Source organism: Giraffa tippelskirchi, chromosome 6 (assembly GCF_054371585.1).
Source record: "Giraffa tippelskirchi isolate mGirTip1 chromosome 6, T2T-mGirTip1v1.2.pri, whole genome shotgun sequence".
Classification (NCBI taxonomy): Eukaryota; Metazoa; Chordata; class Mammalia; order Artiodactyla; family Giraffidae; genus Giraffa; species Giraffa tippelskirchi.
The window spans coordinates 88,090,333-88,157,939 of record NC_137280.1 but is presented as its reverse complement, the minus strand read 5'-3'; the positions used below and the strand labels follow the sequence as shown (position 1 = coordinate 88,157,939).

The 67,607-nt window shown below is 51.6% G+C and overlaps 3 protein-coding genes and 1 long non-coding RNA gene across 32 annotated transcripts; 1 reads left to right on the top strand and 3 right to left on the bottom strand.

Moving 5' to 3' along the window:
- Nucleotides 1-10,430: 10,430 nt before the first annotated feature.
- PKN1 (protein kinase N1) lies at nucleotides 10,431-38,931 on the top strand. 4 transcript variants are annotated; one of them, XM_081501342.1, is made up of 22 exons: nucleotides 10,431-10,849; nucleotides 15,375-15,678; nucleotides 17,881-18,032; nucleotides 20,162-20,297; nucleotides 24,138-24,283; nucleotides 24,472-24,685; nucleotides 25,686-25,880; nucleotides 28,191-28,300; nucleotides 28,389-28,532; nucleotides 32,666-32,741; nucleotides 32,828-32,969; nucleotides 33,063-33,156; nucleotides 34,754-34,833; nucleotides 34,909-34,984; nucleotides 35,086-35,177; nucleotides 36,577-36,753; nucleotides 36,892-36,954; nucleotides 37,098-37,174; nucleotides 37,369-37,511; nucleotides 38,004-38,111; nucleotides 38,202-38,282; nucleotides 38,651-38,931. In XM_081501342.1, the coding sequence occupies exons 3-22, from the start codon at nucleotides 18,000-18,002 to the stop codon at nucleotides 38,852-38,854; spliced, it is 2,391 nt and encodes a 796-aa protein (XP_081357468.1). In that variant the 5' UTR covers nucleotides 10,431-10,849; nucleotides 15,375-15,678; nucleotides 17,881-17,999; the 3' UTR covers nucleotides 38,855-38,931. The 4 variants fall into 4 exon arrangements, with proteins under 4 accessions (XP_081357468.1, XP_081357467.1, XP_081357465.1 ...); XM_081501341.1 differs by having other exon boundaries at nucleotides 10,451-10,668; XM_081501339.1 differs by lacking the exon at nucleotides 10,431-10,849 and adding an exon at nucleotides 11,608-11,753.
- PTGER1 (prostaglandin E receptor 1) lies at nucleotides 36,031-42,964 on the bottom strand. Its single transcript, XM_081501343.1, has 3 exons — nucleotides 42,756-42,964; nucleotides 40,767-41,743; nucleotides 36,031-39,864 (listed from the first exon to the last, which is right to left on the bottom strand). The coding sequence occupies exons 2-3, from the start codon at nucleotides 41,721-41,723 to the stop codon at nucleotides 39,598-39,600; spliced, it is 1,224 nt and encodes a 407-aa protein (XP_081357469.1). The 5' UTR covers nucleotides 41,724-41,743; nucleotides 42,756-42,964; the 3' UTR covers nucleotides 36,031-39,597.
- A 2,622-nt stretch (nucleotides 42,965-45,586) lies between these two features.
- Nucleotides 45,587-57,433, bottom strand: GIPC1 (GIPC PDZ domain containing family member 1). Of its 26 annotated transcripts, none has more exons than XM_081501324.1 (12): nucleotides 57,375-57,433; nucleotides 57,019-57,141; nucleotides 56,734-56,788; nucleotides 56,446-56,597; nucleotides 54,802-54,856; nucleotides 53,163-53,250; nucleotides 49,273-49,593; nucleotides 48,151-48,336; nucleotides 47,867-48,047; nucleotides 47,014-47,126; nucleotides 46,572-46,653; nucleotides 45,587-46,428 (listed from the first exon to the last, which is right to left on the bottom strand). In XM_081501324.1, the coding sequence occupies exons 7-12, from the start codon at nucleotides 49,558-49,560 to the stop codon at nucleotides 46,277-46,279; spliced, it is 1,002 nt and encodes a 333-aa protein (XP_081357450.1). In that variant the 5' UTR covers nucleotides 49,561-49,593; nucleotides 53,163-53,250; nucleotides 54,802-54,856; nucleotides 56,446-56,597; nucleotides 56,734-56,788; nucleotides 57,019-57,141; nucleotides 57,375-57,433; the 3' UTR covers nucleotides 45,587-46,276. The 26 variants fall into 26 exon arrangements, with proteins under 26 accessions (XP_081357450.1, XP_081357445.1, XP_081357447.1 ...); XM_081501319.1 differs by having other exon boundaries at nucleotides 56,450-56,597; XM_081501321.1 differs by having other exon boundaries at nucleotides 55,688-56,597; nucleotides 57,019-57,120.
- Nucleotides 57,434-58,354: 921 nt separating this feature from the next.
- Nucleotides 58,355-61,130, bottom strand: LOC145510362 (uncharacterized). The gene is made up of 2 exons (XR_014056979.1): nucleotides 61,037-61,130; nucleotides 58,355-60,666 (listed from the first exon to the last, which is right to left on the bottom strand). It is a non-coding gene; the product is annotated as an uncharacterized LOC145510362 (long non-coding RNA).
- Nucleotides 61,131-67,607: the final 6,477 nt, after the last annotated feature.

Genomic DNA, 67,607 nt, shown 5'->3' with positions numbered 1-67,607 from the left:
ACCATATTTAGTACGGGCAACCGAAGCCATGATGTGGGCCCAGGGTGAGTGTCTCGCCCTTATGAAGTATGGCCTCTACGCTGAGGGAAGAAGTTTTCGAAGCGGTCTTGTAGCATAGAGGTTCTGAAAGGGTTCTGAGAAGGCTAGGGAGCTTGGAATGACATCAGCGTGGAGAGACATTTTGCACCCTCAGTAGAGAAGGGGCCCCTCAGGGCATGGGAGTGAGAGAAATGGTCCTAAGCCACAATTCCTGTCTGCTGAAAGTCGCGTCCTGGTCAGACACTGTGCGAATGGCCATGCAGGTTCAGGCCGAAAAACCAAAACCAGGATGTTTTCGTCATAAAACTTTTTTGTTGTTGTTACTTTTATTTTTCTTTGTATGAAAATTTCCCAGCCTTTTTATCCCACCAGTGGTTTACTGAGTTGAGCGTTCCCATGAGTTCTGATGATTGATACCCGAGTGACAATTACCTGGTGAAGTTATAGAACATTTCTGTCACCACAGAAAGTTCTGTTGTGTCCCTCTCAAGTCAGCCACACCCCTTTCCTCCCTCCGGCCCCAACCAGGCAACCACTATGTTTATTTCTGTCATTATAATCTTGTATGTTCTCGAATTTCATATAAACAGAATCATGCATTAGATTGTCTTTTGTGTCTGGCTTCTTCTGCTCAACAAAATGTTTTGAGATTTTCCACATTGCTGTACATAGCAATATTCCTTCTTTTTTACTCCTGAGTAGTATTCCACTGTGTGGCTATACCACAGTATAGCCAATATAGTTTCTCCATTCACCTATAGATAGACATTTTTTCTCCAGTATTTGGCTATTATTAATAAATCATATACAAGTATTTTTGTGAAAACGAATTCACTTCTCTAGGGTAAATACCTAGGAGTGAAATGGTGAGTGGAAGGTCATGTGAGTGTTCAGCTTTAGTAGATCCTGACAGTTTTCTAAGTGGTTGTTCCACTTTACATTCTCACTAGCGCCCTGTGAAAGTTCCAGTGACTCTTTAATTCTTGCCGTACCTGGTACTGTCAGTCTTTTCTCAGCTATGGGAGATTTGGGGGGTGGGAAGGAGGAAGGAAAGTAAGTAGGGCAAACTCCATAAGCCTGCTCCAGCTTTCCAGTCTTCCTAAGCCCTGACACAATTAAATCTTTCTCCACAGTTTTCCAAAGAGGTTCAGGCATTGCCGTTTCATTTAGTAAAAAGCTATCGCAGGGTCCCTGTCTGAGACAAATTCAGAGCTAAAGTCATCACAGGTATAACTTCAGTCAAAAAGCCCAATGAAGAGACACCAGTCAATCCAGAGAGAGCCTTTACACGACATAAGGTAGATATTGTATGTAATAATTACATCATAAATAATTACATCAGAACACTTAAAGAGCACTTCCTGTATACCCGGAAGTGGGGAAGAGGGGCCAGAATGAGGGTGAGGTATGCAAACTTTAAGTGGGCACCAAACACCAAACCAAACAAAGCAAAAAAGCAAAAAACTCATGAGACTTCCCTGGTGGTTCAGTGGTTAAGAATCTGCCTTGCAATGTAGGGGACATGGGTGCCATCCCTGGTCTGGGAAGATTCCACATGTAGTGGAGCAACTAAGCCCAAGAGCCACAGCTACTGAGGCCGAGTGCTGCAACTACTGAACCCCGTGCACCTGAAGCCTGTGTTCCACAACAAGAGAAGCCCAATGTGCGTGCAATAGGAAACATGCACAACGAAGAGTAGCCCCTGCTCTCTGCAACTAAAGAAAGCCCGCTCATAGCAACGAAGACCCAGCAGAGCCAAAAATAAAAAAACATTTTTTTAATCTTAAAAAACTGAGTCATCAAGATAAATAATATTTTAATGGACTATTTTAAAATCGAAATTAATGTTTAAAATCTCTCTAAAATATCTGATGAACAAAATGTCAAAATTTTAAGTAAAGACAGGGTCAATAACAGGGCTATATTGGCACCTGAGGCAAAAGGAAACGTTCAGAACTACTGATCCTGTCTTTTTAAAAAAATAATAATAATTTTATTTATTTATTTATATATTATTGACTGTGCTGGGTCTACGTTGCTGTGTGGGCAATGTAGTTGTGGCAAGCGGGGACTACTCTCTGGTAGTGATAAGAGGGCTTCTCATTTTGTTGTCTTCTCTTGCTGCAGAGCACAGGCTCTAGGGCTCGCAGGCCTCAGTAGTTGCAGCATGTGGGCTCAGTAATTGTGGCTCTGGGGCTCCAGAGCACAGGCTTAGTAGTCATGGTACTCAGGCTTAGTTGCTCTGAGGCATGTGGGATCTTCGCAGATTAGGGATTGAACCTGTGTCTCCTGCAATGAAAGGTGGATACTTTACCACTGAGCCAGCAGGGAAGCCCTGATCCTGTCTTTATTTGGATTTTTTTTTTTGCATTACTTTTGATTTTTTAAAAATTTCACTTAAAAAACACAGAAAACGTGTTTATATTTAATTTTGGGGCACCCCCTTAAACGCTGTGTTGGAGGCAAGTGCCTCCCCTACTTTTCACCCCAGTATCTGTCCTGGTGCTCAGCCTTGTTCTGAGAAATCTAAATATATCAACAGATTAACCCTCACCTGGAATAGATGAACTGTGTGTATTAGCACATCCATTGTCCATATCTATTGTCAGGTGGTTGACCTGAGCTCCAGAGAGAGTTAATCTCGGTCCCAAAGTCACACTGCTGGCAGGAATTCAAGCCAATGCCAGCTCTCTTTATTAGACTTAGCCAAAACCTCTATCTCACAAAGAGTTGGGCACAACTTAGCGATGGAACAACAGAACCTCTATAGGTGGAGATAGAGGCCAAAGCCAGGTAAGTTGGAAGCCTGGAGAAAACCAGTTCCTGGGGAAAGAAGAGGAACTCCAGGAAAGCAGGTGAGAGGTGAACTTGGAGGAATTAGATTATCTGAGATGATGCCAGAGAAGGAGGAGACTGGAGCCAGTTGAGTCCAGTAAAGAAGTCTCGGAAAACAAGGGAGAAAAAAAACAAACAGGGCATTCACCATCTATGCAGCCAGGGGGAGCTTGTACTATTCAAAACAAGCAACAAGAAAGCCACAAGAAAGAAACAAAAAAATCCCACAAACTTTAAATCTAGAAAAGATTAGAGCCAGCTAAAGTACATCCACCACCCAAGATGAAAAAATGTTCACATTTGTCATATTGGCTTGATTCATTTCAGAATTATTTTAAGATAGGAAAGATTTTTAAACACCCACCCAAATGGCTAAAAAGGAAAAGACTCACAGTACTGAGGTTGGAGGAAAGGCTGTGGAGGAACCAGAAATGAGAAGACCACTTCAGAAAATGATTTGGCAGTTTGTAATAAGGTTAACTAGGGAACCTCAACCCCAACACTCTTAACATCTGGGCCGGATCCTTCTTTGCAGTGGGAGCCATCCCGTGTCTTGTAGGATGTTTAGGAGCATTCTTGGCCTCTTGATGCCAGTAACGCCCATGCCTCAATGTCTCCAAACCAAAAATGCCTCCAGACATTGCTATTGTCCACCCCTACCCCCCGAAGACAGAAAAAAATCATCTCAGATCAGACCCATTGGGTTGAACAGGCACCTATGTCATGACTAAGCAGTCCTCATAACAATCAATGAAACATTAAAAAAAAAATTTTGACATGTACATACTGTTATTATTTTTTTAATTTTTGGCTGCACTGTATCTTCATTGTTGCACACAGACTTTCTCTAGTTGCGGCAAGTGGAGCTACTCTCCAGTTGCTGTGCACAGGCTTCTCATTGCAGTGGTTTCTCTTGTTGCAGAGCACAGGCTCTAGGTGTGCAGGCTTCAGTAGCTGCAGCACAGGAGCTACTGATTAGTAGATCATCAGTTGTGTCTTGAGGGTCTTAGAGCGTGCAGGCTTTAGTAACTGTGGCTCGTGGGCTCTAGAGCATGGGCTCAGTAGTTAAGGCACACAGACACAGTTGCTGCTTGGCATGTGGAATCTTCCCAGACCAGAGGTTGAACCCATGTCCCCTGCATTGGCAAGTGAATTCTTATGCATTGCACCACCAGGGAAGTCCAAGGAAACATTTTATTTTTTTTTGTCCACAAAAAGATATGAATGGGACTTCCCTGGTGGTTCAGTGGTTAAGACTCCATGCTTCCAATGCGGGGGTTGTGGGTTTGATCCCTGGTCCAGGAACTAAGTTCCCACATGCTGCACGGTGTGATCAAAAAGTTATCTTTATACAGCTCCAAACTTGAAACAACCCAAATGTCCATCAACAAATGAATGAAGAAAGAAACCGTGGTTCATTCACACCATAGAATACCACTAGAAATAAAAAGGAATGAATGACTGATATCCACAACATGATGGATATAAATATTAAAAACATCACGTTCTTTGCAAACATACACTGTGCACTGTACAATCCAGTGTACGTTGGGTTGTGCACTTTAAAAGGGTGAATTTTACATTAACAGAAAACAAAATAAATATTAAGTGAAAGAATCCAGACATTTGGGGACTTCCCTGGTGGTCCAGTGGTTAAGACTTCGCCTTCCAATGCAGGAAGTGTGGGTTCAATCCCGGCTTTGGGAGCTAAGATCCCACATGCTTGTGGCCAAAAAGTCAAAACATAAAACAGAAACAATATTGTAACAAATTCAATAAAGACTTTAAAAATAGTCCATACCAAAAAAAAAAAAACTTAAAGATAAAAGGAGCCCAGCCATTGTTAAAAATCATAAAATGATTCCACGAAGTATGAAGTTCAAGAACAGGTAAAGTTAATTTACATAGAATCTACATGAGGAGCTTGCCAGGGAAAGAGCACAAATAAAACTTATGCAACAGGGGAGTGGCCTGAGCGGAGGCCACAGGGGAAGGTGCGTCTATACAAATTCATGTTACTGCACGCCAAAAGATCTGCATGCTTTACCATATGTAAGTTGCACCTCAATCAAAATAATCAATAATTTAAAGCAAAAGACATTATTGTTAAAGTGGAAGTCACTTCTGTTCACATCCCCAACTCCATTCCCCTCCCTTACTACAGAAACAGCCTCAATAAAAATAACTGAACAATCACTGCAGCCCTATTCCGAGCTTTTGGAGTAGGAAATGGCAACCCACTCCAGTATTCTTGCCTGAAAAATCCCATGAACAGAGGAGCCTGGCAGACTAGAGTCCATGGAGATGCCAAGAGTTGGACACGACTGAGCAGCTGAGCATGCACACACATTCTGAGCTTTATGAGAATTAATTCATTTAAGCTTCCCAGCAACCCTATGAGGTAGATGGCACTATGATCATCCCTTTTTACAGATGAAGAAACCGAGGCACAGAGCAGTGAAGAAACTTTCCCAGGGACTTCCCTGGTGGCTGAGTGGCTAAGACTCCATGCTCCCAATGCAGGGTGCCCGGGCTCGATCCCTGGTCAGGGAACTAAGATCCCATATGCCACAACTAAGACCTGGTACATCCAAATAAATTCATTAAATAAATAAAAAGAATTAAAAAGAAAGAAACATGCCCAGGGTCTCACCATCCATGTGCAGTGGTGCCAGAATTTGGACCTAGATGGCTTCCCAGGTGGCACCAGTGGTAAAGAATATGCCTGCCAGTGCAGGAGACATGAGAGGTGTGAGTTCGATCCCTGGGTAGGGAAGATCCCCTGGAGAAGTGAATAGCAACCCACTCCAGTATTCTGGCCTGGAGAATCCCATGGACAGACGAGCCTGGCGGGCTACAGTCCATAGGGTCATAAAAAGTCGGATGCAACTGAAGCAACTTGCCTGGCAAACCTCAGCCAGGATGCCAGGCATAGTGCCCACTACTCTGAACTGTTCCACAAACTTGACACAAAATATCCCTTTCTGGATTTTTGTTTTGTAATTTATATAAATAATAGCAAACTATCATTTTTTAACCTTTCTTCTTTATCCCCTCCCTCCCCATGATGTTTTTGAGTTTAGCCTTGTTGATACATGTAGTTCTTCTGGTGGCAAATGAATCTACTCCCATTTGTTTTCTCAGGCCTCCTCCCCTCCCCCACTGGTGAAGACTTGCTTTGCCAAGAGCCTTATCTTTTGAGAAATACTCCTTATTCAGTTCCTCCCCTGCTAAGAATCTACCAGTGGTTCCCACAGTCCTCAGGGTCAGGTCTGAATTCCACTCCCACTATGGGCAACATCTGGAGTGTTTTCTCTATTCCAGCTTCATCAGCAAAAAAAAAACACAAAAAACTCCAGCCATGCTTTCATGATACCCGGTTTGTTCATCTTTTCATCGACAGCTGTTTTTTGAGTACCTTCTGTGTGCTAATCCCTGTTCTAGGAGCAAGAGTAGTCATGTACAGATGTGAAAGTTGGACCATAAAGAAGGCTGAGCGCCAAAGAATTGATGCTTTCGAACTGTGGTGCTGGAGAAGACTCTTGAGAGTCCCTTGGACAGCAAGGAAATCAAACCAGTCAATCCTAAAGGAAATCAACCCTGACTATTCATTGGAAGGACTGATGCTGAAGCTGAAGCTCCAATACTTTGGCCACCTGATGGGAAGAGCCGTCTCACTGGAAAAGACCCTGAAGCTGGGGAAGATTGAAGGCAGGAGGAGAAGGGGACAACAGAGGATGAGATGATTGGATGACATCACTAACTCAATGGACATGAGTTTGAACAAACTCCGGGAGATGGTGAAGGACAGGGAAGCCTGGGGTGCTGCAGTCCATGGGTTCACAGTCAGTCACCACTTAGGGACTGAACAACAACAAGGAGCCAGAGACCCAGCGGTGAACAAGACAAAAACCCCTGTCCTATTTTGTTGTTGTTTAGTCTCTAGGTCATGTCCGACTCCTTGTGACCCCATGGACTGTAGCCGCCAGGCTCCCCTGTCCATGAGATTCTCCAGTCAAGAATACTGGAGTGGGTTGCCATTTCCTCTTCTAGAAGATCTTCCCGATCCACGGATCGAACCCATGTCTCCTACTTGGCAGGTGGATTCTTTATCACTGAGCCACAAGTGATAGCCACTCCTGCCCTCTGGAAACTGACATCTTCCTGGTAAAGTCTGACAAGAAAGAAAATAGTCGTCAAATTTATTAACATTTGCAAGGATGAAAATTCAAAGTATGTGAGGGGTGCAGTTTGGTAGACATGGGGTGGGTCTTGTTCTGGGTGGAGATGCAGTCAGGGAAGACTTCCTTAAGAAGGTGACATTTAGACAGAGATGGAGATGAAGTGAGAAAGAGAGAATGCCAAGATGAGAAGGAAAAGCATTGCAGGCAGTGAGAACAGCCAGTGCAAAGGCCCTGAGGTAAGAATCAGCATGGGTGAGGAGGCTATGCAGCCAGAGTGGAATGAGTGAGGGGATGTGGATGGGAGACGAGGGCAGAGGAAGCAGGATATACCAGTTTCTACCTCACTCACCTCTGGGCCTTTTTGCTTCCACTGTTCCTTCCACCACACACCCTTTTCTTCTCTATTTGGCAATTTCCTAATTTGTCCCTTAGTGCCAGCCCTTCTGCCTCCTCTACAATGGGGCAGCTGTCCTCCCAAGGCATTCACTGGCTGGGTTACCTTTCTCCTGACAGCTCACACTCAGTACATTTACTCCTTCCACAAAGATTGAGTGAGCTTAGGCCAGTTACTGGGAAATTTCAGAGAGGAGTGATATTTAAAAGAAAGAAAACAGAGGCTTCCCTGGTGGTCCAGCAGTTAAGACTTCACCTTCCAATGCAGGGGGTTGTAGGTGTGATTGGGCAGCTAAGATCCCACATGCCTGGTGGCCAAAAAAACAAAACAGAAAACAGAAGCAGTATTGTAACAAATTCAATAAAGACTTTAAAAATGGTCCACATTAAAAAAAAAAAGTCTTTAAAAAAAAAGCAGAGCCATGGGCCAGAGATGACAGGATATGGAGGTGCTCTGGGAAGATCTCTCAGAGGAGATGACATACAAACAGAGACCTAAATGATCAGAAGAGGCCAGCCTTGGGGAGATGTGAGGGAAGGGCATTACAGACTGGGGGACAGCCTGTGCAAAGGCCCTGTGGTTGGAAGTAAGGTGAGAATATTTGAGGAACAGAGAGAAGGCCAGTTTTGTTAGATGGGGGTGAGGGAAGTGGAGGGGGATATGGCTGGACAGGTGGGCAGAGGCTGGACTGGACTACCTTGTAGACCAGATGAGGAGTGGTGTTTTTCCTAAGAGCCCCAGAGTGCCAGAAACAGGTTTTCCAGCAGGCAGAAGTGGGGGGTGGTGGGGGTGATTTAGGGCTTCCAAGGCCCTGGAGAGGACTGGAAAGAGGCCAGAGGAGGCACAGGGAGGTGTTGGTGCAGTTATCATATTTGGCTGAGTTTATACAATAAGTCCTTGGTGTCCCTGTTTCAAGCCCAGAGTGAAATTTTGTTTCCAGTGCTACCAAAGTCCCCAGTGGGTGCCGATAAATATTCACTGAGTAAATGAATGCCGGAAGGTTGGAGTGAGACTTTGGCAGTGTTCCCCAGCTCTATCCAAGGAAGCAGCCTGGAAACCTGGCAGGCAGCAGAGGGCCCTTCCCTGGATAAGGTGGTGGACTGGCTCTCAGCCTTGCTTGGCCCCATCATCCCCATCTGTAAAATGGGTGGGCTGGAGAATTAGAGGAAGTTGCAGCAAGGACCATAAACATCCTGACTTTATAATTGGTGCTAAGTCGCTTCAGTCATCTCTGATTCTTCATGACCTTATGGACTATAGTCCCCCCTCCCCACTCCTCTGTCCCTGGGATTCTCCAGGCAAGGATACTGGAATGGGTGGCCGGGCCCTCCTCCAGGGGATCTTTCTGACCCAGGCATGGAATCCGCGTCTCTTGTGTCTCCTACATTGACAGTTGGGTTCTTTCCCACTAGCACCACCTGGGAAGCTCATTGAGGGTGAGGGGCCTGAGTTTCCTCATATTTAAATCAAAAGCAAAAGAGCTGGCTCAAAGGTTTCTTTAATTAAATGGATAAATATTTGAGGAACTGCCAGGAAACAGGTGTGGCTGCAAAAAGTGAGCAAGGGGAAGAGGTGGGAGAAGAGAGAAGGAAGGTGAAGGGCCTTGTGGGTTGCCAGTAGGACTTTGGCTTTTTCTCTGAGGAAGCTGGGAGTCAAAGAGGGATGTAGGCAGAGGTGGGACATTACCTGACTCAAGACATTCCTAGACATCCCTGGGTTGTTGTGGGGAAAAGAGACTATGAGGTCAAGGGAGGAACCCAGGGATCTGACAGGAGGCGATTGCACTGGTCCAGGTGAACAATGATGAAGATGGACCCGGTGGAGACCGTAGAGGGGGGAAGTGGGTGGATTCTAGATTGGTATAATTTCTCCTCCTCCTCTTCCTCTTTCTTTCTCTGTTAACCACCACCACTACCACCACTACCCAGCCCCAAAGAGTCGCCCAAAGGGAAAGACAACACCCCGCCCCGATCTCTGGGACCGCGTATACCATGCAAAGCTGTGGGTAACCAAGGTAGCCTCCCGCGCTCTGGCGGGTCCCAGGAGGGCGCCAAGGCGGAGGAGCGCTCTCTGCCCCGCGCCCAAGGGACCGCAGCTTGGTTCAGTCACCGGGTTTGAAAGGGAGTGCCCGGTCTGCCACGAGCCAGGCTGTATGCTCCAGGGACTCCGGAGACCCTGGAGAAGCTCCTCAGAGGTCTCCACCTTCTGCCTCCGACCGGGCACGAGTCTGCACGATGGAGCATCACCTGCACGCAGCAGCGTCGAAGAAGAGGCGTGTCCCCATCTTAAGGAGGCCAAAACTGAGGATCAGACGGTACAGGGCCCACAGCGAGTCCGTGACGGATTTAGGGTTCAAATCCCTTTACATAACAACGGCAAAACCACTAAAAATCACAGCAGCTAACCTTTGTCCAGCGCTTACTGCGTTCACAGCACTTGGCATGCATTGTCTTATTTCATTTTGTCAACACCTCCAAGGGGTCAATCCTTCTCTCTCTCTCTCTCTTTTTTTTTTTTTTTTTACAGATAAGGGGCTGTTAGGTTTTGAGGACTCCCGCAAGGCATAGGGTGCTGGAATTTGAACACAAGTCTGCTCAGAGCTTGTCTCCAGCCTGTGGGGGAAGCTCCGGTGCCTTTGAATGACAGTCCGTTCCAAGAAAGCCTGAACTTGCAAACATAGGGAGAAAATGAATTGTTTTTGTTTTTTTTGAGAGGAGGTCCCGGGAGGCCCAAAGGCCTCCACCGCTCCCCGCTTTAACGTGGCTCCCTCTTTTCCTTTGGGTTCCCGCGCGCGCAATCGGGGGACCCGTGGGAAAAGGGAGAATTCCTAAAGAAGGAAAGGCGAGCGAAGCAGACCAGGCAGTTTCCGCTCCGGAGGGGGGCGCCGGTAGGCCTGGACCCCGCAGCCCCGGGGGCCGCCGGGAGCCCCGCCCCCTCGGCCCCGCTCCCTCCCCGGGCGCAGACCTCGGCGGTCACGTGACCGGGCCCGGCGGCCGCTGGGGCCGGAGGGCGCGGCGCGCGGACTCTGCGGCCAGGCCAGGCGCGGCCCGAGCCGAGCAGGCCGGAGCCGGCCCTGCGCCTTGGGGGGGGCGTCGCTCCGCGCCCGCCCCCCTCCCCGCCCCGCGCGGGGCGCACGCGCGCTCCTCTCACCGCCCCTCCCTCCGCGCCGGGACCCCTGGAGGGCTGCGTGTGGACATGGCCAGCGACGCTGTGCAGGTAGGCGCACCTGCGTTCGCAGCCGCCCAGCGGCCAGCTGGCGCCGGGGACCCCCGCCCGCGCACCGCCGGAGATCCCGGGACCGGGGCGGCCAGGGCGGGTCCCCACCTCCCCCAAGCGCTAGGCACCCCCTCCCTGGGCCGGCACCGTGGAGCCAGCGCAGTCTCCTCGGCAGGTGGAGGTACGCACGGGGGAGGGTGGGGGAACGAGGGGAGTCCTACAGCATCCCCAACTCCGCCCTTCCCTGAGAATTAGAGGGGGCTCAGCGGAGGCTCGACTTCGGGTGGCTGTGGCTAGCTGGGCATCCAGGTGCCAGTCGACCCTGCCGCTCGCTCCCTCTCCCCGGCGTTCGGTTCTCCGGCAGGTGCCGCTCCACCTGAGCAGGTGCCTGGAGCGATGCCCCGGGAAGGGCGCAGGCCACCCGCCCCATTCCCCCCACCCTCCCCCACGCACAACAAAGCTCCAGCGGCACCCCCACCTCCGGACTGAGCTTTACGATGTTGGCGACGCTGCAGATTGGCACCTGTTGGCGGAAGTGCCAGAGTCACCTCTTTAGGTCTGGGGACCAGGGACCCACACAGCCACTCAGCTGCCAGGTGGAACCTTATCCCAGGATTCCAGGTGGGGAGTGTCCATGTCAATGAACTGTGGATTCTCTTTTACCTGGAATCCTGCCTGGACTGGGTTCACCCCACAACCCACACATCAACACACACAGAGGCACAGGTGACTGACACCGACGTGCCACCCACCCAGGTTCTCCCCGTGCCACCTTGTGGACATCACAGCCTGAGAATCACCTTCCCTGCCTGTGGTAAGCAGGGCCAGAGTGACTTCTGAAACCTCTTTGGGTCAGTGACCCAAATCTGAGACACATCCTGTACCTCTGGTGCCCCCACTAGTGCCTCATCAGCTCTCCATCGTCCTGTGGTTGCTGTGTAACTGGGTTCTCATCTCCTTCTGCACCTGCCCCCACATCCCCTTTGTGTCTCCCCCGTGACCCCCTGTCCCCCACCCCAGTCCTGCTGATGGCCTGCCAGCCTTGCCGAGGAGCTGGGCGTATCTGGTGTTGCCGATCACACAAGGTCAGACCTTGGGGGCTGGGGAGGGCCTGGGTCCCTGCCTCTACCCCATCAGCCCTGGGAGGACAGTGTAGGACTCCCCTGGCACATGCATGTGTTTGGCATGTAGCAGATATGACCTGGACAGAGACTGTGATTCCTGGAACGAGGCTGGACCCTGCGCCCTGGTCCCCTTTCCCGTCTCCTGCCTGCTCTCTTGCCCTAATCTGTCCCCCACCCTGTCCTGGTCATTCCTCTCTCGTGGCCGCTTGGGTCTGCTGCCCCTGTCCTTCTGTCTGTCCCAGTGTGTGTGCCTGTCTGTTCTGTGTCCGGCAAACGGATGTCCTGTCCGGATTCCAGAAACGCCCAATGCATTGAAATCTCCGGACATGGGGTCTAGATCCCTGGTCACTCTAGGAAGAGGGAACTTGTGGGAGGTGGACCCTCTTGACCTGGGGGTGGGGGGGAGGTGTCTTCTGCTTCTTGGAGGGTGTTGGGGATTCCCCAAGGCCAGGCCAGGCTCCTGATTCATGGGTTCATCTCGTTGGCCCTCAGGTGACCCCTGCCCTGGATAGGAGTGAGTCACCCAAGGAAGGAGAACCCAGGAGGCCCAGCCTCCCTCTTTCCCTCCTCTGCATATTCTCAGCCCTCAGCTGCTGTAGGAGGTGGGGCTGAGCGATCCTGCTCCTCCCCTCCCCCTCCCGCCTCCCCCTCCAGACTCCCCTCATTCGAGCTGGCCCTGCTCCTGGCTGTACCCCTGCTCTGCCTGCTGGGGACAGGGTGGGGCTGGGTGGCCGGTGGGACCTGGTTGATAGCAGGTGGTAGTAGGTGACCCTGGGTTTAAATTCCAGAGCTGTCACTTCCTCATGATGTGTCCTAGGCCCAGCGCCATTCCCTCTTTGAGCCTTGGTTTTGCCGTCAAAATAAAATTAAAAAAAAATGTAGCCAAGAGGGTTTTCACGGTAAGGAAGGACGTAGACCAGGTCAGCCCCTTGCAGGTGGGGCTGCTATGAAATCCTTACCAGTGGTCATGGTCAGCAGTTAGGGTGTGAGTCTGTGTCCTTTAATCCAGGGTTTCTAAACCTCAGAACTATTGACATTTGGGTCTGAATCATTCTTGGAGGTGGAGGCTCTCATGTTTACAGTGGAATGTCAAGCAGTTTCCATGAACTCAACCCCATAGAGCCTAGTAGCAGCCCCAGTTATGACAACCAACCCAGAATGTCTCTGGATATTGCCAAATGCCCCCAGAAGTGAGGTGGGAGTGTTGGCAATCCCCTCTGCCATCGAGAGCTGCCGCCGCCATCCCTCTGAGCCTCCGTCTCCTCACCTGTAAAGTGGGAGGGGAAATATGGCAGCTGCTCAGGGTAAAAATGAGGGGTCAGTAGGATCACGGGAGTGACACTTTAGGCCTGAAGTAACTCTTCTCTGGGGGCAGCTGCCCTTAAAGTTGATTGAGAGTGAACCCTGACTTTCCTCATCTCTGAAATGGGGTCTCACCGTGGTGGCAGATAATATACGCGGGGCTCTTCCTGCCTGGCTGACAACTAGCTCCGATTCTGGGCACTCTTGTTGGAAATCTCACTTCTGTCTCCTGCTGGCTGTGGGACTTTGGGCAAGTTAGGTCACCGCCCCAGGCCTCGGTGTCCTCATCTGGAAAACAGAGTGATAATAGCACCTCCTGCAATGGCATTAGTTGACCTGGCATGCAGCTTGTAGTGACCACCATGGTTGTTAATAATCTTACTTGAGCTTGAGTGGAGACACTCACACCCCAGCCCTGCAGAGCTGTCTCCTCATGATGGGGGCCTCAGGGAGGTACCGCAGGGCCGGCCGGGCCCCCAGGCCTCCAAGCTGTGGTCAGCAGCAGCAGGCAGCTGAGCTGAGAAGAAGCCGGAAGTTGGGACAGGAAGGGGGCTGGGCCGCCCGTGTAAGCACTTGTGGGTGTTGGTATATAAGTATATACAGGGGGTGGGGGGTGGGCACACACTAGCCAGCCTGTGATACCTGCACATGCCTGTAGGTGTATAAGAGTGTTGTGGGGAAGCTGTATACGTGGGGAAGGCTGCTCTTCATGTCCACACTAGCTGGCCTGTGTGTGTGTGCCTGCTGTGTACACCTTGGGCATCCTCAGGACAGGGAGCAGAGGGACCACCCCTGGGTTGACCCCAGAGAAGCAGGCTCAGCCCTCGAGTGGGGGCCGAGAGGAAGGTCCTCTTGATGCCCCAGAGCCCCAGAGCTGGCCTTCGCAGGGGTTGCTGGGAGCCAGCAGGAAAGAGGAAGTAGCAGGCGAGAGGCCCTGGCAGGGCAGAGGTTCAGGAAGAGGGCGGGGCCCTCAGCCGGGACCCAGGATGGCGGAGGCTGATCCCCCTTTGGACCGGGAGCTGGAGGTGGGGGCTGGGGTCCTTGTGGGGAAGGGGCAGCAGAAGAGGACCCCAAGTGGCACAGGCTGGAGGGGCCCTGCCCTCGGTACCTCTCGGTTTTGGACTGAGGGGAGGACGTGGGGTGCTGGCTTTGGAGTTTTCTGTTTGAAAGATGAGACTGTTTGGGGCCCTTTGGGCTTCCAGGTTGGGGAAATAGAGGAGGAAGGGAACAGTGCTCTGCTCTTTAGGGTCCCAGTTGTAGACAACAAAAGGAGGGGAGATGGCACTTGGCCCCAGGATCTCCAAGTTTGGGAGTATAACAGGGAATAGACAAAACCTGTCTCCAGGCCCTCCTAGTTTGGGGGTACAGCAGGGAATAGACAAGGCCTGTCCCTGGGTCCTCCTAGTTTGGGGTTACAGCAGGGAATAGATGAGGCCTGTCTCTGGGTCCTCTTAGTTTGGAGGTACAGTAGGGGATAGACAGAGCTTGTCTCCACACCCTCCTAGTTTTGGGGTACAGCAGGGAATAGACGAGGCCTGTCCCTGGGTCCTCCTAGTTTGAGGGTACAACAGGAAATAGACAAGGCCTGTCCCTGGGTCCTCCTGGTTCAAGGGTACAGCCATGAGGCGAAGGAACCCGCTCTTGGGACCCCCAACCTTGTGGTTTGGGGAGCATCACAGGCTTGCCCTTGACGCTTCCTCATTTGGGGAGCAGTAGAAGGAAGATGGAAGCTGCACTCAGGCCCTCCTAACGTGGGGCATAAGGGAGCGGAGATGGGGCCTGCCTGTGGCACCTCCTAGTTTAGGGGGGCAGCAGAGGGGAGAGGGAGTCTGCCCTCAGGACCTGGTCATTTGGGGGCAACAGAGGGAGACAAGGCCTGTCCTAGGGCCACCCTAATTTGGGAGGACAGTGGAAGGAGAGACAGGGCCTGACCTTGGGGACCCTGAACTGTGGGGACCCAGTGATGGGGTAGTGGAATCTGCCCTGCAGGATGCCAGTGCATGAGGACAGAGGGAAGGAGACTGAACTGTACCTATGGTCCTCTTGTCTGAGGGGACAGCAAGGAGAAGGCCCTGGCCTTGGGACCTCACAGTTTGGGGGTGTCAGGAAGCAGGCACAGGGCCTTGTCTCACCTCCCAGTTTTGGGGGACCATCGGAGGACACGGAGCAGGCCCTGTGTCAGGAGTCCCACACCAGGAGAAGGCCGGGCCAGGCCGGCTGAACGTGGTCTGCACCCCCAGAGTCCCCCTGGCCCCACTGACCCTGCTCCATCCCCCGCAGAGTGAGCCACGCAGCTGGTCCTTGCTGGAGCAGCTGGGCCTGGCGGGTGCCGACCTGGCAGCCCCTGGGGTACAGCAACAGCTGGAGCTGGAGCGGGAGCGTCTGCGGCGGGAGATCCGCAAGGAGCTGAAGCTGAAGGAGGGTGCAGAAAACCTGCGGCGAGCCACCACCGACCTGGGCCGTAACCTGGGCCCCGTGGAGCTGGTGCTGCGTGGCTCCTCACGCAGGCTTGACCTGCTGCACCAGCAGCTGCAGGAGCTGCATGCCCACGTGGTGCTTCCCGACCCTGCGGTGGGCGTGCATGGTAAGCCAGGCTTCCCTGGGGTGGGGGATGCGGGATTGGGGGCCTCCACTGCCCAGGGCTCACCCACTGTGTCCCAGAGTAAAGCCAGCTAGCCCATTGCCACTGACCCCCAGGGAGACCCACTCGGTCACGGCAGCTTCCAACCTGAAAATGCAGGCGGCTGCTATTACTGCTGACAAGTGCTCAGTCGTGTCCAACTCTTTGTGACCCCATGGACTGTAACCTGCCAGGCTCCTCTGTCCAGTGGAATTCCCCAGGCAAGAATACTGGAGTGGATTGCCATTTCCTTCTCCAGGGGATCTTCACGACCCAGGGACTGAACCTGCATCTCTTGTGTCTGCTGCATTGGCAGGCAGATTCTTTACCAGTAGTGCCACCTGGGAAGCCCAAATACAGGCAGACCAAAGGCCAAAACCAACACCCAGGGAAAGGTACACATAGTCACACCCACAGCTGGACAACACCAAAGGGCTTACATGGTATCACACAAATATCCAGACTCACAGTCACACCCACACCCGGACAACACCTAAAGGCTCCAACTAATTAAAAAAAAATGTTAATTGTGATAAAAAAACAAACATAATAGCACCTGAAAGTATCACAGCATTGTTAGCTGGCTGTTGTTATTGCTTCTGTTTAGACCCCATGTTTGTGACCCCATGGACTGCAGCCTGCTAGGCCCCTCTGTCCGTGGGATTTTTCAGCAAGAATACTGGAATAGGTTGCCATTTCTTTCTCCATGGTATCTTCCCAACCCAGGGATTGAACCTGCATCTCCTGCTTCACAGGCAGCTTCTTTACCACTGAGCCACCAGGGAAGCCCCTTAATCACCTATGATCCAATATAAAATAAAAAGTTTTGGGGAAAAAAACACATTACAGAAAATTCATCATTTTTAAGCATACAGCTCAGTGGTATTGAGTATTTTCACATTTTTGTGCAAGGAATCTGCAGAACTTTTTCACCTTACAACTAAAAAAAAAGATGTAACACACATCACATCAGTAGCCAGAGACCCTCACACACAGTCACGCCAGCACCCAGACAACTCTAAGGGCCTACCCTGTGGCTCAACGGTAAAGAATCTGCCTGCAGTGCAGGACATGTGGGTTCGATCCCTGTGTCGAGAAGATCCCCTGGAGAAGGGAATGGCAACCCACTCCAGTATTCTTGGCCTGGGAAATCTCATGGACAGAGGAGCCCGGCTGTCTATACTCCATGGGTTGCTAAAGAGTCGAACATGACTGAGTGACTAAACAATAGCAGCACTATTCTGTGAATACCCAGAGACTTCCATACTGCCAACCAGCACCCAGATAAATGCACACTCAGTCACACCAACACATACACAAAACCTAAGGACTCACACATGCTCACACTAACCCCCAGAGATTCAGACACACAGAGCTGCTGTGACAGGTGTTTAGCAACCCATGAACAACCTGAGACTTACACACACAACGGGACAAGACCTGAAGACTCAGCACCACTTAGCCCAACACCCACACACCACTTCAGTGTGTCAATAGCTGGAGGCTAACACTATCAGATCAACACTTGGAGATAATGAAAAAGAATTCAGCCAACGCTCAAAAACCTCATCCTGTCACAGCTGTACCCAGAGTCCCTCTGATGGTCATACCACTCTCAGGATATTCACACAGAGCTGTGCCAATCTTCAGAGACACATATGTCCGGCTGTTCCAACACTTGGACACTGTCACACCAGTGCCAGGAGATCTGAATGCGCAGTTGTGCTGACAGTCACAAATGTGCACAGAGTCATCCCCATCACCCAGAATCTCACAAAGTCATTCTAACACCTCGCATCTTACAGTTACACTAGCACCTGGGGAGACACACACTCAGTTACGCCAACACCCTGAAGGTCATAGACTTAACCACAGCCACACCCACTGACGCCTACACAACCGTGTAAATCGTTGGGGTATATATACCTTCTCTACAAAGGTATATGCGGTCACACCAAGGACACACACACCTGTGTTCATTCACGCTGGTCCTGCCCCGGCCCTGAAAGGGTTTCTATGAGGGCTGGTGGGGAGTGGGCCCTGTGGCCCCTGGCCCCCAGCTCTTCCTCCTCCAAGGCCCAGGGGTGGATCCTCTCAGCTGGGGCAGAACCACCTGGGCAGTTGGAGAGGAGGGCCGTGGTGAGTCTGCCCCATCCACCCCTCCAGATGCCCCCCAGTCCCCTGGCACAGGCGACTCCGCCTGCTCAGCCACCAACCTGAGCCGCGTAGCTGGTCTGGAGAAGCAGCTGGCCATCGAGCTGAAGGTGAAGCAGGGGGCAGAGAACATGATCCAGATGTACAGCAACGGCAGCACCAAGGTGGGAGCAGTGTGTGTGCACATCCCTCTGTGTGCATGTACACCTGCGGGCGCATCACAGGCTGGAGGGTGGGGTGGGGGGCTGGGTGGTACCTCCATTTGCCCCCCAGGAGGCTGGGGCACTCTGGGTTGAGGACAGAGGGCTGTTGAGTGACTCTGCAGCAGGAGAGTGGGCAGCTTGGGTGGGACAGATAGGAAACTGGATGACTGTGGGTGATGTCAGATAGACACATGGCAGAGACTGCCCCCCCATACTCAGTTACCCCCAGAGACAGGGCAACATGCAGCCTCTCACTGCTGGTGGCATTTCTGACATGTACACACAGATCAACGCCTAGATGCACACATGTTACTGTTTAGTGGCTCAGTCGTGTCCGACTCTTTGCAACCCTATGCACTGTAGCCCATCAGGCTCCTTTGTAAATAGGATTTTTCAGGCAGGAATACTGGAGTGGGTTGTCATTTCCTCCTCCAGGGGATCTTCCCAGCCCAGGGATTGAACTCATGTCTCCTGCGTTGATAGGCGGGTTCTTTACCACTGAGCCACTGGGGAAGCCCAGATGCACACATACTATCATCATAATACCTAGAAATACACCCATGCTCATAACAGCATCTAGAGACACACAGTGGCATATTACTACTGAGACACACACATATACTGTCATAACTCTAGATTCACAGCAGTAACAACGCTCAGAAACACGTGGAGGATAACCACCACAGTCACCTCTAGACATAGACACACACCATCATAGAACACCCAGGACACACAGCACAGGCCAACAGGACACCTAGACGCACAGACACACACATCATCAGTTTTTCACACCTAGAGATCAGAGTTGTCATACAGACGTACCCCCAGTTGTACCAACACCAAGTACACACTCACAGGTTGGCAGCAACACCCAGAGACACTTATACCCACGGCAGAGTTAGACCTACAGCTAGAGGCCCAGAGAGCATCCATGCCTGTGAGTGCACACACAGATGTGAATATTACACAGGAGGACACAGACCATGCAGAATTTTTTTAACCTTTTATTGAGGTGTAACAAATGGACGTCAAGTACAGAAAACCTAAGTGTACAGCCAGTGAATTTTTATCTGGGTACCCACCGCCCTTACTGAACTACAGAACCTTTCCTGTCACCCAGAAGTGCCCTCCTGCCCCCTTCAGTCAATACCCAGTCTTCTTTCATCACAGATTGGCAGTGACTGGCTTTTTTAAAATTTATTGTATTTATTTTTGTTTTGGGTTGCTCTGGGACTTCATTGCTATGCTCAGGCTTTCTATAGTTGTGGAGAGTGGGGGGCTGCGCTCTAGTTGCAGGGCATGGGCTTCTCATTGCAGTGGCTTCTCTTGTCATGGAACACAGGCTCTAGGGTGCGCAGGCTCAGTAGTTGTGGCACATGGGCTTAGTTGCCCTGCTGCGTGTGGAATCTTCCCGGAGCAGGGATAGAACCTGTGTCCCTTGCATTGGCAGGTGGGTTCTTAACCACTGGACCACCAGGGAAGTCTGTCAGTGCCTGGTTTTGAGCATAGCACCAAGTCGATGGAAAAATCCACCACCAATTCCTGGCACTTGTACACACATAGGGTCCTTGGCTATGCCCAGTCAACCCTGTAGCTTGAACTGCACACACCAACATCAGGACCCTGCTTCCTGCGACTGCTTACAACTGTCTCACATCCAGTCACCCTCGGACTCACCCATGTGGCTACAGGCAAGGCTACGCCCACCATGGGGAACACTCACATACGTATGCCATTCTAACAGCTGACAAAGTTACAGTGCCTGCCGGTGCCAGGCATAGTTCTAAGCCCTACACACAGATTACCTCCTTTAATCCTCAGCCCAGTGGTGGTTGGTGCTGTTGGTACTCCCCTTCCTGCAGATGAGCAGACGGACCCAGAGTGGTTGAGCGGCTTGTCCAAAGTCACACAGCTATTAGGTGGCAGCTGTCCGGATTCACATGCCACAGGCTCCATCTCCCAGGAACACATTCTGTCATACCCACACATAAATGCTCAGTCCCCCAGAGCCTGCCTGGGGTGGACACCAGGACGGGTAGTCAGCCCCCCACCTGCCCAGTCTCTCCCTCATGGCCTGTCTCTGCCATCAGGACCGGAAGCTGCTGCTGACGGCCCAGCAGATGCTGCAAGACAGTAAGACCAAGATAGATATCATCCGCATGCAACTGCGCCGGGCACTGCAGGCTTGCCAGCTGGAGAGCCAGGCGGCCCCAGACGAGGCTCAAGGTGAGTCCATCACCCTGAGACAGCCTCCCCTGCATTCCACCTTGCAGAGTTCAGCTCCCAGCCCCACAAGGGGTCCCTTTCTAAGGCAGGGAGGTGGGGGCTCTGACTCACCATGCTAGAATGCGTTCTGACCTTCTCTGGGCCCCAGTTTCCCATTCTGTCCCGCTCGAGATTTGCATGTGATCAGTTATTGGCAAACTACAGCTCTTGGACCAAATCTGCTACTGCCTTTTTTTGTTTGTTTTGGAAATACTGAAAACCCAGCCGTGCCCATTCATTTACTGTCATCTACGACTGCTTTTGCATTGTGACAGTGGAGCCAAGTAGTGACAACAGAGCTTGTGGTCCACAAAGACAAAAATATTTACCCTTTGGCTCTTTTTTAAAAAAATTATTCAGTTTTGGCTGTACTGGGTCCTCGTTGCTGTGTGAAGGCTTCTCATTGCAGTGGTTTCTTTTATTGTAGAGCATGGGCTCTCGGGCTTTGGTATTTGCAGCTCGTGGGCTCTAGATCACAGGCTCAGTAGTTGTGCAGCAGGTGTTTAGTTGCCCTGCAGCATATGGAATCTCTCTGGACCAGGGGTTGAATCCACATCTCCTGTATTGGCAGGCAGACTCTTAACCACTAGGCCAACAGGGAAGTCCTACCCTTTGGCTCTTGATGGAAAAAACGTGTGGACCCCTGGGCTAGGCAGTTGCCTTGCCGTGTTGGCCCCAGTAATACGAAACTGTGGGTGTCCACAGCATGTGTGTGTTTCCTGTGTATCTCAGTGTCTAATGCCTGAGGATGTCTCAACCCAATTGTCATCCTGAATTTGAGACAGGCTGTATTGTATGCGTCAGTTCTGCAAGTATCATGTGCAGAGCTGACTGTACTAGTGACGTTTGTCAGTGTTAATGTGGTATTTGCCATGGGGACCAGAGTTTGTACACATGCCCCATAACTATGAGAGTTCCTGTGTCACCATGAGAGTGTGTCAGCTGTTGGTGGGTGTTGGTGTGTTTGGGCTGCTCCACCACAATACCACAGACTGGGGATGAGGAAGCATGTAAACAACAGATGTTTATCTCTCACTGTTCTGGGGGCTGAAAGTCCAAGATCAAGGCCTTGGCAGATACAGCGTCTGGTGAGAGCCCTCTTCCAGATTCATAGATGGCTGCCTCCTTACTGTGTCCTCGCATGGTAACTTTTGGTGACAGCCTAATTTTGTCCCTGCAAGTGTAAAAGTCTTGATGACTCTCTGGGCACATATGACAAAAGTCTTGGTGGGTGCCACACAGCTGTGGGAGAGTGTGACTGTAGGAATGCTTGAGTCTGAGTCTAGGTCATCATATGGGACCTCAAGACTGTCCTTGAAATCGACAGCCGTGGATAAGCATGGCTGTGACCTTGTGTCTGTGGGTGATAGGTTTCCTGCACCTGGGTGACAGTGTGTCCTTGTACCTCTCCCTGTTCCATTGGGTGACTGTGGCTGTGTCCTGTGTTGGGCTGTGGCTTCGTCCCTGGGACTTCACTCTGAGCGTGAAGCCAGCCTGTTTCCCTGTGACACTGGGTCACTGTGTCTATGAGTATTGTTCATGCTGCCCTGACTGTGTGACATCGTGACAGCATTTCTTTTAAAGATTTTTTTTCAATGTGGACCATTATTTTGTTCTTCAAGAAAAAAAAAATTTTATTTTTAATTGGAGGATAATTGCTTTACAATATTGTGTTGGTTTCTGCCATACATCAGCATGAATCAGCCATAAGTATACATATGTCTTCTCCCTCTTGAACCTTCCTGCCACCCCATCCCATCCCTGTAGGTTGTCATGGAGCACTGGTTCGAGCTACCTGCGTCATACAGCAAATTCCCACTGGCTATCTATGTTACACACGGTAGTATATATATGTCAGTGCTACTCTCTCTATTCGTCCCACCCTCTCCTTCCCTCACTGTGTCCACAAGTCCTCACTGAATTTGCTACAACACTGCCTCCATTCCATGCCTTGATTCCCCGGCTGTGAGGCACGTGGGACCCTCACCCCCAAACCAGAGATCAAATCTATACTGCCTGCACTGGAAGGCGAAGTCCTAACCACTGGGCCACCAGGGAAGTCCCGTGCTGGCATTTCTTTGCCTGTCCCTGTGCCTTATCTGTGTGGTAGTTGTGACTGTGTTGCTGTGACCCTCCCTGGGCTGGAATTAGAGCCCTGGGAGTTTTGCCATTGTGTGACTCTGTCCTGACTCAATGGACAGGGGTTTGGGTAAACTCCAGGAGTTGGTGATGGACAGGGAGGCCTGGCATGCTGCGGTTCATGGGGTCGCAAAGAGTCAGACATGACTGAGCAACTGAACTGACTGACTGACTCTGTCCCATTAGGGTGTTTATGTTTTGTGACTTTCCCTCTGTCCTTGTGACACTGTCTCTTTGCTGGGAGTTGACAAGGTGTATAGGGCTTCCCAGGTGGCGCTAGTGGTAAAGAACCCACCTGCCAATGTGGGAGATGTAAGAAGTGCAGGTTCAATTCCTGGGTTGGGAAGATCCCCTGGAGAAGGGAATGGCATCCCACTCTAGTATTCTTGCCTGGAGAATCCCATGGACAGGGGAACCTGGTGGGGTTCCCCTGTCCATGGGGTTGCAAAGAGTTGGACATGACTGAAACGAGAGCACACAGCACAGCACAGACAAGATATATATCTGTGTCTATAATATTGTCTTACCCGTGTGACAGTGTCCCTGTGCGGCAGTGTGATGGCATCTTTGTGAGAATGTGTGGGTATGTGTGTTCCAAGGCCTACAGTGGTGACAAAGTGACAATGCGATTGTCACCCTCTGAGTGACAGTCTGATGACATCTATCTGACACTGTTCCTGTTCCTCCAACTACATTGTATTTCATGGTGTGGGTGGTCACCATTCATTTACTCAGACCCCTACTAGAGGAAATGAGGTATCTTCCAATCTTTTGCTCTTAAAAAAAGGCTGTGAATAACTACGTATAATACATATCTCAGGGGAAATTTCCTGGCAGTCTAGTGGATAGGACTCTGCACTTCCACTGCAGGGGAGGGGGGTGCAATTCAATTCCTAGTCAGGGAGCTAAGATCCCACATGCTGCATGGTATGGCCAAAAAACAACAACAACATATATCAAGTTGTTTCTATGGGATAAAGTACCTGAACTGGGATTGCTAAATCAAAAGGCAGATAAATTTATAATTCTGACAGAAATCGCCAAACTGCCTCCATTGGAAAGCAGCTTGTGTTCCCATCTGTTCCTAAGTGTGTGTTTCATTTTTATTTATTTATTTGGCTGCACCGAGTCTTAGTTGTAGCACACAGGATCTTCACTGCGTCATGTGGGAGCTTTCTTTGCGGTGCACAGACTCTTTATTTGTGGTGCACAGGCTCAGTAGTTGTGGGGACATGGGCTTAGTTGCTCCGGAGCATATGGGATCTTAGTTCATCCAGGGATCAAACCCACTTCATCCATTGCAGTGGAAGGCAGATTCTTAACCACTGGACCACCAGGGAAGTTCCCGAAGTATGTGTTAATTGTGTGTCTGTGTATAAGACTGCCCCTGGGTGGCAGCTTAACTACATCCCTGGGACTGGCTCTGTGGGTGATGGTGTCTGGATAAGAGTGACAGCATCCGGGTGCATGTGTGGCTCTCTGCCCGTGGGTGACAGTGTGACTGTCCCCATGACCCCCTACCTTGGGAGGAAGTTATGCTTTTTGATGGCTATCTGTCTCTGGCCAGTGCTTGTTCCTACAGATGGCTGCACGTCTCTAGAACCAGGATGGTTGGACCCGGGGCTCAGGCTGGCCTCACTGCCTCGTGTCTCACGCCCACAGGGAGTCCAGACCTGGGGGCAGTGGAGCTGCGCATCGAGGAGCTGCGTCACCACTTCCGAGTGGAGCACGCGGTGGCCGAGGGCGCCAAGAACGTGCTGCGCCTGCTCAGCGCCGCCAAGGCTCCAGACCGCAAAGCTGTCAGCGAGGTGAGGGGCGGGTCGTCGATCCGGAGAGGTGGGGCTTCAGCTAGGGGTGAGGACTCATTTTTCAAGTCGGACCCAGATGATTTGAGGGCTTGGGCTTCCGGGGAGTAGCTCCAGGTGGGACTTAGCCAGCCTGAGGGAGGGGCGTGCCGGATCCCGCCCCCAGCCCGGCCAGGCTTCTCCCATCTCAGGCCCAGGAGAAGCTGACCGAGTCCAACCAGAAGCTGGGGCTGCTTCGTGAGGCGCTGGAGCGGAGGCTTGGGGAGCTGCCCGCTGACCACCCGAAGGGGCGGCTGCTGCGCGAGGAGCTCGCCGCGGCTTCGTCCGCAGCTTTTAGCGCCCGCCTGGCCGGGCCCTTCCCCGCCACGCACTACAGCACCCTGAGCAAGCCTGCACCACTCACAGGTGGGTCCCGATACCTCCCCTGGCCTCCCCCGCTCCCGCCCCAAATCAGGACCCCACCCTCGTAGCTCTGGACTCCTGCCCCTCTGAGCCCCCAGCCCTAAGAACCGCAACTGGGATCTTCATTCTCCCCAGTCCTGGACTCCCATCCCACTATCCCCTCCCTTCTCTATTCACCTCAGCCCTGTAGCCCTGAGCCCCATTTCCCCACGCCAGACAGACCCATGGACCCTAGACTTCCTACCCCACCTTGCCCTCCCAGAGACTCTTGCCCTTGTCTCCCCATCCTTGATCCCTGAGTCAAGAAGATCCTCTGGAAATGGAAATGGCAACCCACTCTAGTATCCTTGCCTGGGAAATTCCATGGACAGAGGAGCCTGGTAGTCTGTAGTCCATGAGGTCGCAAAAGAGTCAGACACAACTGAGTGACTAAACAACAACAGCAATAACAGCCCCATCCTCACTTTCCCCACCCCTCCCTTAAGGGCCCTGTCTTCTCTCTCCAGCCAGAGTCCCCAATTTCAGTCTCATAGTCCCTCACTCTCAGAACCCTCAGTCCTGCACCTCTGACCCCCCACTCCCAGACTAGCCAGCCTCTCCCTTCTTAGATCCCTCAGCCACTACCTCCCCAGACCAGTCCTACCGTAGACCCCAGTCCCAGTGTCAGACCTCACACTAGCCTACCGAATCCTACCCTGGACCCTCCAGTCCTACCTGGCTCACTACTTCCTGGACCTCTGGCCTACACTCTGAACTGCTCTTCTGTCACTAAACCTCAGCCTCTAGAGCCCTTCCCCAGACTGCCCCACCCCTCCCCCTTGTCCCCTGTTTCTCACTTCTGGGCACAGCCATCTCTGCATCAGGCCCCCTGCCTCACTCTGATTGTCCCTCACCAACTCCCACTTGCATGCTGGCCGCTTCTGCACATGCCCACTTCACCTGCACCTGCTCCCCTCGTGCTGCCCCAGATGTAACCCACCCCATGAGCCTGCCCCTCTCTTAGGGACCTTGGAGGTGCGTGTGGTGGGCTGCAGAGACCTTCCAGAGACCATCCCTTGGAACCCTTCACCTTCGGTGGGGGGGCCTGGGACCCCTGACAGCCGCACCCCCTTCCTGAGCCGTCCTGCCCGAGGTCTTTACAGCCGAACTGGAAGCCTCAGCGGCAGGAGCAGCCTCAAAGCGGAAGCCGAGAACACCAGTGAGTGGCACTGATGTCCGGGAGGGGTGAGGTGGGGTAGGCTAGGGGTGGTCCCTGATTTCCCACATTGGTAACATTCTGAAAAAGCCGTTCATCACACTCATGAGGATGGATACTGTAAAACAGAGCAAGATAAAATAACAGGTGTTAGGGAGGATATGGAGAAGCTGGAAGGCTTCTACACTGTTGGTGGGGATGTAAAATTGTGTGGCTACCATGGAAAGCAGTGTGGCAGACCCTCAAATAATGAAACATAGAATTACCACAAGATCCAGTATTCCTACTTCTGAATTTATACTCAAAAGAGTTGGAAGCCAGATCTCAAAGAGATTTTGGTACACACCCATGTTCATAGCAGCATTATTCACAGTGGTCAAAAGGCAGAAGCAACCCAGTGTCTGTTGATGGATGAATGGATAAACAAATTGTGATCCATCCATGCAGTGGATTCCAGAGAAGTCTATTCTATAGAAATGGTTTCTATTCTATAGAAATACATCTATAATGATAATAAATTTTATGTTATAAGTTTTACCACAATGTGAAAAGAAGTGAATGCACACGTTTAAAAGTATGAGTAAAAGAAGAATGACACTAAAGTAATTGCCTATGTTACCACCACCCAGGTCAAGAAATAGAATTCTCTGGATTTTTCAGCCTTAAAAAAGAATATTCTGAAACATGCTACAACATGGATGAACTTGAGTACATAAGTGAAATAAGCCAGTTGTAAAATGACAAGTGGGCTTCCCTGGTGGCTCAGTGGTAAAGAATCCGCCTGCCAGTGCAGGAGACACGAAGTTTGATCCCGGAGTCAGGAAGATTCCCTGGAGAAGAAAATGACAACCCACTCTGGTATCCTTGCCTGGGAAACCCCATGGACAGAGGAGCCTGGCGGGCTGCAGTCCATGGGGGTCACAAAAGAGTCGGATATGACTTAGCAACTGAGCATGAGGGATACTTCTTGTCTTTTTGTTGTTGTTGTTTAGTCACTAAGTTGTGTCTGACTCTTTTGCGACCCCACGAACTGTAGCCCGCCAGACTCCTCTGTCCATGGGATTTCCCAGGCAAGAAAACTGGAGCGAGTTGCCATTTCCTTCTCCGAGGGATCTTCCCAACCCATGTCTCCTGCGCCTCCTGCATTGGCAGGCAAATTCTTTACCACTGAGCCACCTGGGAAGCCAACAAGTAGTATAGGATTCTACTTATATGAAGTATCTACATTGGTTACATTCATAGAGATGGGAAGAATAGTGGTTGCTAGTAGTTGAGAGGGAGGGGAAAATGGAGAGTTACTGTTTACGGGGGACAGAGTTTCAGTTGGGAACGATGAAGAGTTCTGGAGATGGACAGTGGAGATGATTACACAACAGTGTAAATGTACTTGATATCACTGAGCTGCATACTTGAAAATGATAATGATGGTAAATTTTATGTTATGTGAGTTTTACCACAATGTGAAAAGAAACGAATGCACCGTGTATAAGTATGAATAAAAGAAGAATAACAATAGAGTAACTGCCTATGTTACCACCACCCAGGTCAAGAAATAGAATTCTCTGGAAGCCCTCTCATGCCCCCTCCTCAATTCCAGCCCCTTCCTCTGTTCCAGAGGTAGCTACTCTCCTCACTCTTACCGTTATCATTTCCTCACTTTTCTTTGTAGTTTTAGCACCCATGTACCATCTCAAAGCAATGCAGTTTAATTTGCGTGTGTTTGAACTGCACATATGTGGAATCATACAGAATGTATTCCATGGTAACGGCTTCTTTTATTCAACATTGTGTGGGAGATTTATTCATACCGTTGCATGAAATTATACTTCATTCATTTTTAGCCCAGTTTAATTGTCTTAGACTGAGCCATATCAAATTGCTGTCTTTTTTTTTTTTTTAGGTAAAAAATAGTTGAATATAAGAGATTTCATGGTTTAGCTAATAGCCCTATATTGCCATTTATATGTTAATTCATAGACAGATGTTTCTAGTTTAGAGCCATTACGTAAGCATTATATTTATGCATCTCTCAATGTATACTTGCTGGCATTTTTTTAGAGTGAATACTTAGGGATATATTGCTGGTATTTATATATAGAATAAAAGTGAATTTGGATCCCTGCCTCACACCACACACCAAAATCAACTGGAGATGGATTGAAGGGCTTAATGTGAAAGGCAGGACTGTAGAGCTTGGTCAGATAGCATAGCAGACTATTATAGGGGAAGAGAGGATTTTTTTTATTAAGAAGATATAAGAGAGTACCCTCCTCCCCAGAATCTCCTGACACTCTCCCCCCACCCCTGTTCCAGATGAGGTGAGCACTGTGCTCAAGCTGGATAACACAGTGGTGGGACAGACATCCTGGAAGCCGTGTGGCTCCAATGCCTGGGACCAGAGCTTTACCCTGGAACTGGAGAGGGTGAGTTAGGTTGGGGAGTGAGAGGGCTGGGAGGAAGAGGGGCTTGGGGCCTTAGGCACCACAAGTGACAGCCCTCTTCTTCCCTAAGGCACGGGAACTGGAGTTGGCTGTGTTCTGGCGGGACCAGCGGGGCCTGTGTGCCCTCAAATTCCTGAAGTTGGAGGATTTCTTGGACAACGAGAGGCATGAAGTGCAGCTGGACATGGAACCTCAGGGCTGCCTGGTGGCTGAGGTACAGCCTGACCCCCACCCTGAGAAAATGCTTTCTCTTTTGACTGTGCTGGGTCTTCGTTGCTGCTCGGGCCACTCTCTAGTTGCGGCACATATGGATTTCTAATTGCATTGGCTTTTCTTGTTGTGGAACACGGGCTCTAGGGTGCGTGGGCTTCAGTAATTGCAGGACACAGGCTCAAGAGTTGCAGCTCCCGGGCCTCCAGAGCACAGGCTTAGCAGTTGCAGGCTTAGTTGCTCTGTGGCCTGTGGGATCTTCCCCGACCAGGGATCAAACACGTGTCTCCTGCCTTGGCAGGCGGATTCTTCACTGCCAAGCCACGAGGAACACCCGAAAAAATGCTTTTTGTGTCTCTTTCTCCTGGTTTTCTAGAAGGGGAAGGTGTGTTTTCCCCTTAGTCTCTGAACCTTGATAGGAAAGTACATATAATTAGTCCCATGATGCGTGACTAAAGTTGGGATTGGTTTCATTCTGAAACAAGGTATTAAAAAAAAGAAGAAATAGCAAAATGTCAAGCCAGAAAAGAAAAGCAAAACCAGGCAACGTATTATGGGGATTGCTATGAGAGCCACAGTTGAGCAGAGAGAGTCCTTCCCCAGTGCTATCAGGGTTAGGGTCTTCATCAGGGGAGCCCACCCCCCAGCCTTGGCACTGTGGACATTTGGGCTGGATCATTCTTGGTTGCAGGACTGCTCTATGTACTGTAGGGTACTGAGTCACATCCCTGGTCCCCACCCACGGATGCCAGTAGCAATCCCGCACAAGTTGTGACAACTAAAAATGCCTCCAGACATGGCCAGCGTCCCCTGATTGAGAGCCCATAGTCTAAATGACATTCCTAGCTGACCCCTTGCCGTATGGCCAAGCCCTGTCCTAAGTGCTGTGCTGGCACTGACATAAATCTTCACAAGAACCCATGCAAGAGGGACCATTGCTAGTTACGTTGGACAGAGGACGAAACAGACACAGAGAAAGAAAGTCACTGGCCCCCTCATTTAACCAGAATTATTCTCAGAAATTCTTTAAATTTGCCCCTAAAATACTAATGTACCCTGTTTTATGTATTGGGCTGAACAGGAAGTTCATTTGGGTTTTCTCTTAAGATCTTATAGAAACTCGAAAAAACTTTTTGGCCAATCCAATATACACACACACACGTATATAAATTGCTTCCCTGGTATCTCAGATGGTAAAGAATTTGCCTGCAATGCAGGAGACCTGGGTTCAATCCCTGGGTCGGGAAGATCCCCTGGAGAAAAAAATGGCAACTCATTCCAGTATTCTTGCCTGGAGAGTTCTATGGGCAGAGGAGCCTTGTGGGTTATAGTCCATGGGGTCACAAAGAGTTGGACACAACTAAGTGACTAACACTTTCATTTCACGTGTGTGTGTGTGTGTGTGTGTGTGTATATACATATATGTATGTATTTATGTATAGATGTATCTCCCCATGTCCTTAACCATAGGGAAAAATTCTTTTTCTTTTTTTTCATTTTGCTACTTGCTTAGATTACTTTTTAAAATTTATTATTTATTTTGGCTGTGCTGGGTCTTCATTGCGGCTCTCAGGCTTCTCTAGTTGTGGCTCCTAGGCTCTAGAGTGCTTGGGTTCAGTCGTTGCAATTTGTAAACTTGGTTGCCGTATGTGGGATCTTTGTTTCCTGACCAGGGATTGAACCTGGGCCCCCTGCATTGAGAGTGTGGAGTCTTATCCACTGGACCACGAGGAAAGTCCCCACCACTTGCTTAGATTTTTAAATACCAGTTTTCTTTGCAAAAAGATCAGACCATGTGAAAAAGATCAGAAATGTGAAAAAGAAACAGAATTCCCAGTGTATGTGTGCTAAGTCGCTTCAGTCATATCCTAATCTTTGTGATGCTATGAACTTTAGCCCACCAGGCTCCTCTGTCCATGGGATTCTCCAGATAAGAGTACTGGAGCGTGTTGCCATGCCCTCCTCCAGGGAATTTTCCTGACCCAGGGATCGAACCTACATCTCTTATGTCTCCAGCATTGGCAGGCAGCTTCTTTACCTCTAGCTCAACCTGGGAAACCCTAGTATAAAAAATTCCCAGTGCACAGTATTAAAAAAAAAAAACACAGCTGTATAATTAACTCTGTTTTCAGGAATGGGATAAATATCAAGAGAGTCATTGGGTTCAAGTGAGTTTAAAGATTAACCTGAAAGAAGCTTTTCCTTGGCTGTGAAAGTCATTCAGTAGTGTCTGACTTTCTGCGACCCCATGGACTAGACAGTCCATGGAATTCTCCAGGCCAGAATAATGGAGTGGGTAGCCTATCCCTTCTCCAGTGGATCTTCCCAACCCAGGAGTTGAACCAAGGTCTCCTGCGTTGCAGGTGGATTCTTTACCAGCGGAGCTACCAGGGAAGCCTATAGAGACCAAAAATCTATGTTAGTCTAAGTTTTCACTGCTGCTGCTGCTGCTGCTAAGTCGCTTCAGTTGTGTCCGACTCTGTACGACCCCATAGATGGCAGCCCACCAGGCTCCACCGTCCCTGGGATTCTCCAGGCAAGAACACTGGAGTGGGTTGCCACTTCCTTCTCCAATGCATGAAAGTGAAAAGTGAAAGTGAAGTCGCTCAGTCGTGTCCGACTCTTAGTGACCCCATGGACTGCAGCCTACTAGGCTCCTGGGTCCATGGGATTTTCCAGGCAAGAGTACTAGAAAATGCTTTCAAAATTTCAAAACATCAGTCACTTTTCACTAATTTCTAACTAATTCACCAATTCCTAGTTCCTAGAAATATCTATAAAAATTCTTAAAATAGTCAAGGGCTATCTTACTATCTGGGTGAAAATTCTTACATGGTCTCGTAATCCAGGACCACAGAAGGAAAGGAACAGAGAAGAGCTGACTTCAGATGGCAGGGCCATGAAATTATTCTTCTGTTAGGAAGACTGTCCAAAACCCAAGTGGACAATAGTGGTGGGTGGCCAGGGGTAAGAGTTCTGAGGCAGTCCTGCTTGTCTTCAAGATTTACTTATTTTTTTAAGAAAGATTATTGTTTCTTTTTTTAAAAAACGTTACTTATTTTTTTGTCTTGGCTGAGTCTTTGTTGCTACTCAGGCTCCTCTCTAGTGGCGCACGGGCTTCTCATTGCTGTGGCTTCTCTAGTGACGGAGCACGGGCTCTAGAGCACAAGCTCAGTAGTTGTGGCTCGTGGGCTTAGCTGCTCGGTGGCATGTGGGATCTGCCTGGATCAGCAATCGAACCTGTGTCTCCTGCATTGGCAGGTGGATTCTTTGACCCACCAGGGAAGCCCCCAAGGTTTACTTATAACATTCTATTTTGTTCTCCCCAAAGCACCATCCTATAGAACCTTTCACGGTTCTGTTGTCGATGAGCCTACAATAGTTGAGTTCTGTCGTAGAGGGAATTGTTCCGTATCTGTGTCCTCCTATATAGTAGCCACTAGCCACTTGAAGTCTGGCTAGTGTGACTGGGGAACTGACGTTTTCAGTCAGCTTACATTTTACTTCATTTCAGTAGCCACACGTGGCTAGAGGTGACCAGATTGGACACCCATAAAGTCACACGGTGCTGTGACTTCAGCACCTTCTAGAAGATGCGGTGCAGTTGGGAGAATTGCACGAGACCAGTGGTTTCCCCACATGAGCGGACACCAGCATCATCACCTGGAAGGCTTGATAGAACACACGCTGCTGGGCTTCACCCCCAGGAGTTCTGACTCAGTGGGTCCAGGGTGGGTGAAGGTGCTGAGAATCTGCATTTCCAGCAGGTTCCCAGGTGATGCTGGGGATGCTGGTCTGTGAGCACAGGTGGGGAGGCAGGACGCTAGAGGAAGGGTAGTTCCCATTTGCTGGAGTCGTCAGTAGGTCTTGTTGGATCAGAGCTGCCCCCCACCCCTAGAAGAGGGCCTGCTTGCCTGCTTCTTGCTTTTCCAGGGTGGCTTTCAAGAGGTGGTCCTGTCAAAGGATGGATTGGCTTTGTGACCCCTTAATACGCTGCATGGTACTCTGTGGTTGGATGCGATGCCACAGTGACTGGAACCCCAGAAACATACGGGTGTGCACGCCTATGACCCTGAGGCTTCCCCCAGCGAGATGCTAGAGGTGGGCCAGGGTCCTCACGCCAGCCCCTCCCCTCAGGTCACCTTCCGCAACCCTGTCATTGAGAGGATCCCCCGGCTCCAACGACAGAAGAAGATTTTCTCCAAGCAGCAAGGTGAGAGGATGAACCAGAGCAGGGCAGAGACCAAGGGTACCGGACATGTCATGGAGGCTGACGTTCCCCCTCCCACCCCTCCCCAGGGAAGGCATTTCAGCGCGCTAGGCAGATGAACATCGACGTCGCCACCTGGGTGCGGCTGCTCCGCAGACTCATCCCCAACGCTGCGGCCACTGGTACCTTCAGCCCGGGGGCGTCACCAGGACCTGAGGCTCGGTCCATGGGGTAAGCAGAGGGTGGAGCCCTGGGAGGCCGGCTGCCCCTGGCTGCTTTCCTGGGTGCCGGGTCTTAGATGTGCCCTCCTTCCTTGTGCCGCAGTGACATATCTGTGGAGAAGCTGAACCTTGGGGCTGAGACAGACAGCTCACCCCAGAAGAGCCCTCTGGGTCCTCCTTCCAGCCCATCCAGTCTGGTGAGTACCCTCCTTGGCCCAGCTCAGGTTCCAAGCTCTCGCCAGGAACTTCCTTGGTCACACAGCACATCTCTGCCAGAGCTAGGGTCTCATTTTCTGTCCCAGATAAAAACATGAGCTTGGGAGCCAGGCCACCTGGGTCCCACTGCTGCTCTGTTGCCTCCTATCTGTGTGACCCACACCAAGCCGCTTCAGCTCTTGGTGCTTAGTGTACCACCCTGGAAAACGATCAATTTTAAAACTCATGTCGATGACAGGAGTCACATTAGTGGTTTCCTCTGGGCAGTTTATTGACGGGAGGGCAGACTCAGGAGAGCCTGCCAGCATGATGAAAATGTTCTGAAGCTTGATCTAGGTCAGAGGGCAGTACACTGTTTCTGGAAAGGACCATATCGTCAGTATTTTCAGCTGTGTGGGTCAGACGGGTCACAGTGATGACTCGTCAATACTACTGTCATAGAAAGCAGCAACACGAGATACAGACACGAAGGGGTGTGGCTCTGCACTGGGAAAGCCTTACTGAATGTCATATCCCTTTCAGGAATCATGAACTATTTTTCTTCTTTTGATTTTTCTCCTCAACCCTTTAAAAACATAAAAATGATTCTTAGCTTACAGACTGTACGAAACACGGAGTTTACCAACCCCTGGTCTAGTTCACAGGCATCTGGGTAGACACATATATAAGAGCTGGTCCCATTACCCACCCCACTGAATGCATTTTATACCTCATTTTCTAAAAAATGGCAGCAATAATAATACATGCTTCATGGCATTAAATGAGATACCTCATTAAATAGATTAATTTGGCAAAACAAAAAAAAAATCCAAAAGTTGAATAACACTGAATGCTGGAGAGGATGTGGGAAAACAGGCAGTCAGTCAGTGGGAGGCATATGAATCACTACATCGTCTTGGGAGGGCTAGCTGGCTGAGGTAAAAATGGGTATTATCTTGACCTAGATGTTCCACTCCTGGACATCTGTGATGGCCATTCACACACATGCACAAAAAAATGCTTGAATGGGTATAAAATACATCTAGAAGGGTACCCATGATATCATCAACAGCAGCTGGCTCTGGGGAGAGCAGCTGGGGCAGGAAAAACTGTATTTCCTACTGTATACCTGTTTGCACTGGTTGAACCTTTAAAACTATCTCTATAGTGGGGAATGATGGACCAGTAGATAAATTTTCTTCCGCTTAAATTTTTAATTTTGATTCTTCGTTATATATGCATATGATGTAAGGAAACAGCTTGTTCCATAAGGCTGTTACCAATAAAGGCAATAGGTTAGAAGTATTGGAGCTTCAGCAACAGTCCTCCCAATGACTGTTCAGGTTGATTTCCTTTAGGATTGACTGGTTTGATCTCCTTGCTGTCCAAAGGACTCTCAAGAATCTTTTCTAGCACCACAATTCAAAGGCATCAGTTTTTCAGCCCTCAGCCTTCTTTATGGTCCAGCTCTCACATCTGTACATGACTCTTGGAAAAACCATAGCTTTGACTCTACGGAGAGGAGAGGTCAGTTTGGAGATGGGTCATGTCCGTTGTGGTTATGGGTTGTTGTACTCTGACCTCCTCCCTCCGTCACAGAGTTCTCCGACCCAGGCAACCACTGCCGCTCCCGAGCTGCCCTCAGAGACCCCGGAGACCCCAAGCCCCGCGCTGTGCAGGTGACACCCCGCCCCTGGCCACCACCCACCACCCCTGCCCGCTGTCCCTTCCCCACTAGTCCCATCTTTCTGCAGCCCTCTGAGGAAGTCACCCCTGACCCTCGAGGATTTCAAGTTCCTGGCAGTGCTGGGCCGGGGTCACTTTGGGAAGGTGAGGAATGGGGGGGTGAGGAGTTGGGGGGCTGCGGGTCCAGACCCCCCAGGTCCTTGGACTGGCCACTAAGGCCACCCCTGTGACCGCTGTGGTTTCAGGTGCTGCTCTCCGAATTCCGGCCCAGCGGGGAGCTGTTCGCCATCAAGGCTTTGAAGAAAGGGGACATTGTGGCCCGAGACGAGGTGGAGAGGTGGGGAGCCTGCTCATGCCCTCTGAGAACTTCAGTCTTCTCTTCTGGAAAGTGGGAGACAGAGCACTCCCTTCCTGGGAGTTGCTGTGAGAATGATTCATAGCAGTCATTCCTACTTACTAAGCTAGTTGTCGTTGAGTTGCTAAGTCGTGTCTGACTCTTTTGCGACCCCGTGTAGCCCACCAGGCTCCTCTGTCCATGGGATTTCCCAGGCAAGAATACTGGAGTGGGTTGCCATTTCCTTCTCCCTGGAATCTTCCCAACCCAGGGATCGAACCTGGGTCTCCTGCATCGCAGGTAGTCTCTTGCATTGCAGGCATATTCTTTTACCGACTGAGCCACCAGTATTTAATGACTCTTAGCAAGCACCCATCATATCCTTTACATTCAGTAACTCGTTCCTCACAACAACTCTAAGAGGTCAGCACTGTTATGGTCCCAGTTCTGCTGATGGCAGAGAGAGATTGAGCAAATTGCCCAAGGTCACATAGCCAGTAAGCAGCAGATCTGGGATTTGAACTTAGGGACTGGGGTTCTGAAGCCTGTGCTATTAATGGTGCCATGTACTGCCTCTGCTCTGGGGTCAGGACCCTGAGTTCAAATCCTGCCTCTGCTACAGATGTGCATAGAAACCTTAGAGTGGTCACTTTACCCTCTGAACCTCAGCCTCCCCATCTATAAAAGGGGAGTAATAATTCCTTTCTTGCAGGGTTGCTGGGTGAATTGAATGGGAGGATGCCTCTAGATCATTCTGCAGAGTGCCGTGTGCCCTGTAAATGCCCAGTAGAGGCACTGAGATAGTCCCAGTCTTCTTGACATCCTTTTATTAACCAGGAATCTGACTTAGACAGGCTTAAGCAAATGGAGGAATTTATTGCTCTGGATCAGAAAAGTCCAGGGGTGGGCTACCTTCAGGCATGGCTGTATCCAGGTGCTCAGTTGATGTCTCTCACTTCTGCTTTTATCTGTGTGGGCTTTGCTTGTACTCCCCTCATAGCGTCAGAGATGCCTCCTACTTTAGCACTTTAAGGCTCATCTGCCGGCTTTGGCCCTTCTCCCTTATTCATTCCTGCAGAAATCTTGAGTTTGAATCCATTGGCTTGGCTTGCCATTCATGAACCAATTCCTGGCCTGGGAGATGGGGTGCTCTGAAGGGAAGTAACAGTTCCCATGGTGGTTTCCCAAAAGGAAGTCAGGGGACTGTTACTAGGACAATGGATGGATTCTGGGTGCCTCTTGAGCAGATTCAGAAGCATTAAGCAACTTGCCCAAGTGTGCACAGCCATTCAAGGCCCTTAAGCAAACATGATGATTGAGGACTCTAGGGAGTGACAGGAGTCAGGGGTGGTGAGCTGCTGTGTTCTCTGACCCCTGTCCCCCTCCCCCCTGCCCTGCCCAGCCTGATGTGTGAGAAACGGATCTTGGCAGCTGTGACCAACGCGGGACACCCCTTTTTGGTGAACCTGTTTGGCTGTTTCCAGACACCAGAGCATGTGTGCTTTGTGATGGAGTACTCAGCCGGCGGGGACCTGATGCTGCACATCCACAGTGACGTGTTCTCGGAGCCTCGTGCTGTGTGAGCCTGGCACCCTGCCTCCCCACACCTCCTGGAGTTATGGGGGACTGAGAGGGGCTTTTGACGATGTGGGAGCCTTCTGTGACCCTCCTACCTTGCCTGGAGATCCAGCTCCCTCATACCAGCCTCTTTCTGCAGCTTTTATTCGGCCTGTGTGGTGCTGGGGCTGCAGTTTCTCCACGAACACAAGATTGTCTACAGGTGTGTGTGTGTGTGTGTGTGCGTGCGTGCGCGCGTGTGCATACATGCACATACCTGCTCTGCCCACTGGGGGGCCCTCAGGCTTCAGGCAGAACCCACATCCCCACTCATCCCTCCTTATATTCTTCCACTCCCTCTCACAGGGACCTCAAGTTGGACAATTTGCTTCTGGACACCGAGGGCTATGTCAAGATTGCAGACTTTGGCCTCTGCAAGGAGGGTGAGGGGCGGGGTTCGGGTCTGAGGGGCTGACTTCTGGGGTTCAGACAGAGAAGGGAGGTAATGGAGTCCTCCAGCCCCACCTGGCTGACCCCTACCAGGTTCCTAGGACTGGCTGTCTAGACCACCCCATGTTGGGCTGGGCTAGAGCTGTGACCTCCCCCATAACCTCACGTGGCCTTCCTGCCCCCCCAGGGATGGGCTATGGGGACCGGACCAGCACTTTTTGTGGGACCCCAGAGTTCCTGGCGCCTGAGGTGCTGACGGACACATCGTACACTCGGGCGGTGGACTGGTGGGGACTGGGCGTGTTGCTCTATGAGATGCTGGTTGGTGAGGTGAGATCCCAGGCAGCTCCACCCTGCCTGTCCCTGGTAACCTACGTGTGTGCTGGTGAGGTGGGAGGGTTGTTGTTTAATCACTAAGTCATGCCCAACTCTTGGTGACATTGTGGACTGTAGCCTGCCAGGCTCCTCTGCCCATGGGATTTTCCAGGCAAGAACACAGGAGTGGGTTGCCATTTCCTTCTCCAGGGAATCTTCCTGACCCAGAGATCGAACCAGCGTCTCCTGCCTTGGCAGGCGGGTTCTTTGCCGCTGATCCAGTAGGGGAGCCAGTAGGGGGAGGGTGTCAGATTCACCCTCCACTATGTGCTGTCTGATTGAGGACAGGTAGCTCTGCCTCCTTGGCCTCAGTTTATGCGTCTGTAAATTGGGGTCCTTCCCCTCCCAAGTGAGCCGTGTCAAAGTACAGTTGGAGCCCTGGGTGGATGGAACCGGGCGCGGTGTGGTAAAGAGGGGCCTAATTCACCCAAGCTCTCCTTGTCCCAGTCCCCATTCCCAGGGGACGACGAGGAGGAGGTATTTGACAGCATCGTCAACGATGAGGTTCGGTACCCCCGCTTCCTGTCAGCTGAAGCCATCGGCATCATGCGCAGGGTAGGGACCCCCGCCCAACTTGGGGTGAGCCAGGGGAAGTGACCCTGGGGCTGAGAAGGGAAACACTGACATGGAACTCCCTCCACCCAGCTATTGCGGAGGAATCCAGAGCGGAGGTTGGGATCCAGCGAGAGGGACGCCGAGGATGTGAAAAAACAGCCTTTCTTCAGGGTGAAGTCTCCCATCCCCAAGACCCTTTCCCCCATGCCCAAGACTTAGTGGCTTCACTTCCAACGTTGTTACCTCCCCTCAACACCCACCTGCCTTTGCTTCCTCCCATTTACCCCACTGACCTCCCTACACCACCCAAGTTAACTACAGGCTGGCCTGTTGGGGAGCACTGCTCTGTGTATGAGCCCAGCCGCCCCCCCCATACACTCATACTGTAATCCTTCCTGAGCCCCCAGCATGCCCGCCCCACCTCTGTCGTGTGACTCTATGTTGATTCTCAAAGAACCAGACTCAGGGTGCAAGGAGCAGACCCTCCTGCGGTCTGACCCAAGCCTCCCCTGGTGACCTCTGCCTTCCTTGCCCTGCAGACCCTGGGCTGGGATGCCCTGCTGGCCCGGCGCCTGCCACCGCCTTTCGTACCCACGCTGGCCGGCCGCACTGATGTCAGCAACTTCGACGAGGAATTCACGGGGGAGACCCCCACGCTGAGCCCACCCCGCGACGCACGGCCCCTCACGGCCACGGAGCAGGCGGCCTTCCGGGACTTCGACTTTGTGGCCGGGGCCTGCTAGCCCCCTCCCCCGCCCCTGTCCTCACCGAGCTGTTAGTAGTTTTTAAAAAGGCCTTTGGGGTTTGCCCCATCCATGCATCCTCCGATTCTTTTTGTGCACGATGGTGGGGGCGGGGAGGAATGTTTGGAGGTGGGAAGAGTTGGGAAGGGAAGCAGTGGGTGACTGGCGGCATAGGAAGTGATGGGGAAATGCCCTGGATTATGGTGGGGGATCATATGAAGAGGGGCCAAGGTATGGTGAAGACTCAGGCCTGTGACTGGTGGAGAGCCTAGGTGAGCTGCGATGGGAGAGGGTTCAGAGTTGTGTAGAGGAATTAGAGGCCCGTAATGGGGCGTGGCTTGTGGGTAGGGTCTTGGGGTTGTGTTGGGGGAGCTCAGGGCCACGATGAGCGAATGGTTGTGGGAGTCATTCCTGATGGCGACAGGGGCGACTAGCGCCCCCAAACCCTCTTGATCTGCTCCCAGCGGAGCCCCCCGCCCCAGGACTGTGACCATGGCGTTTTGCGCATGCTTCTACAACTCCCGCTCTGCGTCCCCCCCCGCCCCCGCGTGGCAAGTTCAAGAACTGCACGCCCCGGGGGCGTACACAGCGCCTCTGTCGCCTCCGCGCGGCCACCAGGGTGCTGCAGCCCGGACAGGACCCACCGCCCTGGGCTTGTCCGCAAAAAGATTTCATTCCCCGAAGTCTCTGCGCTGCGGACCTGAGGCCAGTCCCGGGTGGTCTGGCTTAGACACCGGGCGTGCCTAAAAGGAACTGAGGCCACTGTGCCGAGAACTCCGCAGCGAGCTGGCCTCCCAGGTGCTCCTGGTTAGGCCCAGCCCTGCATGGCTGCCCTTGGCGCCTGCCCTTGAAGGCAGCAGGCGAAGCAGTTGGCGAAGCACTGCCTGGCGCAGCAAGATGTACACCCAGGGGTCCAGAATCTGGTTCCACGAGGCGAGGCGCACGGCCAAAAACAGCGGCCGCTGCAGGGAGCTGGAGCCCCAGCCTGCGACGGCCAGCACCACCACCACCTGCGGGAAAAGGTGGCGTGAACGGTGGGGTGGGGTAAGAAAAGGGGTCTGGGGAAGGGTAGGGCTAGGATGGGTGGGTGCGTGCCTGGGAAGTAAGGGGGCTGTGAGGAGGGACGGAATGTGAAAGTAAGTGGGAGTCTAATTGGGAAGGAGCTGTGGGGGGTGGGGGGGGAGCGGGGTCTTACAGAGCATGGCAGAATCAAAGGCCTTCATTGGCTGTGCGCTCAGGCGAGAAAGAAGTCCCAGATATCCCAAAGGACAGAGGATCGAAGAAGAGGCTTTCCTGGTGGCTCAGTGGTAAAGAATCTGCTTGCCAGTGCAGGAGATGCGGGTTCGATCCTTGGTCTGGGAAGATTTACCACATGCCAGCTGGGAGGCTAAGCCAGAGCACCACAACTGCTGAGCCTGTTCTCTGGAGCCTGGAAGCTGCAACTATTGAGCCCACATGCTACTACTGCTGAAGCCCATGCATCCTAGAGCCCGTACCGGGCAATAAGACACTGGGCAAAAGAGAAGCCCGCGCACCACGAGAGGAAAAGCCCCTGAAGCAACTAACACCCAGCACAGCCAAAAATAAAATTATAGGAAAAAAAGAAAAGGAGAGGGGTGGTGATACTGGAAGGGAGCTAGGGAATGAAGGCACTTAGGAGGGTGGGGTTGGAAGGGGAGGCTTGCCTGGATCCGGTGAACTACACAGACCCCAGGAAGGAGTAAGACAAGGGGCCTAGGAAGAGTGGGACGTCAGAGGGAGAGAGCAAAGGATGGACTCTGGCAGGTGGGGGCCTCAAGAGGGCAGAGCTCTGGCTGGGTCAGGGAGAAAGGACTCAGGATGGAAAAGGGTGGGAGGGGTCACGGAGGGCGTGGGAAGGCGCAGGGGTGGAGTGGACCTGTGCGCCCCTCACCAGCAGGGGACTCCAGCAGATACACGACACCACCATGATGCCTACGAGCTGGCCCACCATCTCCACGTCGTGGGCGCGGGCTCTGCGCGAGGAGCCACGGCCCGGAGAGCCGCCCGGGGCGGCGGAGGCCGAAGCGACGGACGAGGCAGATGAAGCGGAGGCCGAGCGGGGTCCGCGCCCTCCCCAGTGACGGCGGCTGTCGGGGCCTCCTCCGGCTGGGAAGTGCCGTCGAGAGCGGCGGCGCCGCCAACGGGCGCGCAGCAGGGCCAGGCCGCTGAGCGTGTTGCACAGGAGCGCGGCGAGCAACGAAGCCAAGCCAAGGCCGGCGAAGAGGCCGGCGAGCAGCGCCTGGCGCCAGCCTCCCGCCGGGCCCAGCCCGATGAAGCACCACGTGCCGGGGTACTGCAGCTCATAGCGGCCTACGCGCGCCAGCGGCAGCAGCGCCACGGCCAAGGCCACGGCGGCCAGCGCTGCCAGAGCCAGCCGCGCACGGGCCACCGAGACGCGGGCTGCATGCAACAGCGGCCGCGTGACGCCCACGCAGCGCTCCACGGCCATGCCGCAGCCCAGCAGCAGCGGGCACAGGCCGAAGAAGACCATGCAGCCGCCTAGGAAGTGGCAGGCGCCGCCAGCAGGCGCGCGCCCCGCCGCGTACAGGCGCAGCACCAGCGCACCCGGAATCACGTGGCCGGCCAGGTCGGTGGCCAGCAGGCTGGCGACGAACAGCAGGAAGGTGGCTGCTGAGCGGCGGCGCCGCAGACGGCCCGCGGCCTGCGCCAGAAGCCCCAGCGCCAGCACGTTGGACACGGCGCCCAGCGTCATGGAGAAGATGGGCAGCGCGGGCGATGCCCCCGCCAGGCCCAACGGTGGTCCGGCGGACGTGTTGGGGGAGCCGGGTGCCGTGCACGTGGTCGCCTCGCCCGCCAGGCTCAGGTTGAGGGGCCCGCAGGGGCTCATGTCAGGTGCTGGGGGTGGGGCTGGGAAGAGGAGAGGAGGGGAAGGTGAAGTCCCGCCGCCGTTGGCCTGGGACCAGCTGGTTTTCCCCTCCCAGATCATCCCGACCCATTTGACTTCACAGTTCTCTTATGGACCCTGTAGCCATGGCAACTCTAAATAACTCTGGCTGCCCCATGCCTGATCCAGTTCTCCTCCTCTGCCCCTAATCAGCCAATCTCTTGCTCCCGGCCCCAGTTGGCCCTCACGCACCCCTCCTCTGATCATCAGGGCTCACCTGGCTTCAACCCACCTGTCTCCAAACCCACTTCTGAGCCTTACCCACCCACCTGACACCCACCTTCCATTCTGACACCACCACAAAGTCCTGGCCCCCCAGCCCTCTCTGATAACCATTAACCCTTTTCTGATCCCAGGGCCCCACCTGACCTCACTGCCCCTTCTCTGACCATCACCATGTCCCCTTTACTCCAGACCCACCCTGCATGTTCACAGCCCCACCTCTCCCACCATGGGCACATCGCTCCCCACCACTTTCCCCTGGGCCTTATCCCGGTTCCTTTAATCCCCATCTCTGTCCCCATAGTTCCATTTCTGTCCTCAAGGCCACATCTCGGTGCCCACAGAGGTGTCCTTGTTCCCATAATCCATCTCCCTTGGCCACACCTCTGGCCTGTCCTCAGAGCCCCAGCCCTGTGCCCCCCCTCCCATCTCTGAACTCCCTTGCTGTTACCAACCCAGGCCCAACCTGTGACCACTGCTGCCACCCCCTGGATGCCCAGTTTCCTCCTGCTGGCTCCACGTCCCCAGCCCCAGAGGCCTCAAGGCTGACCCATCACCATCCATTCCTTGATACCCCCTGGTGAGGGCTGAGGGGGCAGAACTGCTAGGTCTTACACAAAAAGAGAGGCTGGAAGAGGATAAGATCAGCTGAGACAGACAGATGGACAGAGAGTCAAAAAACACAGGAAGCACAGGCTGGGGGAGCCCCTTCCTTCCTCCCCCACTGACATCCTCAGGCCCAAGCCTTCTTACCCGGTGCTGCCTCGGACACAGGGTCCCCATCGCCTGCCGTTTGGCTCCTGCTGCCCCGCTGCTCCGCTGCCCAGCTGCACCCCAGCCTGCTGCGCCCGAGCTCTCCGACAGGCTGCTCCCTCCCCCCTCCCTCCCTCCTGGGGCGGCTCCTCCGCTCCCTGCCTCCTGCCACTGCCCACTCCAGCCTCCAGGGGCCGTTCCACTCGTTGTATGCCTTCGGGGGGACCTGGGTTGGCAGGGACCACCCCCCCCCCGCACTCCTGGCAATGGTCAGGGACCACTCCCAGACATTAGTTCCCCTCATGAGGAAGTGGGGGCGGGCCTCCAGGAAGTTGGCCTGTCCCCCTTGCCCCGTGACCCTCTTCCCCTGGTGGGACGGGAGCAGCCCCCTTCCCCGCCCCCCAGGCGTGGGCCTCTTGCCTGCCTCATTAATAAAGCGGATAAAATCTAAACACTGGAAAATGTGAGTGTCGCCCAGGGCAGGCGGGGGCGGCTTAGGGGGGTGCCGCTACCCCCACCAGGGCTGCAAGGTGAGAGAGCGAGTCCTGAGTGGGGCCAGCGGCAGCCCCTTGCCCTGATAGAGGCTTCCCAGATGCTGGGTGGGTGGTGGTGGGCAGAGCCTTGCGGGGACCAGCTTGGATCAGGCCCAGCCGGACTAGGAGATCCGCCCATTATTTATACAGGGGCTTAAAGTCCAGGCCTCCGGCCAGTCATACCCCTGGAAGGGAGAGGGAGGAGGCCGAAGGGGGGCAGGGGGACCAGGAGGTGTGGTAACCAGCAGGCAGTCTCCTAGATCCTGCTTTAGGACGTGGTCCCAAGTCACAGATAGCCACACCTGTGGGCACACAGCTGCATCCTCACCACCTGCCCCAAGTAGAATCACATCCCTGAGGGGCACATGCACGCGCATGCACACACACATGCACGCATACACACACACACGGTCTCACACCCAAACATACACAACTGTATCCCTTAACATTCCAAGACCCCACCACCATCATGGCCTGTTTCCAGCCCAGCAGCAGCCACATTTCTCAGACCCTAAACGTCAGCCACTGTCACACAGTGTCACCCCCAATGCCAGAGACACATCCATGGTTACAGACTCCAGCACCCTGAAATACAGGCCCCTGAGAAAGGGACCATCACACCCCTAGTTACTGAGTCACTCAGTTGTGTCTGACTCTTTTGCAACCCCATGGACTGTAGCCCGCCAGTCTCCTCTGTCCATGGGATTTCCCAGGCAAGAATACCAGAGTGGGTTGCCATTTCTTTCTCCATGGCATCTTCCGGACCCAGGGATTGAACCCCCATCTCCTATGTTGGAGGTGGATTCTTTATGGAGCCACCTGGGAAGTCCATCACACCCCTTAGTGCCATCAAATAGTCTGACCCAGCACCTTGAGCAGTACACACAACTGCCAACACTGACAGAGGCCCCCAGCCACACCCCAAATCACCCAGAGATGCCCCTAACAGTCCAAGACAGGCCCCACAGGTACACACTGCATATGCCTGAGACATAAGGAGTGGTACCCCCTAGATACCCCAAGATCTAGCCAGTCACACCCCTAGTAACAGCAACACCCAGAGAAACCTGCTTATGGCACTGGACACCCCAAGATGCAGTCACACAGCCACACTCCACACACAAGCCCTGCCAGTTACAAACCCTGGAACATAAAGACAGCTGTCACACCCTGTTCGCTCAATACAGTCACAAACCACCAACACCCACCGAGAGACAGTCCTACCCCTCTCAACACCCAGACTCACAGCCTCACCCCTTCACAACCTGACCTATTAACACAGACACACAAAGTGCCCACAGGTGCTCAGGGAATCCTGGAGTAACCTGTCTCCGTGCTCCCCTCCCAGGACCCATTGCCTGCATGTTGGAAATGGGGAGCGGGCAGTCTCACACCTTGCCTCTCAGCTCACCCCCAAACATTCCTGTGGGGACCTCTGGCTGGGTTCCCCTTGCTTCAATCCTTGCTCTTCTCTCCAGGTCTGGCGAGGGTCCCACCCCCCACTGCCCTGGTCCCCCCTCAGTCCTCAAGGATGAAGTGGGTTGTCAAAACAAGCACTCCAGGTTTATTACATCCAGCACAAAAGTATGGTGCGCCCTGGACGCTGGCAGACCCCACACATCCAGAGTCAGCCTGGGCGGAGCAGGGGGAGTGGGGTGGGTGAGGGTGCATCGTGACTGCTCCCTCATCAACGCGGAGCCTTGGGGTGGGTTCCTCCCCATCAGCACTGACTGGGGCAGGCTGAGACTCCATCTTAAGCCCACCTCATCTTTCTTTCTCCATGCCTTCTGGCCCAGACAGCAAAGAATCTGCCTGCAACGCAGAAGACTGGGGTTTGATCCCTGGGTCGGCAACCCACTCCAGTATTCCTTCCTGGGGAATTCCGTGGACAGAGGAGCCTGGTGGGCTATAGAGTCCATGGGGTCCCAATGAGTTAGACAGGACTGAGCGAGTAACACTTTCACTCTGGCCTGGGGGCACTCCAGGCCACTGGGTTGAAACCGACAAGGGCCCGCAGCCTCTTGCCCACTGTTCACATCAGGCTAGAGGGTGGCGGGAAGCTTTGTTCAAAAGGGAGCAAGATTTGCACCCTAAGTAGGCGAAGAAGCTCCGGCCTTGCCTGGAAGCCTGGTGGCTTGCAGCCAAGAGCCTCATCAGGCGGAACGGGTGGGAGGGGGTGGATGGCTAGGGCCAGCTCCTAATTCAATTTGGATCCTGAAGAGGATGGATTTCAGCTGCTACATTCTTTCCCAGCCCCGACCCACCCTCCTCTCCCACCCTGAAGCGGCCACACAGATCCAACAGCAGATAGATTCTTTATGTTACAGACAGCAAATTCAGGTACAAAAGCCCACTGCCATCATCCCTCCCTCCTGCCCCTTCGGTCTGGGGCTGAGCTGAGGGAGACACGAGGGGGGCAGGGAAGGGAGGGAGTTTTGGGGGGTTTCACAGCAGACTAGTGTTTCAAATGCGGAGGTAACAGACTCCACAATGAGGGGGTGCCTCTGGGGAGAAGGGGGTGGTGGAAGAGGAGGGTATTATTGCATTTGCTGAGGGGGGACACACCCCCCCTCCTGCATTCCCTGCATCAGGAAACTAGGGAGGTCACGACCCCCCAACAGAACCCGAGGCCCCAGGGACATAGGAGGGACCAGTTTGGCAGCTGAGGCGGAAAGTACTGGGGGCAGGGAGGGAGGGGGTGGCCACCCAATCTGGCTGGTCCCTCTCCACCGCTGTGCCTGACCCTGGCTGAGGTAGGTGGGGAGGAGGGTGGGGGTGGGGGGCTGGGAGCCCCAGCCAGGCTGGGAACTGGCGAGGGGGTGGTACCGATTGGAGGAGGGGCAGAGGCCCAGCCCCACCTCCGCTCCGCATCATCTCTGGGCCACTGAGCTGGGCCCAAGCCAGACACTGGGGTCCGGGCTCTGGTGTCTCTGCCCCAGAGGCTCCCACCGGGCCTGGCCCAAGTCATCTCGAGGTCCAGCGGAAGGCCTAGTAGCGGCCAACCTTGGCGTCCCCAATGGCCCCCCAGACGTCAAAGACAAACTCATCCGGGAAGGCGAAGTCACCCAGCCGTTCATCCAGGGCCTCAGCCAGCTCGTCCGGGTTCCTTTTGTCCTTTCCAAGCTCCACCATGGTGGCCGCTGGAGGGGGAAGGACGGGGGAGCAGAATGGAGGCACAGACGACAGAGAGGCTCAGGCTAGACTCAGCCCCACAGGACCTATAAGCCCCTTTCTCCCACACTTCCACCCACCCCCAGACCCTGATGAGCCCCTCCTCACTTACCCAACTCTGTGTCCCTGATGCCCATGTAACTCTCCAACAGGTCATCCACCTTCTCAATGGCCTTCTCCTCAAAGGCTGAAGGCTGGGGGCGGGAGGAGGGACGATGACATTATAATAATGTGAATATACCTGTAATTATGCTGAGTGCTGGGTGCGATGTTTTTTTTTGTTTTTTTTTTTACCATTTTTGGTATAGAAACCTATGGTTCTTCCTCATGACAACCCCAAAAGTGGCAGTATTATTAGCCCCATTTCACAGATTAGGAAACTGAGGTCCACTTGCCCAAGGAAGGTCCCAGAGCTAGGAGGTGGCAGAGGTAGACAGACATCCAGTGCCCAGAGGCCCTCAGCTAAGAGTAATGCTGCCACCTATGAATTTCACTGGGAAGTGGTGGGGGGTGGGGGGGGTGGGAAGGGACTTAGGTTCAGCTGGAACACTCACCAGGTCCTCTACTGTGGCTGGACCCCGGGATCGGAGCCGGAGGGTCCCTCGGCCAGTGCCCAGCTGGGGACCGGAGCCAGGGCGGCCACTCCCTGAACGCACGCTGATCATGTCTGCGGGAGGTAGGGGGAAGGGGTGAGGACTGGAGGAGCCCAGTTCCAGCATGTTTTGGGCAGAAACCCAGACATCCTGGCCTCAGACCACCCTCCACCTTCTCCAAGCTTCCGTAGGCTTTGGGAGCGTTGGGGGCTGAGGTGACCCCAGGAGGGCAGGCTTCCTGACTCTGGCTTGGCTGGCGTGTAGGAGGCACAGCCAGGGGCTAGGAATGGAAAAGGCTGGAAGGCTGGAGGGGGCCACTCCTGTCCCCGGGGGCCTGAGGAACAGGAAGGGGATGGGTCCTGGGTCTCCAGCTACTTTCCCCAAGGCCAAGGGGGTTTAGCTGCTGGGCGGCAGACCAGCCCTATCTGCTTGGGGAAGTGTTTTAGAGTCCCCCACCCCCACGCCAGGGACCTTGAGCCCATTCCTGAAAGTTAATGAAGCTGGACAAAAAAGTAGGGGGGCTGGCACAGGGCAGCCAAGCCTGGCTTCTTGGGGCTAGGGGGTTGGCCAGGTTGGGGGCGCTTGGCTAGGCTAATGGCTCCTGGAAGCTGGGTGTGGGGGCAACTTCCTCCTTGCCTCCATCCTCCTCCTGAGCTGGGCAGAGAGCCAACACTCTCTCCTCGCTGAAGGGTGGGGCTGCCCCATCCCCTTTCGCACCGGTTACCACCAGCTGGGCTTGGGCACCACCTGCTGGTGGCCCTTGGTACTGCAGGCGGGAGCAGGGGGGTTGGGTGGGTAGGCGGCAGCCCCTCACCAAAGGCTTTTCGAGGCTCTGTGAGCTTCAGTGTGAAGGTGCGGCCTCGGGGCAGCTCCTTGAGCAGCCGGGCCACCTCGTAGTGCCGGCAGCCCAGCAGGCTCTGTCCGTTGATGGCCTCGATCATGTCACCCACACTGATGAGCTGGATGTGGTCGATCACGCTGCCCTCCTTAATGCGCTGCAGGGAAAGGAACTGTCAGCCCCCGTGGCTCCACCCTTGGGTCCTACAGTCATAGGCTAGGCCTTACCCTCGAGACTCTGGGTGCTCCACCCCCAGGTACCTTGATGAAGGCATAGCCAGCCCCATTGTCTGTGATGGTGAGCCCCAACGCCTCCTCCGACTTGAACACCTCCACTTCCTTGCGCTGCCCCTTGATGTGGGCAAAGATGAAGTCCTCCAGCCCGATCTGCCCCCCCAGGAGCTTGTCCATGTCGACTTTGTGGGTGTTGAGGGTGCAGAACATCACCTGCAGGAGTGGGAAACATTCAACCCTCACCTCTGTTCTATGCCCTTTGCCAACTGCTACCTGAGGGGGAAGGAAGGAGAGCTAGGAAGGAGAGCTGGGAAGGGCCTGGAGGTATCCTTCCCAGTGCTTGACCACCCGGGAGCCCAGTCAAGGTCCCCACTAGGATGTCAGCTCTGCTAGGGCTGGGTTTCTGTCCTAGAAAAAACTCCCTACTGGTTCCAGGGCATAGAGCCTGGCATGCAGTGGGTGATCAGAAAATGCTTTTGGAATGAATGAAGGGGCACAGATACCCATCCTGCCTACTGAGACCCCTGCATCTACTTCCTGCATGATCCCACTGTCACCCTCCTTGCTTCCTCCATTCCTTTGGCCCCTGAAATCCTTAGGGTCGGACCTCCCAGTGAATCATAGAGAGGTGAATCTTGCATCTGACCTCCAGCTCCCACAATCCGCTGGGCTACAAACCCCTCAATGTAAGATGAGAATGTAGCATCCAGCCCTGGCTGTCCATTCCCACAATCCACTGGGGCTGAGGCCTCCCAGTGCTGATGGGAACTCAGTACCCAGTCCTGGTCTCCAGTTACCCACAATACATTGGGCTGCAGGTCTCCTAATGCATGCCTGACTGGAACTCAGTATCCAGCTGTGGCCACCAGCCCCCATAATCCACTGGGGCACATGCCTCCCAAAGCCTGGTGGGAATGCTGTATCTGCCTATGGCCTCCAGATTGCCACAAACCAAAGGGGTGCAGGCCTCCCAATGCCTGATGAAACTCAGCATCCAGCCCTGCCTCCAGTTCCCCATAATTCACTGGGGTAAAGCCTCAGTATTTGCAGCTTCAGCACCTGAGCCATAGCTCACAAACAGGATGCACCCTCAGGCCTCTCTCTAGCTCACCATCAGGAAACCCTGGTGCCTGGCTCCCCAGTGGGTACCTCGGCAGCTGGCAGCCGGAAGGCCTCGGCAATCTTGCCATACAGCTCCTTGACGTTGGTGAATCCCTCGATGCGGCCAGTGGGACTGCCATGGGCCAGCTGGGTGTGGAACACGAGGCGGGGCCGCAGGGCAGGGGGAGGGGGGGGCAAGCCCATTTGGGGGCCCCCCGCCCCACCTCCGCCCAGGGGCCCCGGCTCCCCCACACCTAGCCCACCACGGCCTGGCTCAGCCTCCTCATTTTCCACCAGAGGTGGCGCCTTTTTCCGCCGCCCCAGTCCTAGTGGCATGAGTAGTGAGAAGAGGGGGTGTGCCCAGGAAATCTGCAGGACAGGAAAAGGTGCTCAGGGCCTGGGTTGTAGCCTCAGGCCGCCTTGCCCCTACAGGCCCAATGAAATTATTCAGAGAACAGGCTGGCCTCAGTTCAAAATCGGGTCCCAGCTCAGAGCCAGGCAATCACCCAGCCAGATGACTGGCCAAAGGGAACCTGGAAAAAACGCCCCATATAAGTGACTCAAACTACCACGAGGGCATGACACACTCTCTAAGTCCCTCATGTGTGCCTATTCACACTCTTTTTCCTCCTAATAAACACTTTGTTTCACTTAAAAAAAAAACAAACCTGGTCCTAGCACTTACATACCTGCACGGAAATAATATCAGCTAATATCTACCGTAAGTGCTAACTGCTCTATGATCTTACTTTATCCTCACATCACATCGTGGGGACCATATTATTGTCCCGATTGATTATATGATGTACCATAATATGTGATTATGCTCATTTAATAGATGAGAAAATGGAGGTTCACGGCCTATGTTTCTCTATTTTTCTATTGGTTGCAATCATTAGTGCTGTGCACAAAAAATTTCTGACGCTTCCCTTTCAAAGTATGTAAGCAGATGGCATTCCTGGCCTCTTTATGACTGGGTAAGCATATGATCCGTTCTGGACAATGAGTTGTGAGAGGAAGTGACACGTGACATTTCTGGGCTGAAGCATTTAATTACTGGAGCAAGAACGTCCACAGATCTAATTTCCCTGGTAGGGTGACCAGCCACATATGATGTGGTGGCAGCCCCATCAGGCAGGCTCTGAGTGACTACAATGAATGAAACCCCCCCACTAAGCTGCAATGGACATGTAGCAGGAACAAAAAATAAACCATTGTAGAGTATGACTGCTAAGATTCTGGGGGATGTTTGTTACTGCACCAAAACCTATCCTGACTAACACACTTTTTCTTTCCTCTCCCTCCACTCTATTTTTCTATCTCTCTTCCTCCCTCCCTCCCTTCAAACAAATATGTTTTGGGCACTAACTATATTCCATGCACCATTGTAGATACTGCCTTCAATAAGATAAGCAAGGTCCCACATTTCCTTACCCAGAGTAAATAAGGAGCCTGTGATGAAAGGTTAATGGATGAAGAAAACAATCTTACATGGATAAATTCTAAGAGTTTACAAATACACATACATATGTATGTGTGTGTGTGTGTATATATATATACACACACACACCATGGGTGTATGTGTTTAAGTGGATACATGCGTGTGTGTGTGTATATGTTTTTAAAAGGTTTAATTAGGGAATTCCCTGGCAGTCTAGTGGTTAAGACTCAGCATGGGTTCAATCCCTGGCTGGGTAACTAAGATCCCACAAGCATGTGGTATAGTAAAAAAAAAAAAAAAGCTTTATTTAATTATAATTCAAAGCTATAATTAATAATTTCCTAAAAGTTTGCTTAATAGTGTACCTGTGAAGGTAAGAGAAAATCTCTGTGAATAACTCAAGCACATTACTGAACCACTGAGCAAAACGTATGCTGCAAATATTAAAATAACTTCAATTATTAAAAAAATAAAAAAGACAAGCAGTAAGGTCCCTGACTAGGGCCATCATGAGCAGTTACATAGGTTGTTCACTGCGCAAAGCACCAGACCCAGGGTTGCATTTTTTGAATTCACTCCTAGTTGCTGCAGAGGTTAGCTAGCTGGGGCTCTGTCCATGCTGTCCAGAAGCATACAGTTCAGAGAAAATGTACAGTGAGCAAGAAAATGTGTAAATATTCAATATAATTTCTAAGAGAGCTATAAAGACAATAAAACAAGTTTTACAGACAAGGTCACAGAGGTCCTGCCTCCCTGAGGAGGCAAAGCTGAGACTTGAAAGACAGGAGGAAATATCCATGGAAGGATATGAGGCAAGAATATTCAGGCAGCGAGAACAGCTAGTGCAAAGGCCCTGAGGTGGGGATTTACTTGACAAGTTTGTGGATCAGCAAGGAGGCCTGTGTGGTTGGATCCCCAAGTAAGAGAGGGACAGTGGGAAAAGGTGAGGGCAGAGACATTACTTTGCCATCAAAGGTCCATCTAGTCAAAGCTACGGTTTTTCCAGTAGTCATGTATGGATGTGAGAGTTGAACTATAAAGAAAGCTGAGCACCAAAGAATTGATGCTTTTGGTGGTGTTGGAGAAGACTCTTGAGAGTCCATTGGACAGCAAGGAGATCAAACCAGTCAATCCTAAAGGGGATCAGTCCTGAATATTCACTGGAAGGACTGATGCTGAAGCTGAAACTCCAATACTTTGGCCAGCTGATGCGAAGAACTGACTCATTGGAAAAGACCCTGATGCTTGGAAAGACTGAAGACAGGAGGAGAAGGGGACGACAGAGGATGAGATGGTTAGATGGCATCCCGGACTTGATAGAAATGAGTTTGAGCAAGCTCTGGGAGCTGGTAACGGACAGGGAAGCCTGGCGTGCTGCAGTCCACGGGGTTGAAAAGAGTTGGACACAACTGAGCGACTGAACTGAGAGAGGTAACAGGCAGACTGTGCAGGGCCCTGTGGGCCAAAAGCAGAACTTGGGCTTTTGATCTGAGTGAAATGGCAGTCATGGGAGATTCTGAGCAGATTCACAATTAAGCTAGAGACCAGTATGGCTAGAGTGGAGTGAGCAATGGGAGAATACGAAGAGGGCAGATAAAAGAGGTGATGGAGGGGGACTTCCCTGGTGGTCCAGTGGCTAAGACTTCATGCTCCCAATGCAGGGGGGCCCAGGTTCGATCCCCAGTCAGGCAAATAGATCCCACAGGCCACAACTAAGAGTTTGCAAGCTGAAACTAGAGATCCTGAGTGCTGCAACTAAGACCTGGTGCAGCCAAACGAATAAATATTAAAAAAGAGAAAAAAAAGAAGCAATGAAGGTCAACTGTATAGGCCTTTATAGACTAGGAAAGAGTTCATGTTTAAGTCACACGTCCAAAGTCACAGAAACTGGCCTCAACACTCAGGTCTGACTCCCAAGCCCAAGTTCATCACAGTGATGCTGTCCCCTGTGTGATTCAATCTCCCTGTAAATGGGGACGTTCCATCCACCTGGCCAGGTTGTGGTAAGGATCAGATTACGCCAAATTATATTTTTCTATGTAAGGGGGACTTCTTGCTCCCTCCTTTCAGATCACCTCTTCCCTAGGGCTGTCCTGGATTCAGTAGAGCCCCTGAGCTGTACCCATTTTCATTCATTCATCTGTTCTCCAACACCTCCTCTAACATCACCTGGTCCAGTCCCATCAACACTCATCTAGAGCTTCTCAGGTGGCTCAGTGGTAAAGAATTCCCCTGCCAATGCAGGATACATGGGTTTGATCCCTGGGCTCAGAAGATCCCACATGCCATGGAGCAACTCGGCCCATGCGTCACAACTACTGAGTCCATATGCCACAAGTACTGAAGCCCACATGTTCTAGAGCCCAGGCTCCACAACAACAGAAAACACTGCAATGAGAAGCCTGTGCACTACAACAAGAGTAGGCCCCCAGTGCAGCAGTGAAGACCCAGAGCGACCATAAATAAATAAATCTTAAAAGCAAAAACAACAACTCACCTAGACGAGTACAGCTGCCTTCTCGGAGTCTCCCAGCTTCCTCCCTTGCCCCCAATGGTCTCTTGTCAATACAGCAGCCAGAGTGATCCTGTAAAACATAAGTCAGGTCACATTTGTCCTCGCTCCAACCCCTCCCAGGACACGTACCTCACTTGGAGTAAAAGTCAATGTCCTCCCCTTGGTCCACGGGCCCCAAATGACCAGCCCATATCATCATATACCCTCATCTCCTGCCTCTGTCCCCCTCGCTCATTCCCTGCAGACACAAGGGCCTCCTCCCTGTTCTTTCAACACACTAGATGAAGTTCAACCTCAGGGCCTTTGCACTGGCTGTGCCCTCTGGTAGCCACACAACTCACTCTCTTACCTCTTTCAGGTGGAAGCCATACTTCATTCATTTAGCTTGTTCATTGTCTGTTTTCCAAAAAGGGCAGGGAACTTTGCCTGTCTTACTCATTCTCTCTTCTTAGCTCAGAGAACAGGGCCTGGCACAGGGCAGCTGCTTACTAAAATACTTGTGGAATTAATGAATGGATGAATTAATGAATCTAATATTCACCAGCCCACCAGTCTCTGTGCCCAGCTCTGGGGGGACAAAGAAGCACAGGCCGTAGCATCTGCCCTCAGTAGGATCTTGTCTCCCCAGCAACAGTATAAGTCCTACCTCTGGGGTCCCTTATTCCTTGCTTCCCAACATAATTCTCGACACAAAGTAGGTGCTTCATCTAACCACGAAGACACTGAGATTTTGTTTTTCACTCCCCTTCTAATCAGTGATACTAAACAACCTTTAAAACGTGTGAAACCATTTGGATTTGCCCTTTTATAAACTGTCTACTTAAGTCTTTGCCCATTTTTAAAAACTGTGTTTTTTTTTCTTGCCATGCCACGAGGCTCATGGGATCTTAGTTCCCTGACCAGAGATTGAATCCCACTCTCAACAGTGAATGAGCAGAGTCTTAATCACTGAACCACCAGGGAATTCTCTAAAACCACATGGTCTGTTTTTAATTGCAATGTCTAGTCTTTTTTTCTTATTGATTTGTGGGAACTCTTTATATGTTCTAGGTACTAGAAATAAAATACATTCTGAATGAATAAGCCAGTAATGATCTGTCAAGTTATTTCACTATACTCACTTAATGATGCTACCAAAAACAACAAAAAACCCCACATCATCACCTCTCCTGGCTCCCCTCCTACCACTCCCCATACATCTTAGCAGAATGCTAAGAACATAAATATTAAACCTGGATTCGCCACTTATTAGTTGTGCAACCTTGGGCAAATGTCTTACCCTTTCTGAGTTCCAAAGAAATCATACATGTGTTTGGAACAGTTCCTGGCACCACAATAAGAGTTCCACAAATGCTGTTGACAATTACTATTTCTATCTGTATCATTTTTACTCAGCTGCCAAGATTCAAACTCCCCCCTTTTTCTAGGCCCCCCACATCCTGCTCACCAACTCCCAATTTCCTTACTCTGCCTACACTTGATGCCCTGGTTAAGGCTGGCTTCATGTCTTACCCAGGACAGGGAAATAATGGTGGTAAGGAAAGTGGGTGGTTTATGAATTTGTTTTCCAGGCCAGAAGAGGCAGAGTGGCCTGGGTTCAAATCCCACCCCTGTCACTTACCAGCTGAGTGTCTGTGGGCAAGTCACTTCACTTGACGGGGCTTCAGTTTCCTCATCTGAAAAATGGGCAGAATTCCTGTCTCTCAGAGTGCTTATGGGAATCCAAAGAGTTTATGCAAGTAACTCAATTAGCACTTTGCGTGACATTTGATTTAAGAAAGTTATTATTACTCTCACTGTTATTATTGCCTCTTCCCTTGCCCTGCCCAGGAACATCCCAGTCCTCTCTGCCTGTCAAGGCCTCCTCCAGGCCACCTCCTCCAAGCAGCCTCCCCAGCTTGTCCCTGCCCATTACAGCCACCCCTGTGGTCCAGACAACTCAGGCCCATGGACTTAATTACATGCTGTTCTGGGAGAACTCTTGTCTTCCAGTCTTAGGCTGTTATTTAACTTCATGTCTCTATTTTAAAACATAAACCAGATCGTGTTGCTCCCCAGCCTCAAATCTTACATCGGTTTCCCACGTGATGGAAGAAAAGCTCTAAACTCCTTAATGTGACCCACAGATCCCCACAGAATCACATTCTGGGTTCTCTCCCGCCCTAGCCGTACCATGCCAAGCTTGGCCCAGCCTCACAGCGTTTGCATTGGCTGTGCCGCCTACCTGATCCTTACAAGGCTGGCTTCTTTTTGTCATTCAGATCTTGGCTCCAAAGTTACCTCCTCCGAGATTCCCCTTTCTTACGATTCCCCTTTCTTACGGATTCTACCATGCCACTCCCTCATATTTTATTCATAGCATTTATCAACCTCTGCAAGTGTTTTCTTTATTTACTTGTTAGTAACAACTTGTTTGTTGCCTGTTTCCCCCCATTAGAATGGCAGCTGCCCAAGAGCAGGGATTTCTGTTGTGGTCACTACTGTATCCTCTATGCCAGGAACAGTACCTGGCCTGTGGTGGTGGTGGTGGTGGTGGTTTAGTTGTTAAGCTGTGTCCAACTCTTGCGACGGCCACCAGGCTCCTCTGTCCATGGGATTTCCAGGCAAGAATACTGGAGTGGGTTGCCATTTCCTTCTCCAGGGGATCTTCTAGACCCAGGGATCAAACCTGTGTCTCCTGCACTGGCAGGAGGATTCTTTACCACTGAGACACTAGGGAAGCCCACCTGGCACATAGTAGATGCTTAATAAATATGTACAGAATGAATGATGTGTCTTATGCCCTCATTCTGGCTACTCTCCAAGCCTCCCTATCCTCAGAACATGCCCACTGTACAGCTTCAAACTGCCACCTCCCCACCACTCTCCAAGTCTTCCCTTAAACTTGAACACACAGGTAGGTGTGGAGAAAATGAGCTTCAATTCAGCTTGTGGCACTGAGCAGGTTGGCTGGAATCCCACATCCCTACCCTCTTTTCACTGGGAAGGGCCCGGAACTTAACAAGCCCACAGCCACAGAGAGTTGCAATGGGAGGAGCAGGAAGTGGGGAAGGGGGTTCCTGAGAGCTCAAGCAGGCTAGGGGAGGGGACACCACACCCATGCTCCCCTTTTCGGCAGTGTATTGCTTGGAAGAGGAGGGCGGGAGGCCTCTCAATCAGTCTTGAAAAACCGGCTCATGAGTGTTTCCAGGGAGAACGCCTACTGTCTGGGGCCCAGGCCTCCCTGGGGGCCCAGCAGCCTCAGGACCCCAGTGGTCCCAGCCACCCACCTATCTCTCTCACAGATGTCACTCTCTTCTCAGGACCCAGTATTCTGGCCTTGCTTTTCCAGCTTTGGGGAAAAGGGACATGGGGGCAGCTTCCTGTCTGAGCAGCTGGTGAAAGCGAAGACCAGCAGGTGTGCCCCAGATGGCGTGTCTGGTTGGAGGGAATGGAGTAGGAGAAGCTGGTCAGAAACACCTGAGCCCTGAAGCCACTGGATACCTAGTCTAGTGGCGGAGATTCCAGTTCTGGACTCTGAGGCATGGGTTTGAGTCCCAGATCTGCCACTTACTCGCTGTGTGACCTTAGGCAAGACACTCCACCTCTCTGGGTCTGCTGCTTCACCTCTGAAAGAAGTAACAGCAACTTCCATGAGGGGTGATTCAATGATCCGCATGGTAAATACCTGACACGGAAGTGTTCAATGAATGCTAGCCAGGGTGATCTTTTCCATTATTACAATCGGGACCTCGGTCCTCCCAAGGTGCACCCCACCCCCTCCCCAGGCCCTGGACGACTGGGACAAGGCCAGCTTCTGGGACAAGGCCAGCTTCGGGGACTTGCCCGAAATACCGACCCTGCGCCTGTCCTCGCCGGGACGGGAACTCTCCAGAGGTGTAGGGGGCTGGGGTGCGGCTGGAGATGCCATTCCAGCGCCGGGAGGCGTTCACCCCTGCCCCTAGAGGGAAGGCAGGCGGTCCTGCGGGAAGGGGACTCGGACATTCCCCACCACCCCACCCCACCCCACCCCACCCCACCCCACCCCCGCTCCGCCCCTCCACCCCGCTAAGCCTAGACCTCCAGCCGCGTCCATGGGGCCGGCCCCACCCCGCAGGATCGGCTGAATCCCCGCGGGTCCGCGATCTCGCGGGGCTGCTCCGGGGTCCCCGCGAGCGGCCGCGATGGACCCCTCGCCTCGCAGGGTATACTCACCTGCGTCTCCTTAGCCGCCGCCCAGCTCGCCCAGCTCGGCCCTCCGCAAACTCTGGCCCGGGCCTCTCACGCAGCCACCGCCAGGGGGCGGGGCCGGCGCCCGCATCTGGCCAATCAGAAGCAGCCGCCCGGCGCTCGCGGCCAATCCACTCCACGCCGCCCCGCTTCGGGTGGAACCCGAAGGAAACATTCCAGAGGGATCCCTGCGCTTCACTCAATTCTTCACGACACCTCCCCCGCGCCGCTGAGCGTTGGGCCTTCCCGCCCCTCCTAAACCGTGGCGGGCTGTACCACCGCGAGGCTGCGGAAGGGGGAGCTGTGGCCGAGCCCGAGCCAGTCTCTGGGAGGAAGGAGGCCAGCGGCCAATGGGAAGCTGGGGCCCCCTGGACCACGTGTTCTTGGCTAAGTGTCCGTGTGGGGTGCCGTGGGTGCCAAGAGGCGGGGGACTAGTCATGGAAGTCAGGTGACCGATACTGAGTTTGGGGGTGGGGGAGAAAGGATACAAACTTCCAAAGTCCAGAAAAGGGAACCCTTTAGGATACCCGGAGGGAGCCAAGGGCGGTCCCTAATCCAATCCTCCACTCGGCCTGCCCATGCCCCAGCTTGGCCATCCTCAGGGCGGATAAAAAGATGTATTCATTCTGGGTGGGCGGGCGGGGTACTGAGATGAATAGGGAGGGTCCCGCGTGTCCGGCGTCCTGGATGGACAATGGACAAGGGCATTCATTCATTCATTTACTCATCAAATATTTAAGGCGCTCCTGCTCCGTGCCAGGCTCTGTCCTATCTCAACAGATACGTCTACGAGTAAGCTGAATGAATGTGCTCTTGGTAAAGGGGACAGGGCATGCAAAGGCTTGGAGGACGGACAGAGAGATACAACACACTTTAGGAGAGTACAATAGCGAAGGAGCTTGCAAAGCAGCTAGCAAAGCATCTTTAGGTTGCAGTGGAACGAAAGACAAGGGCAAAACGGTCTGTTCGCTTGCTGGTTGACCAGCGAATATTTATTGAGCACATACTATGTGCTAGATGGTCTGGTATTCCCATCTCTTTCAGAATTTTCCACAGTTTATTGTGATCCACACAGTCAAAGGCTTTGGCATAGTCAATAAAGCAGAAATAGATGTTTTTCTGGAACTCTCTTGCTTTTTCGATGACCCAGCGGATATTGGCAATTTGATCTCTGGTTCCTCTGCCTTTTCTAAAACCAGCTTGAACATCTGGAAGTTCACGGTTCACATATTGCTGAAGCCTGGCTTGGAGAATTTTGAGCATTACTTTACTAGCATGTGAGATGAGTGCAATTGTGTGGTAGTTTGAGCATTCTTTGGCATTGCCTTTCTTTGGGATTGGAACGAAGACTGACCTCTTCCAGTCCTGTGGCCACTGCTGAGTTTTCCAAATTTGCTGGCATATCGACTGTAGCACTTTCACAGCATCACCTTTGAGGATTTGAAATAGCTCAACTGGAATTCCATCACCTCCACTAGCTTTGTTCGTAGTGATGCTTTCTAAGGCCCACTTGACTTCACATTCCAGGATGTCTGGCTCTAGGTGAGTGATGACACCATCGTGATTATCTGGGTCGTGAAGATCTTTTTTGTACAGTTCTTCTGTGTATTCTTGCCACCTCTTCTTAATATCTTCTGCTTCTGTTAGGTACATACCATTTCTGTCCTTTATCGAGCCTATCTTTGCATGAAATGTTCCTTTGGTATCTCTAATTTTCTTGAAGAGATCTCTAGTCTTTCCCAATCTGTTGTTTTCCTCTATTTCCTTGCACTGATCCCTGAGGAAGGCTTTCTTATCTCTCCTTGCTATTCTTTGGAACTCTGCATTCAGATGGGAATATCTTTCCTTTTCTCCTTTGCTTTTCGCTTCTCTTCTCTTTCCAGCTATCTGTAAGGCCTCTTCAGACAGCCATTTTGCTTTTTTGCATTTCTTTTCCATGGGGATTTTCTTGACCCCTGTCTCCTGTACAATGTCACGAACCTCTGTCCATAGTTCATCAGGCACTCTGTCTGTCAGGTCTAGTCCCTTAAATCTATTTGTCACTTCCACTGTATACTCATAAGGGATTTGATCTAGGTCATACCTGAATGGTCTAGTGGTTTTCCCTACTTTCTTCAATTTAAGTCTGAATTTGGCAATAAGCAGTTCATGATCCGAGCCACAGTCTGCTCCTGGTCTTGTTTTTGCTGACTGTATAGAGCTTCTCCATCTTTGGCTGCAAAGAATATAATCAATCTGATTTCGGTGTTGACTATCTGGTAATGTCCACGTGTAGAGTCTCCTCTTGTGTTGTTGGAATAGGGTGTTTGCTATTACCAGTGCGTTCTCGTGGCAAAACTCTATTAGCCTTTGCCCTGCTTCATTCTGTACTCCAAGGCCAAACTTGCCTGTTACACCAGGTGTTTCTTGACTTCTTACTTTTGCATTCCAGTCCCCTATAATGAAAAGGACATCTTTTTTAGGTGTTAGTTCTAGAAGGTCTTGTAGGTCTTGTCAGGAAGCAACAGTTAGAACTGGACATGGAAAAACAGACTGGTTCCAAATAGGAAAAGGAGTACGTCAAGGCTGTATATTGTCACCCTGCTTATTTAACTTATATGCAGAGTACATCATGAGAAACGCTGGGCTGGAAGAAACACAAGCTGGAATCAAGATTGCCGGGAGAAATATCAATAACCTCAAATATGCGGATGACACCACCCTTATGGCAGAAAGTGAAGAAGAACTAAAGAGCCTCTTGATGAAGGTGAAAGAGGAGAGTGAAAAAGTTGGCTTAAAGCTCAACGTTCAGAAAACTAAGATCATGGCATCTGGTCCCATCACTTCATGGGAAATAGATGGGGAAACAGTGGAAACAGTGTCAGACTTTATTTTTTTGGGCTCCAAAATCACTGCTGATGGTGATTGCAGCCATGAAATTAAAAGACGCTTACTCCTTGGAAGGAAGGTTATGGCCAACCTAGATAGCATATTTAAAAGCAGAGACATTGCTTTGCTAACAAAAGTCCGTCTAGTCAAGGCTATGGTTTTTCCAGTGGTCATGTATGGATGTGAGAGTTGGACGGTGAAGAAAGCTGAGCACCGAAGAATTGATGCTTTTGAACTGTGGTGTTGGAGAAGACTCTTGAGAGTCCCTTGGACTGCAAGGAGATCCAATCAATCCATCCTAAAAGAGATCAATCCTGGGTGTTCATTGGAAGGTCTGATGTTGAAGCTGAAACTCCAATACTTTGGCCACCTCATGCGAAGGGTTGACTCTTTGGAAAAGACCCTAATGCTGGGTAGGATTGGGGGCGGAAGGAGAAGGGGACAACAGAGGATGAGATGGTTGGATGGCATAACTGACTCTATGGACATGGGTTTGGGTGGACTCTGGGAGTTGGTGATGGACAGAGAGGCCTGGCGTGCTGTGATTCATGGGGTCGCAAAGAGTCGGACACGACTGAGCGACTGAACTGAACTGAACTGATGTGCTAGATTACAAAGAATACCCAGCCAACCCAAGTCTCAGCTCTCAGGGAGCTGACATTCACGAGTCTGTCTCCTTCATCTCTGTTGCCCCTCCGTCCCCCACCCTCCAGTCCTGAGAATGGCACAGAGCAGGGTTTCAGAATACATATGTGGATGAAAGAACTAGGTAATCTCACCGTCTCCAGGTTTGGCTTGTAACTGGGATTTCTTAGGCAGACGCAGGTACAAGGAACAAAGACACAAATGCACCTTTCCCAGGCCAGGACAAACCTAGACAGCATATTAAAAAAAAAAAGCAGAGGCATCACTTTGCCAACAAAGGTCTGTATAGTCAAAGCTGTGGTTTTTCCCGTTGTCATGTAGAGATGTGACCATAAAGAAGGCTGAGCACTGAATAAGTGATGCTTTCGACTGTGGTACTGGAGAAGACTCTTGAGAGTCCATTGGACAACAAGGATATCAAACCAGTCAATTCCAAAGGAAATCAACTCTGAATACTCATTGCAAGGACTGATACTGAAGCTCCACCTTTGGCCACCTGATGCGAACAGCCAATTCACTGGAAAAGACCCTGATGCTGGGGAAGACTGAGGGCAGGAGGAGAAGGGGGTGACAGAACCTGAGATGGTTGGATGGCATCACCGACTCAGTGGACATGATTTTGAACAAATCATGATTTTGATTATCTCACTATTGGGAGGTAGTGAAGGACAGGGAAGCCTGGCATGCTGCGGTTCATGGGGTAGCATGGAGTCAGCTACTATTTAGTGACTGAACAACAACAGGCTAGGACAGTCAGTTCCCAGGACAGATGAGATTTCCTTGTTCTAGGACGAGCCAGCCACTTGGACAGCTGGGGCCAGATCAGGGATTCACTGTGTGTTCTGGGAACTGTAGTTCTTGGAGACTTCAGCTATTCAAGTCTCATGGAATGATTGAATCTTTGCAGTTCCCTGGGTGAGCTGCTGCACATTCTAGCCTGTAGAGCGATAAAGTGAAGGGGAGAGTGGGCCCTGGGCTGTTGCTGAGGGCTGCCCAGCCGGCCCCACCCAGCTGGCAAATACTGAAACTGCTGTGGCAGCAGGCACAGCTATTGTCCTTCTCTTCCTGTTCTGCTGACCTCTGCCACCCCCACTGAGCTGTCGATTGCCTCTGGCTAGGCCACTGCCCTCTGTGGGACTGTGTCCACTGTGCTGCTTGACATCTGAGCTGCTTCCTTCCACACACCTGGAGAGACGGTGTGTGAGACATGGGGACAACAGAGTCCTGAGCAGAATCCACCTGAAGCCACCTGTTGACTGATGAGGAAGTGCCCAGGGAGGGGTGAGCAGGTTGCCCAAGGGTACAGAGCAACACTGGGTGTCTCCTTCCCTCTTGATTTTATAGCTCAAGAGGTTGGGAGGCCCAGCTGGCAGGGAGCTCAGATCTTTTTTTTTTTAATATGTATTTTTAATTGGAGGATAATTGCTTTACAATGTTGTGTTGGTTTCTGCTGTCCAACAATCAGCTATAAGTATACATATATCCTCTCCCTGTCTGAGCCTCCCTCTCACCCACCCCCATCCCACCTGTTGAGGTCATCACAGAGCACTGAGCTGAGCTCCCTGGGCTATACAGCTGCTTCCCACTGGCTAGCTATTTTACACAGGGTAGTGTATATGTGTCAGTGTTTCTCTCTCAATTTATCCCCCATGCTCCCATCAGGAGCTCAGATTTGAATGCTACCTCTACTCTTGTGTGTGGAGAGTTGGGGGTGGAGTTCTGGAATGCCAACTAATAGATGCAGAAGGAAAGATCAGGTTAGAAAAGCACCATTTGTCATCCACCAGAGGAATGATTAATTCAGACAGTGCTTTGTTAAATGAGGCAGTAGATATTCACTGTCAAAGAACCAGCCCACATATCACTTGTTAATTTCAGTGAAGAAAAAGTTACCTTGGAAAAGGTGCAGTGGAGAAAGCTGGCAGTCACCACTTTAACCAAGTGATAAAAAGATATGACCACTGATGGAATAGGCTGTCCTCACTATAACTGCTGTGATGTATTACTCAGAAAGACACATCACCTTCGAAGAACTTGGTCCTGCCCAAAGTGTTTAACCTGAATCTGATTGTTGTTGTTCAGTTGCTCAGTTGTGTCCGACTCTTTGCAACTCCCTGGACTGCAGCATGCCAGGCTTCCCTGTCCTTCACCTTCTCCCGGAATTTGCTCAAATTAATTACTAGGAAAAAAAAACAACAGCAACAGACACAACCTGATGGAGGGACATTCTTTAAAAAACAAAAACAAAATGGCCTGGACTCTTCAAACAGATCCATGTCATGAAAGGCAAAATCAATCCATTAATTAAATGAATAAATGACTGGTAAATGGTTTTACGTTGAAGGAGACAAAAGATAGAAGATAACAAAAATCAGGCTTTGATTCTTGATTGGATCCTTGATAAAAAGTCAAAAAAACGGTAAGAGAGTTATGATGGATATTCTTGGGATAATCTAGGATATTTGAATGTTGCCTGAATATTAGATAATAATACCATAATAATAAATTTCCTAAGTGTGAGTGTTGTGTTGTGGTTACACAAGAGAATATTCTTATTCTTAGGACACACACACCGATTTGCTTGTGTGCTAAGTCGCTTCAGTCGTGTCCAACTCTTTGCAACTGCATGGATAGCACCACCTGGGAAGTCCAAACACTGAATTACTAATGTGGTAAATTCATGATGCCTGCAACTGTCACACGGTTCAAAAAAAATTATACAGGTATAAAACATTTTATATACAATATTATAATATTGTATACATCCTTATGAACATATAGGGAGATAGAGAAAGCAAATGTGACAAAATAATAATAATTGCTGCTGAATCCAGGAGAGTGGAATATGGGTATCACTTTACTATTCTTGTAAGTTTTCTAAGCTTTGAAATTTAAAACAAAATTATTTATTTTTGGCTGTACTGGGTCTTGTTGCTGTGCGCGGGCTTTCTCTAGTTGTGGCAAGTGGGGGCTACTCTGTTTGTGATATTCAGGCTTCAGTCCATGGGATTGCAAAGAGTCAGACACGACTGAGTGAATAAGCACAGCACAGCACAGGCTTCTCATTGCAGTGGCTTCTCTTGTTGCAGAGCATGGGCTGTAGGGCACGTGGGCTTCAGTAGTTGTGGCTCGAGGGCTCTAGACTGCAGGCTTAGTAGTTGTGGTCCACGAGCTGGATCAGGGATCAAACTGTCATCCCTTGCATTACAAGGCAGATTCTTAAACACTAGACCACTGAGAAGCCCTAGCTTTGAAATTTTTAAAATAAATACATGAAACGGATACTGCTACTCCCCGCCCACCCCCAAAGGCAACCTTTCAATGGGTTTATAAATAAATAAATATTTTAGAAATAAATGACAACTCCTAAAACAGTAGGGCTAATTTCTGGAGGAACAATGGGCAAGTCTCCTTTCAAAATACATCTTCAGTCACTACCCACCACTTCCTTGGCCCCAACTTGGTCCAGCCCCAACCAATTTCTCCCTGATCTCCCAGCTCCACCCTGGATCACCCTCCCAATCTATTCCCCCCATGGCAGCCAGAGGGCACCTGTGAGCACCCAAGTCTGATCCCACTCTTTTGCTACTGATGACCCCCACACCAAAAGGCCATGTGCCCTTGAAATACTTCAGTGAAATATTTCATCTGGAGTCAGGCCTAGCCACACTGATGTCCAGCATTATTTTCCCAAGGAAAGTTGGGCCCCCATTGAGACAAACCATCCAGACCTCAACTCCAATTTCTGGGTAAAAGCAGATCATGCCATGTCCCTCCTGACTCAGACTCTTTCAACTGGCTTCTCCTCTGCCTCAGGCATGTGGGCCTGTCTCAGCGGGCCCCTGACTCTGGGCCAGTCTCATTCCTGGGCACACCCCACGTTACTCTCTCCTGCTGTCTCTGCCCCGCCCATACCAGGCCTCCAGGGCCTCATGTTTTTCAGCTCAGACCTGCTTTATGCATGCCCCTGGTCTTCCTTGGAGCTTTATTCATGGGGCTGCTGCTCCAATGGCCTATCTCTGAGCCCTGACAAGTTCCTGTACCTTGGATGGTGTGCCCAGAACCTGCTACGCATGTGTCCTCTCTCCAAGCTCTCTGGTGATGGGAAGTACGATACTTTGCCCACTACAGTTAGTTGCATAGCGGACCCTTAGAAGACGCCCGTGTGCCTGAATCTGTGACTGTAACCTTATTAGGCATCAGGGTCTTGCAGAAGTCATTAAATAAATTGAGGATCTCAAGATGAGATCATCCTGGATTTAAATGGGCCCTGAATCCAATGTGTCCTTTAAAAGAGACAGAAAAGAAGATACAGAGGACTTTCCTGGTGGTCCAGTGGTTAGGAGTCTGCTGCCAATGCAGGGGACACGGGTTCGATCCCTGGTTTGGGAAGATTCCACATGCTGAGGAGCAACTAAGCCTGCATGCCCCAAAACTTGAGCTCCACAAGAGAAGCCACTGCAATGGAAAGCCCATGCTTGCTGCAACTAGAGAGTAGCCCCCTCTCACCACAACTAGAGAAAGCCCATGAGCAGCAATGAAGACTGAGAGCAGCCATAAATAAATAAATAAAAATTTATAAAAAAACGAAAAAGAAGAAAACACAGAGACAGGAAGGGGAGATGGCTTCTTGTCAAGATAGAGGCAGAGATTGGAGTGATGTAGCCACAAGCTAAGGAAGGCCAAGGATTGTTGGCAGCCCCCGGAAACTGGGAGAGGTACATGGAACAGATGCTCCTTCAGAGCCTAAAGCAGGAGCCAAACCTGCTGAGACCTTAGTTTTGGCCCTCTGGTTGCCTGAACTGCAAGAGAATAAATCTGTTGTTTTAGGCCTCCCAGTTCGTTGTACTTTGTCACACAGTCACAGGAAACTAAAACAGAAGTCTCTGTTTCCTGGAAGACTATGAGCTCCACGAGTTCCCCCACAACTGCTTTGTTTGCCTCTTGCTGGATCCCCCAGGGCTAGTGAGCTGGCCCTCAGGAACTGTGCCCGATGACTAATGCATGAATTGTGTTGTAGGAACAGGATCCTAGGAAAGAGGGGCTTTCCTGGAGCCAGACAGAATATCCATTTCTTCCAGGTGGGAGTTGGAGGCAGTGGGGCGTGGGGGACCCCTTTCTTGGGGGAACCACCAGCAGACCTCAGGGCTGGGTTGTTCTTCCTTGGCACACTCCCTGACATGAGCAGGGACAGGGCAAATGTTGCAGGCCCTCTTGTCTGAATCACTTTGTCACTCAATTACTCATTCAACAAACATTCAGAGGAGCAGCTCTGGGTCAAGTGCTATGCTGGATACCAGTGATGCAACAATTATTAGGGCATGGTAGGTGACTTTGGACTTTCCAAGTGGCTCAGTGGTAAAGAATTCGCCTGTAAATGCAGGAGACGTGGGTTCGATCCCTGGGTAGGGATGATGTTCTGGAGAAGGAAATGGCAACCTACTCCAGTATTCTTCCCTGGAAAACCCCCAGAGGAGCCTGGCGGTCACAAAGAGTGACTTCTTTGGGGTCACAAAGAGTCAGACACATTGACCTCAAGGAAACTGGGGTTGCTCAGGAGGAGAATGTTCTAGAGTGTTCCTGAGGCTCTCTCCTCTCTTCATGACAAAGAGGGAAATCATCTGAGTAATCAGAGTTTCAGAATTCAGAAGAAATCAGACACCACCATGTTCCTCTCGGCCACCAAGCATGGAATCAGCAGACTGTGAAAGAATTCTCAGGTTTGTGTGGGGGGATCATGTACTTTAAGGAGTAGATTTTAATAGAAAATAGATGCTTACTGCTTGTGTTATGCTAGTTGGAAATAGGTTGGTGCGTTGAAATTTCAAGAGACTGATCATATATATAGCTCAGGTACTTTTAGTTGTTATATAATCAAATGACTCTCTCCCCTTCCTACCTCCACCTCCTGGAAGAATATTAAGACAGAACAAACCCCCAAATCTTTGCAAGCTCCTGCCTCACTCAGGAAAAGTCAAAAGTCTCCAGTGGCCCACGGGCCCTGTACTGTCTGCCTTTGCCTCCCACTCATTTACTCTGGTCCAGCCTCATTGGACTCCTGGCTGTTCCTTTAAACAAAAAAATTATTTGGCTGTGCAGGATCTTAGTTGCAGCATGTGGGATCTTTTGTTGTTGTTGTCGTGGTATGTGGGATCTAATTCCCTGACCAGGGATGGAACCCAGACCTCCTGCATTGGGAATCCCCTGGCTGTTGCTTAAACTCAGGCTCCTGCTTCAGCGCCTTTGCACAGGCTGTTTCGTCTGCCTGGAAGGTCCTTCCCTCAGTATTCACGTGGCTCTCCCCTTATTTCTTTCAACTCTTTGTTCAAATGTTGCCTTCAGGGTGAGGCATTCACTGACCGTGTCACTTAAAACTGCACCCAACACCCATGGACAGAGGAGCCTAGTGGGCTGCAGTCCATGGGGTCACAAAGAGTCCGACATAACTGAGCAACTAAGCACACAGCACAGCACTCTCTACCTACTTGTTCTGTATTTCTCCATCACTCTCTGCTGCTGCTGCTGCTCAGTCATGTCCAACTCTTTGCGACTCCATGGATAGCCCACTAGGCTCCTCTGTCCATGAGATTACCCAGGCAAGAATACTGGAGTGTGTTGCCATTTCCTCCTAGAGGGGATCTTCCTGACCCAGGGATTGAACCCCAGTCTCCCACATTGCAGGCAGATTCTTTACTGTCTGAGCCA

Excerpts from the sequence above, each read along its gene's own strand:
- PKN1 (XM_081501339.1), top strand. The coding sequence starts at position 11,697 with ATGGCCTGCCAGCCTTGCCGAGGAGCTGGGCGTATCTGGTGTTGCCGA. Across the intron at positions 24,284-24,471 it reads ACCGCAAAGCTGTCAGCGAG|GCCCAGGAGAAGCTGACCGA; the intron begins GTGAGGGGCGGG and ends CTCCCATCTCAG. Across the intron at positions 34,985-35,085 it reads GCCGGGGTCACTTTGGGAAG|GTGCTGCTCTCCGAATTCCG; the intron begins GTGAGGAATGGG and ends CTGTGGTTTCAG.
- PTGER1 (XM_081501343.1), bottom strand. The coding sequence starts at position 41,723 with ATGAGCCCCTGCGGGCCCCTCAACCTGAGCCTGGCGGGCGAGGCGACC. Across the intron at positions 39,865-40,766 it reads TCTGCTGGAGTCCCCTGCTG|GTGGTGGTGGTGCTGGCCGT; the intron begins GTGAGGGGCGCA and ends CTTTTCCCGCAG.
- GIPC1 (XM_081501324.1), bottom strand. The coding sequence starts at position 49,560 with ATGCCACTAGGACTGGGGCGGCGGAAAAAGGCGCCACCTCTGGTGGAA. Across the intron at positions 48,337-49,272 it reads TCCGGCTGCCAGCTGCCGAG|GTGATGTTCTGCACCCTCAA; the intron begins GTACCCACTGGG and ends CCACTCCTGCAG. Across the intron at positions 46,429-46,571 it reads CATCAGGGACACAGAGTTGG|CGGCCACCATGGTGGAGCTT; the intron begins GTAAGTGAGGAG and ends TTCCCCCTCCAG.